The sequence below is a fragment of the Peromyscus californicus genome, unplaced genomic scaffold (genome assembly GCF_007827085.1).
Source record: "Peromyscus californicus insignis strain IS unplaced genomic scaffold, ASM782708v3 Scaffold_3__1_contigs__length_106647218, whole genome shotgun sequence".
Taxonomy (NCBI): domain Eukaryota; kingdom Metazoa; phylum Chordata; class Mammalia; order Rodentia; family Cricetidae; genus Peromyscus; species Peromyscus californicus.
In genome coordinates this window covers 100,224,081-100,282,075 of record NW_026294551.1, presented here as the reverse complement: position 1 = coordinate 100,282,075, position 57,995 = coordinate 100,224,081, and the positions used below count along the sequence as shown (strand labels likewise).

At 45.7% G+C, this 57,995-nt stretch overlaps 2 non-coding genes across 2 annotated transcripts; both read right to left on the bottom strand.

The window, feature by feature from the left end:
- Nucleotides 1-28,835: 28,835 nt before the first annotated feature.
- Nucleotides 28,836-28,907, bottom strand: LOC128123569 (small nucleolar RNA U2-30). The gene has a single exon (XR_008222744.1). It is a non-coding gene; the product is annotated as a small nucleolar RNA U2-30 (small nucleolar RNA).
- A 121-nt stretch (nt 28,908-29,028) lies between these two features.
- Nucleotides 29,029-29,108, bottom strand: LOC128123570 (small nucleolar RNA U2-19). The gene has a single exon (XR_008222745.1). It is a non-coding gene; the product is annotated as a small nucleolar RNA U2-19 (small nucleolar RNA).
- Nucleotides 29,109-57,995: the final 28,887 nt, after the last annotated feature.

Sequence of the window (57,995 nt, the reverse complement as noted above, 5' to 3'; positions counted from 1 at the left end):
ACAACCCCCAAATAATTAAGATTATTAGACGATCAGTTATTGGAAGCATTTTTGCAGGATTTTTATTATTTCTGACAATATCCCAACAATAAATACTCTACCAATGACTATACCTTGACACCTAAACTTACCTTCTTTTTTTTTTCCAGGACAGGGTTTTCCTGTGTAGTGCTGGCTGTCCTGGAGCTAGCTCTGTAGACCAAGCTGGCATCAAACTCACAGAGATCCTCCTGCCTCTGCCTCCTGAGTGCTGGATTTAAAGGTATGCACCACCACCTGGCCTAACTTACCTTCTTATAACTACTGTTCTAGGGCCTTTTTTTTTCCTTTGGTTTGGTTTGTTTTTTCCAGACAGGGTTTTTCTGCATAGCCCTGGCTGTCCTGGAACTTGATCTATAACCAGCCTGGTCTTGACTTCACAGAGATCCACCTGCCTCTGCCTCTGCCTCTGCCTCCCAAGTGCTGGGACTAAAGGCATGTGCCACCACCGTTGGCTTGTCCTAAGGTTTTCTGTTGCAATACAATTAAATAATATACTTCTATTTTTTTCCTCTAAACTCTGTCCCCAACTCACAACTTCACAACACTACTAGGATTTTACCCAACATTTATTCACTGCTTATTCCCTGTAAGAAAAGCCAAAGCATAGCATCAAAACTCCTCTACTGAGGGCTCAGTCCCGCACCTCTACCCACACTTTAGATGCTACTTGTAAAGCAAAGCCACCTGTGTTTCTGATTGACCCTGAGTAATTTGGAGATTCCCACAATCCCCTCCACAGGGTTGAGAACAGATTTTCTAGAACATCCAGAGAACTAAGGAACTCATTTAACTTATAATTACTGGTTTATTATAAAGGCTTCAAGTCAGGCCCTTGGGCTCAGGTTTATTATCCCAACTGGTTAGGTTAAGGCAGGAAGAATAATCATTCAAGGCCAATCTCGGCCATTCAGTGAGACTGAAAAACAGGGAGGGAGATTGAGAGATGGCTCCAAAGTTAAGAGCGCTTGCTGCTCTTCCAAAAGACCTGGATTCAATTCCCAGAGCCCACACCACAGCTAACAACCATCTACAGTTCTAGGAGACCCACTACCCTCTGCTGGCCTCTGAGAGCACTGCAGGCATGTAGTGCACGGACAGCATGCAGGCGAAACACTCCACACATAAAATAAAAATAATCTTTAAAAAAGTCCAGCACAACTAACATTTGCTGTGAAGTTGTCCACATAGAGACTATCTTCTTTTCATACAGAGCTATTTTCAATAGCAATAAGTCGTGCTTGAGGCCTAAGCCTGTCTCAATTTCAAGTGTGACTTTTCTTCTTTCTCACATCTTTCCTGGGATGTAAAAACATCTCTTCCACTATTACCCCTGTGGCCTCCACTTACCTCATCAGCTGAAATCAAGTTCTCTCAGTGTTGGAGAGGTCCGGGTCAGAGAATAGAATCTCTGGCCAGAGTGGAGACCTAACACTCTAGCGAGGCTGACTCAGTCACTTTGGCTAAGGGACCACCCCAGGAAGGTGGGTTCACCTTAAGCTATGCCAACAAGATAGGTGGAGTAATTAGTCTTTTAATGAGATACTGTAATGTTCCTTCCCAGAACCTAACCCAGGCCCCTGAACGTCGCCTGCTTTCCTGGGTTAGTCAGAAGTGTACCTTTCTCTTTTCATCATCCTATCTCTTTCTTAAACGTGCTTTTCTTAACGTTTTGGACGTTCTTCCCAGCATCTTGGGCTTCCATACTCTTTGGCTAACACTTCCCTCACTGCCATGTGTCTGCACTCATGACAACTTCCACACCTGGCTTTTCCCTTCTCTCCTCCATACCCTCCTCTGGACAGAGGCTGAGGTTTACAGCTGGCCTGCCCTGCGGTTTTTCTTTCAAACACATCAAAAAGATTATCCACTATAATCAAGTAGGCTTTATCCTAGAGATGCAAGGAAAGTTCAACACATGTAAATCGATAAATAAACACATGCAAAAACAAAAACCATGTGAGCATCTCATTAGATGTAGGAAAGACTGTTTACAAAATCCAGCATTCCTTCATGATAAAATTTCTGGAGAGATTAGGGATAGTAAACATAATAAAGGCAATATACAGCAAGCCCACAGCCAACATCAACCTAAAAAGAGAAACTCAAAGCATTTCCACTAAAATCAGGACAAAGACAAGGATGTCCATTCTCTCCATGCCTGTTCAATACCTGAAGTCTTAGCTAGAGCACTGAGACAACTGAAGGGGATCAAGGGGGTACAAACAGGAAGGGGAGAAGTCAAAGTATCTCTACTTGCAGATGATATGATAGTCTACACAAATGACCCTAAAAACTCTACCAAGAGGGAGGCAGATCTCTGTGAGTTTGAGGTCAGCCTGGGCTACAGAGTGAGTTCCAGAACAGGCACCAAAACTACACAGAGAAACCCTGTCTCGACAAACCAAAAAAAAAAAAAACAACTCTACCAAGAAAATCCTACCACTGATAAACACTTTCAGCAAAGTAGCAGGATACAAAACTCAAACCCCTTTATGTTTTCCTATATATAAATGACAAATGGACTGAGAAAGAAGTCAAGGAAACAACATCATACTCTCAATTAAATAAATGCATAAAGTCAGACATATTGTTGCACGCCTTCAATCTCTGTACTCGGGAGGCAGAGGCATGTAGATCTCTGAGTGTTGGAGGCCAACCTGGTCTACAGAGTGAGTTCCAGAACAGCCAGGGCTATGTAGATAGACCCTGTCAAACAAAAACAAAAACTTAAGGTAACTAACTCTAACCAGGCAAGCAAGCAAAAGACTTGTATGGTAAAAACTTCATGAAATTGAAGAAAGACATTGAAGAAGATATCAGAGATGGAAAGATATCCCATGCTCATGGGTTTGTAGGATTAATATTATGAAAATGGCCATCCTTTCAAAAGCAATCAACAGATTCTGTTGGGTCCTGGAATTTCGCAAATAACGGGGAGCAGACCACTGAAGTCTATTAACCAGAAGTGACATTATTAAAAAAACAAAAACAAAAACAAAAACACGGCAAGAAACAAAAAACTTCTACCTAGTCAGGGTCACAGAGTTATTTGGCTCTGTGACCTCGATGAGGGGCTACAAGCATCCTTTTATAGCCACAAGTTATATGCAGGGCAGAGAGTACAGTTCAGGATTTACAGCCTCTCAGAACTGCATTCCTAGGGTGAGGGTCTACAACTCCTAAGGAGTGCACCGTTGGTGTAATGATTGACAACCTCTGATTACAGAGAGTTAGTTCAAGATGTTTGCATAGCCTGGGTCTGTTCTAACTGTTTTCCCATATCTGGGAGAATGTAGGGCAAAGGTCCAGGTAGCTTTTTTTTTTTTTTTTTTTTGGTTTTTTGAGACAGGGTTTCTCTGTGTAGCTTTGCGCCTTTTCCTGGATCTCGCTCTGTAGACCAGGCTGGCCTCGAACTCACAAAGATCCACCTGCCTCTGCCTCCTGAGTGCTGGGATTAAAGGCGTGCGCCACCACCGCCCGGCCCAGGTAGCTTATTTTAAGGCCATTATCAGAGTATAGGCATACAATTTTTCATATTCCTGGGCTCTTCAATTCAATGCAATTCCCATCAAGATTCCAACACAATTTTTCACATAAATTGAAAGGACAGTTATCAGTTTCATATGTAAAAACAACAAAAAAAAACTAGGATAGCTAAAACAAATCTGAATAATAAAATAACTGCTGGAAGTATCACCATCCCTATCTGACATTGTACTAGAGCTATAGTAATAAAAACAGCATGGTATTGACATAAGAACAGATACATTGGTCAATGGAATTGTATTGAAGACCCAGACATAAATCCACAAACCTTGGATGCCTGGTTTTTGAGAAGGAAGCCAAAAACCGCACACTGGAAAAAAGACAGCATCTTCAACAAACTGGATGTCTGCATGTAAAGGAAACCAATAGACCCATGTTATCACCCTGCACAAAATCAATGCCAGATGGACTAAGGACCTCAACACGGGGCCGGATACTCTGAATCTGACGGAAGGAAAAGTGGAGAGTAGTGTTGAAGTCACTGTCACAGACAATGACTTTCTGAACAGGACATTGCGAGCAAGGCACTAAGACCAGGATTAACAAATGCACCTCATGAAACTGAAAAGTCTTGAGTATGACAGAGAATGAGATACTTATTTATTTATTGGTGTTTTGCCTGCGCGTATGTCTGTGTGAGGGTGTCTGATCCCCTGGAACTGGAGTTACAGACAGCTGTAAAGCTGCCATGTGGGTGCTGGGAATTGAACCCAGGTCCTCTGGAAGAGCAGTCAGCGCTCTTAATTTTTTTTTTTTTTTTTTGACAGGGTTTCTCTGTGTAGATTTGCGCCTTTCCTGGAATTCGCTGGCCTCGAACTCACAGAGATCCGCCTGGCTCTGCTTCCCGAGTGCTGGGATTAAAGGCGTGCTCCACCACCGCCCGGCCAATAATATTTTAAGATTTATTTATGTATATGGTGCTCTGTCTGCATGTACGCCTCTACGCCAGAAGAGGACATCAGATTCCATTACAGATGGCTGTGAGCCACCATGTGGTTGCTGAGAGTTGGACTACAGGAAGAACTGCCAATGCTCTTAGCGGCTGAGCATCACTGTAGCCCCCTAAATTACTCTTAATGACAGTCTGCTACACCCATAGATCAGTGTCTCAGCCAGCATCCGAGAAGCTTCCTCCTTCAGGAGATGGGAATAAATACAGAGACCCACGGCTGAGCAAAGTGAGACAGTGAGAGACCCTGGAACATTCAGCTCTAACAGCTCCCCTCAGAGCTCAGGGAGCTATGGGAAGAGGCAGCAGAAAGGTTGTCCGAGCCAGTGGGGATGGAAGGAACCAAGGAAACAACAGGACTGGCACATAGGAGCTCACAGTGACTGTGGCAGCACGCGCCTGGCCTGCACCGGTTTCAAACCGGATGGGGTCCCGTCACGGCTGGTTGTTTTATTCCGTTTTTCTGTTTGTTTGTTTCTGTTTGTTTTCTACAGAGAGAGAAAAGAAGGCATGGAGTTGGATGGATGAGGAAGTGAGGAGTATTTGGGAGGAGATGGCAGGGGAAACCCTGAGCAGAATATACTGTATGAAAAATTTTCATTTTTCAATTTCATCCATGAGAGAGAGATGGGAGCTGGCAGGCAGAGACGAGAGAATGCGACCAAGTCTCGAGGGCCAGCTGGCCCTCAGGCCACAGAACAGCAGCAGACTCAAGAGCGACCTTGAGGGCCCAGGAGATGGTCAGCGGGCAGAGGTGCTGCTGGGAAGCCGACAGCCTGAGGCTCCAACTCTAGAACTACTTAGAAGTGCGAAGAGATCAGCACTGCACAAAGTGTCCTCCGACCCTCACAGATGTGCTGTGACATTAGTGTGTCCTCTCTCTCCTAAACACACACACACACACACACACACACACACACACACACACACACACACACGAGTAGTTTTTAAGAATAAAGGGCTGGAGAGATGGTTCAGCTGTTAAAAGCTAGGCTCACAACCAAAAATGTAAGAATAAAAGCAATGAATATTGTAGGAATGCTATATTTGTTCCTTTTTCTAGTTTCTAACAACAACAAAAACCCCTGTGACCTCTCTCCCCACAACATGGAGCATTGAGGCGGGATAGTTCTGGATAAAGCCCACGTCAGAGGCTTAGCTCACACCAGTTCTAAAAAAGAAGAGAAGAGCTCTCTCTCTCTCTCTCTCTCTCTCTCTCTCTCTCTCTCTCTCTCTCTCTCTCTCGTGTGTGTGTGTGTGTGTGTGTGTGTGTGTGTGTGTGTGTGTGTGTGTGCTCTCTCCTTCCATCATGTCAGTTACAGGGATCCAATTCGGGTCAGCAGGCCTGGCAGCAAGCGATGACCCACTGAGCCATCCCACTGGTTCCTTCTTTCCTCCCTTCCTTTTTGGTTTGGTTTGGTTTTTTGGCTTTTTGTTGTTGTTATTGTTTTTGGGGGGTGGTTTCAAGACAGGCTTTCTCTGTGTAGTTTTGGTGTCTATCCTGGATCTTGCTCTGTAGACCAGGCTGGCCTCGAATTCAGAGAGAACTCACAGAGTTCTGCCTGCCTTTGCCTTCCAAGTGCTGGGATTAAAGGTGTTTGCCACCAAAATTCAGCTACATTTTGTTTTTTTTTAAACATGAAGAGCAAACCCCAAAATGTTAGTCTAAATACAATGGGAACATCAAAGGGCAATGACTTGGAATTAGTCAAAAGCCCTGTGGGGTGGAGCTGAGCTGATGGAGGGATTGACTCGTATGCACAAGCCTTGAGTTCCATCTTCAGGACCAAATAAGCCATGTGAGATGTGCACACCTGGAATCCTAGCACTTGGGAGGTGGAAGCAAGAAGATTAAGAATTCAAGATAATCCGCAGCTACAAGGTGAGTTCAAGGCCAGGACGGACTAAAATTAATTAATTTTACTTAAAATTATTTTTAATTATTTTATATGTGTATAGGCGTTTTGCCTTAATGAATGTCTGTATATCACTTGTGGGCCTGGTACCTTCAGAGGCCAGAAAAGGGCATCTGATCCTCTGAAATTGGAGTTATAGATGATTGAGACCCACCCTGTAGGTGCTAAGAACTGAACCCAGGTCCCCTGGAAGAACAGCCAGTGTGTGTGTATGTATGTGTGTGTGTGTGTGTGTGTGTGTGTGTGTGTGTGTGTGTGTGTGTATACCACAATACAAGTGTGGGAGCAGAGGACAACTTTCAGAGTCTGTTCTTGTTGTGGAATATTAATTTAAGATATGTTACATTTGTTTATGCTGTGGAACATTTGTTTAATGATACAAAGATGTGTTTCATTCTTTTATGTTACATTTGTTTAACTCTGTGAAGCTGTGTTACTGTGACTGTCTAAAACACCTGATTGGTCTAATAAAGAACTGAACAGCCAATAGCTAGGCAGGAGAGAGAAATAGGCAGGGCTGCCAGGTAAGAGAATAAATAGGAGAAACCTAGGCACCAGAGAAAAGAAAGAAGAGCTAGGAGTGAGAAAAGAAGAAGGAGAAGAGGATGCCAGGGCCCAGCCATTGAGCCACACAGCCAGCCATGGAGTAAGAAGAAAAGAAAGATATATAGAATAAAGAAAAGTAAAAAGCTCAGAGGCAAAAATGTAGTTAAAGAGAAACAGGATAATTTAAGTTAGAATATCTGGCTAGAAACAAGCCAAGCTAAGGCAGGGCATTCATAAGTAAGAATAAGCCTCGGTGTATTTATTTGGGAGCTGGGTGGCAGACTCCCAAAGAAAAACAAAACCAACTACATGTTCTCTCCTTCTACCATGAGTTGTGGGGGCAAGTGCACACTTACCCACTAAGCCATCTTGCTGAATGTAACTTAACCAATTTTTAAAAGGCCTTCTGCGGCTGAGGAATGAACGCAGCTTAGTAATAGAGTAAGTGCTTGGCATGCAGGAAATCCTGGGTTCCATCCCTGGTACTAAAAGTAAATAAATAGACATCAAATAAGCAACCAAGCTAGTCAGCCTCTAATGAAAACAGAACTGGCCTCTAAAAATAACCAAGAAAATAATTATATTATTGAGATCTAGGTGTGGAGGTAGCCAGACCAGGAGTTCAAAGTCACCCTTACCTACACAACCAGTTGGAAGCTAGCCTAGGTTATAAGAGACCCTGTCTGACCAGGCGGTGGTGGCGCACAACTTTAATCCCGATGCTCAGGAGGCAGAGGCAGATGGCTCTCTGTGAGTTCGAGGCCAGCCTGGTCTACAGAGTGAGTTCCAGGACAGCCAGGGCAACACAGAGAAACCCTGTCTTGAAGAAAAACAACGACATAACAGCAACAACAGAAAGCCCTTGTTACGAGACCCTATCTCAACGCCATCTGTCCCCAAACCTACACGAGAGGAAAACCTTTGAGGGACAGCTCCAGATTGAGGCACCGAGGAGACCCAGCATCACACTGGCAAAGACGAGATTTGCAGCAGACCAACATGGATCACTCAGAGAAGGTCAAGAGACAGTGGGGTGCACTCTGTAATCCCAGCACCTAGAGGTGGAGGCAACAGGATCGGAGTTCAAGGCCATGCCTAGCTAGCTACCTGGCAAATTGGACTGTGGGGAGAGCTCAGTTGGTAAAGGGCTTGCCAGGCAATCTCCAGAGCATGTGGGTTTGGGGGCACATCTGTAATCCCAGTGTTGAAGAAGTGGAAACTGGGGGCTCCCTAGGGCTCTCAGCCTAGCCAAATCGGCAAGTCCTAGGTCAATGAGAGAGCCTGTCTCCAACAAACAAGGTGGAGGGCACCCGAGGACCACTGACGTTGACCTCTGGCCTCTGTACACAGGTGTACCTACACACATCTGCACTCATATTCACAAATGAACACACACATGAAAACACACACATAGAAAAAGTAAAAAGCTTTCTGTGGTTGAGCTGAGCCATAGCAAATACTGTCATTAAAGCAAAGTTAGTCCAGGTTTTCAGTTCCAGAGTTCCCCAGTAGCTGAGGTCATGGCTGCCTTATTACTGCTAGTGAACTAATCTGAGCAAAGGTTAGGCAGTGCTCCTATTCCCAGACGCTGAGTCACCAGTGACCCAGCATGTATCATTTCGCTCTATTTGTGTCTTGGAACCTAATGTGAATACACCCTCACCCAACCCCTCAGGGACATCACAGGAGCTCCATTAATTAATGTTTGGAAAACAGTCTAATTTGTATATGTCTGGCCTTCAGAAACACGACATCAGTGTGTTTGGGATGCAAAGTTCATTAATTAAATTAGTCAGCTACAACTCCAGACATACTTAGTATTTATTAAGCTATGTTCTGAGGCAGGAGCTGGAGTCTGCCCTAGAGAGGGCTGAGGGCTTCACCTTAATGCAGCTTATAACATGGAGGGGAGATGGAAGACCAATAAACTAAATAAAAGCTTCCTAACGGTTGTGTGCTAAGAGGAAAACAAGAAGTCTATAGCAGCATCTAGCTGGAGGGGTCTCCTTTTTTGTTGTTGTTGTTTTTGTTTTTGAGACAGAGTTTCTTGTTGTAGCCCTGGCTATCCTGGAACTTGCTTTGTAGACCAGGCTGGTCTTGAACTCACCCAGTGCTGGGATTAAAGGCGTGTACCACCACTACTTTTAAAGTAATAGTCACAGAAGGCTCTGAGGGAGACATAATCCCCTGCCTGCCTGGCATGCTGCGGTGCTTTAAACAAGAACTGTACCCCACAAGCTCTTGTATTTGCACTCTTGCTCCCCCTTGGTGGCATTGCTTGGAAGGTATGTGTCAGCAAGGAGTGGAGCCTTGCTGAAGGAAGCAGGGTGGGCTCTGAGCATTTACAGCCTTGCCGGACTTCTAGTTCACCCTCTGCTTTCTTCGTGTAGTTGAGATGTGATGTCTATGGCCACCTGTTGTCATACCTTCCTCACCATTAGGGGCATCCAGCCCTCTGGAATTACTAGCCAAAACTAACTGTTCTCTAAGTTGCTTTTGGTCTTGGTATTTATCACAGAAACAAAAAAGTAACTAATATACATGCTTAAACTCTGGATTTAATCCTCAGTAACACACACACACACACACACACACACACACACACACACACACACACACACACACACACACGGGAGGGGGGGCGGGGGGAGGAGGTCCCTAGAAATGAGCCCCAAGAGAAGGTGAGAAGTGAGGCTGGGACTGTAGCTCAGTAGATAGAACACTTGCCTAGCGTACATAAAACCGTAGGTTTAGGTTCACAACACCAGTATAGACTAGTGTGGTGGTACATACCTGAGAATCCAGTACTAGGGAAGATCAGAAGTTAAAGGTCATCCTTTGCCACTTAGGGAGTCTAAGCCCTGGGCTGGAGATCTTCTCTCACCACCAGCAACAGCAAAAAGGACCAGGCAGTGGAAAACTTACCAAAGGTAAGGGGTTAGACTTTTGTTTTTATTTAGCTGTAGGAGGGATGTGTGTATGCTACTCTGTGTGTGGAAGGCACAGGACAACGTGTAGATGCCCATTCTCTTCTCCTACCAGGTGGTTCTGCAAATCAAACTCAAATCATCAGGCTTTGGTGACTAGTGTTCAGCTGGAACTGTTGGGTCCAGGGTTGTGAAATAATGGGGGACAGACCACCAAAGTCTATTAAAGCAGAAGCAGACTTTATTCCAAAAACCAATGAGGAAAAGAAAGAGAGAGAGAGAGAGAGAGAGAGAGAGAGAGAGAGAGAGAGAGAGAGAGAGAGAAAGGAAGGAAGGAAGGAAGGAAGGAAGGAAGGAAGGAAGGAAGGAAAGAAGAGAGAGAGAGAAAGAAAGGAAGGAAGGAAGGAAGGAAGGAAAGAAGAGAGAGAGAGAGAAAGAAAGGAAGGAAGGAAGGAAGGAAGGAAGGAAGGGAGGAAGGAAGGAAGGAAGGAAGGAAGAAAGACCACTTCGGGGCACAAAAGCTTATCAGCTAGTGAGACCACAGTCAGTATTCGGGATTCTGAGGCTGTGACAGCTGGAGGTGAGTTATGAGCCCCTTTTTATAGTAAGGAGAAATCATTAGGCATGGACAAAGGAATTTTTTTGTTTGTTTGTTTTTTTCAAGACAGGGTTTCTGTGTGTAGCTTTGGTGCCTATCCTGGATCTCGCTCTGTAGACCAGGCTGGCCTTGAACTCACAGAGATCCACCTGCCTCTGCCTCCCCTGTGCTGGGATTAAAGGTGTGTGCCACCACTGCCTGGCAAAATTAAACTTTTTGTTTGTTTGTTTTGTTTTTTTCGAGACAGGGTTTCTCTGTGTGGTTTTGGTTCCTATCCTGGATCTTGCTCTATAGACCAGGCTGGCCTCGAACTCACAGAGATCCACCTGGCTCTGCCTCCCCTGTGCTAGGATTGGATTAAAGGCGTGAGCCACCACTGCCGCTGCCACCGCCGCTGCCACCACCACCAGCCAGCTCGAAGTTAAAATTTTAGAGACAAATTGTTTTTAGGTATTTACAATTTCCTATTAACAAGGTTTTAGGGGGTTTCTGTTAGAAATTCCTAGTCATTCCCCCATGACTGTGCATGCGCTGGCAAGATGGTTAGCCATCCCAGGGCCTTATGTCCTACGTAATCCATGTGCTGCATGATCACATAATTTGAGCTCAGCATGATCATGCAACTTATGCACATGCGTAAGCCCATATGCACATGTGGTGGGGGACCTATAAAAGCGAGTTCCATGTATTCCTCCCCTCTCTTTCTGCACAGTCATTCCATAGGCCTGTGCACATCGTTCCTGTTCCCTTCCCTTAATAGACTCTTTTTTTTTAATTTTTTTTATTTTTATTTTGCAATACAATTCAGTTCTACATATCAGCCACGGATTCCCTTGTTCTCCCCACTCCCGCCCCCCTCACCTTCCCCCCAGCCCACCCCTCATTCCCACCTCTTCCAGGGCAAAGCCTTCCCCGAGGACTGAGATCAACCTGGTAGACTCAGTCCAGGTAGGTCCAGTCCCCTCCTCCCAGGCCGAGCCAAGCGATCCTGCATAGGCCCCAGGTTTCAAACAGCCAACTCATGCAATGAGCACAGGACCCGGTCCCACTGCCTGGATGCCTCCCAAACAGATCAAGCCAATCAACTGTCTCACCCATTCAGAGGGCCTGATCCAGTTGGTGAACCCTCAGCCATTGGTTCATAGTTCATGTGTTTCCATTCGTTTGGCTATTTGTCCCTGTGCTTTATCCAACCTTGGTCTCAACAATTCTCACTCATATAAACCCTCCTCATTCTCCCTAATTGGACTCCCAGAGATCCACCCGGGGCCTAGCCATGGATCTCTTATAGTGGATTTTGTTGTACCTCTTGGCTTTTCTGGCAGAGGAAACAGCGCCACTTAATGAATAAGTTTCAGCTAAACGGTATTTGTACATGCCTGCAGCCCTTCTTGACACAGTTAATTGATGTTTGTCCAAACCTGCATCTTCTCCTGACATAGCTGGGTTTCCATACCGAGGGGTGGGGGGGATACGAAACAATGCAAGGCAGGTAGAACTCATTAAAAGGTAACTTTGGTTTCAGTAGTGAGTGGTAGGGGGTTATCGAAGAATAGCTAACCCCAGGGCTACAAAGGGCAATCTTTAGTAAAAGAAAACTAGCATTTGGGTTGCTGACAGAGCTGCCCATCGTAAAACACGGAAGGGCCCAGTTAAAGGTTAATCCCTTTTTGCTGATCAAGCTGATGGTTGTCAGTTTCTGTCCCTTAAGCTTATTCCTATGTACCTGTACCCTACAGAACCTCCAGCTCACCTGTACCCTACAGAACCTCCAGCTCACTCCTGCTTGATCCGGAAAGCCCCATTCCTCTTGCTCTTGAAGCCCCACCCTCTCAGAGAATCTGAGAAAAGGCGCCAAAAAGCCCAGTTCAGCATTCTTGGCGGCTGCAGCAGCTCCTCCCCTGAAGTTGCCAGCAGCCCAGATCCCCACCTAAATTGGTCAGCTTCTGACCACACTTGGGCACAAACCTAGCTTGGGGTGGACACATCACCACCCCTCACCTACAGGGTGTATAAGCTCCCTGCTTTAGTTTGGGGCCTGTGACTTCTCCGGCCTTGATCTCTGAGACCGGAGAACTCACCTGGGAGTTGCTTTGCTCAAATAAATAAACCTGTTCTTTTACTTTTTCAATTTGGCTTGATCTGGCTTACCACGTTGTCGGAAAAACCTATTATCTCGTTACAGAAATCCTATTAGCTAGTGCCTTTTTTTTTTTGGTGGGGCTGGTGGATGTTGGGGAATATTATTTTAATGTGTGTTGCACTTTTTCCTACTGCTTTTGTTAACAATTCAAAGATGTGTTTGATTACATAAAATTAACCTGCAAGCAGGAGGCTGAGTCAGCAAGTAGCTGACAGGAAGTGGTCAGGCATGTGTAGCAAGGGTTTTTTAAGTGAAGCCTAAGAGAAGGATGCTGGGTATTATGGAAGACTCCAGCAAAGGGAGAAGGTTAGCTACTTGCTACTCAGCCTCTCTGAGTGAGCAGAATTCCACCTCAAAACTTGAATCAAGAGTTCTTTAGATTTAGATAGTCTCCCTTAGTAGCTTTGAAAGAGTCAATAGTCTCCCTTAGTAGATCTTTGAAAGAGTCGATGCCTGAGTATTGGAGTTGCAGCTGCTGTTTTGGACAGACTTTGCTTAAGGGGCAGTCACTGTAAAAAAAACAACAATTGGCACCCAGTGTGGGTGGGTGGGGTTGCTGTTGTTTGGTTTGGCTTAGTTTTTTGTTTATTTGTTTTGTTTTTTAAGATAGGGTTTCTCTGTGTAGCCCTGGCTGTCCTGGAACTCACTATGTAGACCAGGCTGGCCTCGAAATTACAGAGATCTGCCTACCTCATCTCCCAAGTTCTGGGATTAAATGTGTGCACCATCACCTGATGGCTTCATTTTGTGTGTGTGTATGTGTGTGTGTGTTTTGATTTTTGGTTTTTGTTTTGTTTTGTTTTTGAGACAAGGGTTTCTCTCTGTAGCTTTGGAGCCTGTCCGGGTATTTGCTCTGTAGACCTGTCTGGCCTCGAACTCACTGAGATTCACCTGCCTCTGCTTCATGAGTACTAGGATTAAAGGCATTCACCACCACCACCCAGCCCTGGCTTCATTTTTTTGAGGCAAGGTCTCCCTGTGTAGCACAGGCTGGCCTGGAACCTGCAGGTGTAAGTGTTCTTTTAGCCTCTGCCTGCAGAGTGCTGCAATTACATGCTTGTACCACCTTGCTCAGCCTTTCCCCGGAATTTTGAGTGCTGGGAAAGGCTGTTTCTGCTTCTTTGTCAGGTGACTGGATACGGCTCCTATAGTCATGTGACCAGATTCTGACCAATGGAATGCAAGGACTTTTCTCTCTTTTAATTATTTTTTAAAGATTTATTTATTTTATTGTACATGTATGATTGTTTTGCCTGCATAACTGTATATGTACCACATGCATGCCTTTGGAGATCGGAAGAGGGCATCAGATCTACTGGAGCTAAAGTTACAGATGGTTATTACCACTATATGGGTGCTGAGAACCAAACCCAGGTCCTCTGCAAGAGCAGTAAGTGCTCTTAACCACTGAGCCATGCCTCCAGCCTCAAAGGCCACCTCTTATAGACCCAGCAAATGTTGGCTTCCTGGACGATCATCTTTGCTCCTTCCTCTTAGTCTGATGGGGAAGATGAAGCCACCTGCTGGCAGATGCATGAGCCCCTAAATCAGAGATTATAGGGGAGTCACTTACCCATCTGCAGGACCTGAGTGGGTAGGATATTTGAAAGGTTACAAAACACAGAATCAAGAAAAAGGTGTCCAAATTCAGCAGGGACCTTAAGTGAAAAAAGGACACACAGGTAAGGTCAGGCAGTGGTGGCACACGCCTTTAATCCCAGAACTTGGGAGGGAGAGCCAGGCAGATCTCTGTGAGTTCAAGGCCAGCCTGATCTACAGAGCAAGATCCAGGACAGGCACCAAAGCTACACAGAGAAACCCTGTCTTGAAAAAAACCAAAAACAAACAAACAAACAAACAAAAAAGATACACAGATAATATGCATTAGATGTAGATGAGCATTGAGTCATAAAAGAATGGGATGGGAGCCAGGCATGGTGGTGCAGGCCTATCATTGCAACCACTACAGAGGCTGAGGAAGAAGGATCTCAAGTTCAGAGCTGGCCTGGTAACTTAGTGAGACCCTGTCTCAAAATGAGAACAGAAATCTGGAGATGTCGCTTAGTGGTAGAACATTTGCTTAGCATGTGTGAATCCTTAGATCCAACCTACTGTCAGGGGGAGAAAGGGTGGGAGGAGAGAGCCAGGCATAGAGGCACACACCTGCACTGTAACCTCAGCCCTTGGAGGACCAGCACTTCAAGGTTATCCTCAGCTATATAATGAGCTGGGGGCCAGCCTAAGCTACATGAGACCCTGTCCCTAAAAAGTCCAAATGAATTACAGGGATGAATTTGGATGGCAACACTTTGAATGTCACGTCTGGTTCCTTCCTGGCCTTTTCATCCTTGGTTTTCTTTTCCTTTTCTTTTTTTTTTTTTTTTTGTTTTTGTTTTGTTCTTTTGTTTTTGTTTTTGTTTTTCGAGACAGGGTTTCTCTGTGTAGCTTTGTGCCGTTCCTGGATCTCGCTCTGTAGACCAGGCTGGTCTCGAACTCACAGAGATCCACCTGGCTCTGCCTCCCGAGTGTTGGGATTAAAGGCGTGCGCCACCCCCGCCCAGCAGGTTTTCTTTTTCTTCTCTTTTTTCCCTTCTCTTTCTCCTTATTCTTCTCTTGTTCCTTCTTTTCTCTCTCCTGGGCCTGCATCTCCAGTTCTATTCTCACCTGGACCCAACAACAAGCGGTGTTCTGGAGACGGGGAAGGGGGCGGGGTTCACAGAAGTGGGAGAACCCAGCCGGGAGGTGGTGGCACATGCCTTTATTACCAGCACTCAGGAGGCAGATGCAGGTGTGAGTTCACAGGCATGTGAGTTCGAGGCCAGCCTGGTCTACACAGTGAAACCCTGTCTCGAAAAACACAAACAAAACAGGAAGAGCCCAAAGCCTGGCACAGGCAGACCTGGACTCTCACAGCATGGGGAAACTGCCAAGGTGCAGACAGCTGAGTGTGCAGAGATGGCACTTGGTGTGGGGGGAGTGTTAAACAAGAAAAGGATGCTGAGAAGGACCATTCTCATTGGGGCTGCCGCCCTCTCCAGGACCATGTGACTTTGGAGCCTTAATGGTCTCACCAGACCTCCCTCTTCAGGGCCATGGCTGCCTTTAGTCTCATGCAGTCTCTTTGCTCTGGCCACAGCTATCTCTGTTAAGACTGACCCTTCTCCATCCATTGCCACATCCTCAGCTCACATTCACTGTTGTCTTTAATCCGAGGCTGATCCTGTCCCCATGTCAAGAGTACCTGCTCTGGAGTCTTGTCTGCAAAGAAAGCAAAAGAGACAATAAGCTGGGCACTAGTATTCTTCATTTTGTGCTTCCTGATTGTGGAAGCACTGTGGCCAGCTGCCTCCTGTTTCTGCTGCCTACCTGCCCAACATCATGGACTGTGTCCCCTTGAACTGTGAGCCAGAATAAACCCTTCCTTCCTTAAAAAAAAAGGCCAAGTGAAACAAATATTATTTTAAATATGTATGAAGCCAGGTGTGGTGTAATCCCAGAACTTGGGAGGCTGAGACAGGAGGATTGTAAGTTCCATATCAGCCTGGGATAGAAAGTGAATTTGAGTCTAAGCTGGGTTATAAAGTGATGCTGTGTTGTGTGTGTCTGTGTGTCTGTGTGTGTGTGTGTGTGTGTGTGTGTGTGTCTTTTTTTCCCATTATTCTGAGTGGGTCTGGGTGCTGTGGAATAATCCTTTTGTATTCTGTGAATATTTATTGCTTTCATTGGTTTAATAAAGGGCTAAATGGCCAATAGCTAGGCAGGTAGATGTCAGGCGGGACTTGGGGACAAAAAGAGAGCACAGGGAAGAAGAAAGGCAGAGTCACCTGATGGATGCAGAGGAAGCAAGAGATGAACTTGCCATGCTGAAAAAAAGGTACCACCATGTGGTAGAGTGTACATAAAAAATATGGATTAATTTAAGTTCTAAGAGCTAGTTAGTAACAAGCCTAAGCTATCAGCTGAGTATTTGTAATTAATAAGAAGTCTCTACGTGGTTATTTGGGAGCCAGTGGTACACACACACACACACACACACACACACACACACACACACACACCGCCTACAAATGGTGCCCAAAGTCCAGCCATGCATATCCACATAAAATCTAAGAAAGCTTAAGAAGGCCGGGTGATGGTGGCACATGCCTTTAATCCCAGCACTCAGGAGGTAGAGCCAGGCGGATCTCTGTGAGTTCAAGGACAGCCTGGTATACAAAGCGAGATCCAGGACAGGCACCAAAACACCACAGAGAAACCTTGTCTCGAAAAAACAAAAAACAAAAAACAAACAAAAAAGCTTAAGAAAAGTTTTCCAAACACACAAAAAAATGGAGCCAAATGTGGCTTCCTAGTCTCACAGTCTCATGCCAGCTGCTGTACAGAGATGCATCTCCCAGCAGCTGCCCGTGGGATGGAGACAGCCAACAGCCACCATGCACTAGTGCCAAGCACTAAGCTGCCCATGCCAGCAGCTGACATAGCAGTTTCAGATTTGTGTCCTGCAATCAAAGAACCTTACAGATGCCCAAAAAAGACAGATCCAGACAAAAGAAACTTCTAAACAGGTTACAGTGTGTTTAAAAATATGCATAGCCTGAGAAGGAAAGGAGAAAGGATATAGATAGTCATAGAAGAAAATAGTTTAAAAAATAGTAAAAAAATAAAGTCCTTAAAAAGCAGTAAATTAATATTAAGGAAAAAAAACACATATAGATGGAAAATACACAGGGAGTCTGGATCCTGTATGTTCTTATGTTATCTTTAAATTTTTTTATTCCTGATGAAGAAACAGTAGCTGCTAAGAGACACTGGATTATGAAGGCTGCTGGCTTAAACCAACCTATGTATTTTAAAAAGTGTCTTGAATTCAAAATGGGAGTCAAAATGTGTGCTGCTTTGGGAAAGAGGTTATGCTTTTTTTCCCACAGAAATTGAAAGGCTGTGGATTTGTTCAAGGTTGAAGAGGGTCAGATTTGATCGGGGAAGACCCCCTGAAAATCCTGGCTACAGACATAAGGAAATAAACATAGAAAAACTACAAAACGTGTAATGTATATTTTACCTACTCAAACATAAAACAAAAAATCATCTTTGGCTAACTTCTGTACAACACACAGTCTGTACTTGTATTAATGCAGATATGCATGTTAACTTTAGAAGTTTATATATTTTCAGAACAAGAGGACCAGACACCAATAAAAAAAATGGATGACCCAGGTGATCCAACATCTCAGAGCACCTCTGTTACAGTTTCCTCAGAGTTCTGCATCCAGAACAGCTTCAAGGCTGCTGGCTGTGATGATCCAGCCTCACAGACTACTCCAGTCAGGACTTGACCATTATCCTGATTTTTTCAAGGTTCCCCCAAAGATGCCAGCACCCCCAAGCAACAGTAAACAGTCTAGAGAAAACAACACCCACATTCCCAAAATATGAGTTATGGATGTTTGTCATCATTTGGGGACAGGGGGTGGGCTACAAGTTGTTGTTGGTTATGGTAAAAAAAAAAAAAGCTAAACAAAAGAGTTAGATCAAGGATCTCTTTCTGAAGAAAAAGGGAGGATATAGGAATGATAGAAAAAAGGTAGATTATTGAATCTACTTTAATCCAAAAAACAACTATTCATCTCAAAAAATTTTACACTGGTATGGATTTTGGTTTATTGATACAAATTTAAAGTTATTTTTTAATACTGTATGTGTGTTTCTACTCTTGTTTGGGGTATTATGCTTATGCAGTTCATTTTAAAATGTAATGTATAATTAAGAAATACAGGTTAGCAGTAAGTCTTCTCTTATTATCAAACTTGTAGTCATATTAGGTATGTTTTCAAGGTTAAGCATATATTTAGATTGATAGGTGATCTTCAAACACTTAAAAGACCTACAGAACATGGCAGTTAAAATGTTTTAATAAAATAAGACTTTTCTTGATAGTGAGACATGTCTGCTCCTGACAACGCCAATTTACTTCAGAAAAGATAATGGGCATTGAAGAAACTCCACATGGAGTTTGTTTTTGGTTTTGGTTTTTTTTTTTTTTTTTTTTTTTTTTTTTTGGTTTTTTGAGACAGGGTTTCTCTGTGTAGTTTTGGTGCCTGTCATGGAACTCAGTCTGTAGCCCAGGTTGGCCTTGATCTCACAGAGATCTGCCTGCCTCTGCCTCCCAAGTGCTGGGATTAAAGGTGTGCACCACCACTGCCCAGCTTTGGAGTTTGCTTCCTTTGTGGCAAAAGCTAGCCACTGGGCAAAGAAACTGCCCTTGCCTCAATTGCTCACAGTATAATCTCCAAACTGGACCAGCAGCATGCAAAAGAAAGCAACTACCAAACTTTGCCATGACAAGGTAGGACAGTCCTTCAAAATTCCCTGCTTCTCAGAAATGTCTGTCAGATATACTAGGCCTATAGGCCAAAGATGGATGCCCCAACATTGCAGAGGAACTTTGGGCGACTGTCCAGGCAGCCAGATGTTCCTGTTTTTAGGTAGTATTAATTCCCTCTGGGGTCTTTTATGGAGTTAAAGACTAAATAGTTAAACTTACAGTTTTCCTTTGTTATGATAAAAGTAAATTAGGTATAAAACTTTAGGTTCACAAAGATAAGATAGATAATAGAGTATTTTCTCTAAATTTCCCAAATACAAATGTACTGTATATTATAACTTTAATTCTTTTTTTTTTTTTTTTTTTTTTTTGGTTTTTCAAGGCAGGGTTTTCTCTGTGTAGTTTTGGTGCCTGTCCTGGATCTCACTCTGTAGACCAGGCTGGCCTTGAACTCACAGAGATCTGCCTGGCTCTGCCTTCCAAATACTGGGATTAAAGGCATGCACCACCACTGCTTGGCATAACTGTACTTCTTACATGATAGCTGTTGTATATAATTTTACTATGTTAAAGTTAAAACTTTCCTTTTTAATTAGACAAAAAGGGGGAAATGCTGTGAACCAATCTTTTTGTACACTGTGAATATTTGTTGCTCTCATTGGTTAAATAAAGGGATAAATGTCCAATAGCTAGGCAGGTAGAGGTTAGGCAGGACTTGTGGACAAAAAGACAGCATAGAGAACAAGAGGGGTGGAGTCACCAGCCAGATACAGAGGAAGCAGGAGATGAATGTGTCCTGAAAAAAGGTATTGCCACATAGTAGAACATAGATAAGAAATATGGATTAATTTGAGGTGTAATAGCTAGTTAGTAACAAGCCTAAGCTAGCAGCCAAGCATTTATAATTAATAAGTCTCTGTGTGGCTATTTGGGAGCCAGCTGGCAGGACAGAGCTGACTGGCAGGATATAGAAGGTCCTCCTACATCTGGGAATGCTGGCCCAGCTTGCAACCCTGTTTGGGAGCTAGCTGCCTGTGACTCCTCAGGGAGCTGAGGTCTATCCTGCCCAGTCTGAAAACCAAGGGGTTCTTACCTTCAAGCTGCATCTTTTTTTATTGAGGCACTATTATGTTTTGGTCACTATGCTATTTACTTTATAAGGATATTTTTCACCAACACTTGGTTTTTTTTGTTTTTTGTTTTCACTGCAAGGTATTAAACCTAAGGCTTCTAGACTGACAGATGGCTCAATGGTTAAAATCACTTGTTCTTTGAGAGGATCTGGGTTTGATCCTCAGTATCCACACTGTTGCTCACAAACATCTGTAATTCCAATTCCATGGGATGCAATGCCCTCTTCTGACCTCTGATGGTATGGAGCATGCACATGGTGCACAGACAAAACACTCATATACATAAAAGAGAATAAATAAATCTAAAACAAAACCCAAGCCTTCCCACAGATTGGACAAACACTTTACCAGAGAGCTGGCCCCCACAGTGTTTGAAGACAGGCTCTCACGGCTGGAGAGATGGATCAGCTCTTAAAAGCACTTGCTGCTCTCCCAGTGTTTTGAGACAGGGTCTGTCTTAGTTACTTTTCAATATCTGTGACAAAACACCATCACCTAGGCAACTATAAAAGAAAGCAGCCAGGCAGTGATGGTACTCACCTTTAATCCTAGCACTCAGGAGGCAAAGACAGACAGATTTCTGTGAGTTTGGGGCCAGCCTGGTCTACAGAGTGAGTTCTAGGACAGCCAGAGCTACACAGTAAAACCCTGTGTTGAAAATAAATAAAAATAAAAGTATTTATTTGTAGCTTACAGCTGCAGAGTTTAAGCATGTCATCCTGCAGGCAGGTTTGGTGCTAGAGCAGTGGCTGAAATCTTACATCTTAATCTACCAGCATGAGGCAGACAGAGCTAACTGGGAATGGCATGGACTTTTGAAACCTCAAAGCCTGCCCCAGGGATACACCTACAAGGCCACACCTCCTAATCCTTCCCAAACAGTTCCACCAACTGGGGACCAATTATTCAAACATATGAGTCTATGGGGGCCATTTTCATTCAAACACCACAGGGTCTCATGTAGCCCAGACTGGCCTCCACTCACTATATAGCTCAGGCTGTCTTTGAACTCTTGATCTTTCTGCCTTCACCTCCCCAGTCCTGGGATTTAAACATGCACCTCCACACCCCTTGTTGTTTTGTCTCTAGCTCAGTGGTTGTGCCTTAATCTACTGCTATTTCAGCCAGCAGTTTCAACTCTGCAGTTACCAGCCTGCTTCTCCAGCAGCAGCCTGGCTGCTCAGGCCTCAGGCTGGCAGGAATTCTGTTCCCACATGCACCAGCTCTGTCACTGGCACTAAAGGTATCTCTAATTAAATCTCTATCATTCTATTTATAAATAAGACTCAAGATTCAAAGGCTGGGGTGAAAACCTGCAAGCTCAGAGAGGCTGAGTAGCAGCTAGCTAAACCTTTCTCCTTGCTGGTGTCTCTGAAAGACCTGTGCTTCCGCTTTGCCAAAACAGAAAAAGCTGTGCCATTCCTGTGTCTCTCTGTCTCTCCTAGATACCCTCTGAGGCTCTGTGATTACTTTCTCTCAACAAGTTGCTTACTCAGCCTCCTGAGCCAAGGTTAATTTTATTTAATCAACCCAATGCACTCGTGGTTCACAGTGTGATCGAATATCCCCACCAACCCCTCCTGCTGTGTATATACTCTTCCTATTTGCCTCATTCAGCTCACATATCTTGGTGACCAGATGGGGGCCAGTGGGTTGCACAGGGTAGAGATTACGAGAGCAGAGAGCATGGTGTAAATGGATGTTTGTAGTTACACATGTAATAGTATTGTCTAAACAAGGTATTGGGGAGAAGAAGGAGTTGGTTATTGGAGAAGGAGGGTATCTGCAGACTCTTTCCATTGACCCTTAGGAACAAGATCAGATATGAAAGGCACAAATAGATATGGAGGTTGTGATTGGTTTGTTGTTTATTGGGACAGGGTTTCACTATGAAGTCCTAGGTGGCCTCAAGTTCATAAGACTCCTGTCTTGGCCTCCCCCTAGCTGGAGTTACAGATATGCACTACCCACCCAGTTTCTAGAGATAGTATAAAATGTATTGGAGGATGTACATAGATTACATGTAAGTACTATGCCATTTATTTTTTATAAGGGAGTTGAGGATCCATAGAATTCTCTAGGCTTTGGTGGATTATGGAACCACGCCACTGTGAGTGCCAAGGGGCAGTGTTCATAGGTGAGTTTTGGTTTTGCTTTTCTTTGTCTTGTTCACTGGTTATTTTTTGTTTGATTTCTGTTTTTATGAGACAAAGTCTCTTGTAGCCTAGGCTATCCTGAATATATAGCCTAGGACAACCTTGAACTCCTTCCTCTGTCTCTTACATGTTTAGATTATAGGCTTGCAGAAGCACGCCTGAATCTACTGCTGCTTTATTTATTCAGACAGGGTCTTTTTATGTAACTAATGCTGGCCTTGCACTGATGATCCCCTGCTTTACTACTGGGATAACCGAGTGCAAGACTAGAAGGAACTAGAAGATTGGGGCGGGGTCTCCCCCTGCGGACACATCAAAGCTCCAGCTCCTGGTACGCATGTGACTTCTTTGAGCCGAGTGTCTCGGACATTTGATAAGCAAGAGGGCTGGCAACACTGCACAGCAGGTAAAGGCACTTGCAGTTAAGTCTGATAACCTAAGTTCAATCCCCGGGACCGCACAGTGGAAGGAGAGAACCAAGTCCTGTAAGTTGTCCCCTGACATAGGCACACTATGGCATGCCTGCATTTGAATGCATACGGACACAGAAAGAAGGAGAGAGAGACAGACAGACACAGCAATGACAAGGGGTGACAGTGGTGACAATGGTACCTGGTCTGCCCTCCTTTGTGTTTTGAGTTCTTACACGTTGGTAAAATGCCAGCCAGGCATGATGATGCATGCCTGTATCCCAGCACTTAGGAGGATTGCTGCGGGTTTCAGGCCTGCCCAGGCTGTAAAGAACCCTGCCAGAAGATTGTAATTGTAAAACATCGGTAGCGAACTTCTGCCCTCTGGGGTTCTCCCATTGTGCTGTAAGCCTGTATTTAAGACCGCTTCCCTCCTTCAATAAACAGCATTCGGCATTAAATAAAAAATAAATAAATAAAAATAAAAAAAATAAAAAGAACCGTGCCGGGATGACAGACATAAGCCACTGCAACCAGTTTTATGTGGTACTGGGAATCAAACCCAGGGCCTCCTGCATTTTAGGCAAGCACTCTATCAACCGAGCTATGTCCCTAACCCCACCCCATCCAAACATTGGTAATAGTGTGCTGGGCACAGGGTGGGTGTCTAAACGCTGCCTTTCTGTCCCTACATGTCCCTACCCCACCCCTCCTTGGTTCACCACCACCCACGTGTTTATTCAGTATGCTTCACAGTGCCCCCCAGAGGAGGACCCTGTAGGTAATACCTTCCTCCCCCAAATGATGCCTGGGGCGCAGTTTAGATATTAGTGGGGGATCAGAGGAAAGCAAGAGCAAATAGGTGCTGGTACAGGTGTCAGAACCCTTGTCCTGACGTTTCCTCTGCCAAATATTTCTGAAGCATTAGTCCCCCTTACCACCACCACCACCACCACCACCACCACCACCACCACCACCACCCCTCACTTGAAGACAGCCGATGGTGGGCTCCATCCGAGAGTACAGGCCCATCAATCCTCTGCAGCTGCATTTTGGACTCCAGAGAGTCCTTTAGGATGTGGGTTGCAATACACGAGAAATCAGCTCTACGTGCGCTTAGCTCCAAACTGGAAAGGAACCCGCTTTTGGCTTCTGATATATCTCAGGGATGGGGATCGTGGGGGCATCTCTGCTGGACTGTCCATCCTGAGGCCACAGTAGAGCCCCAGAGATGGGCAACAAGGATGTGCCCGCTGTCCTTATCCCACCGTAACAGATGCGCAGTTCACCTGGAACCTAAAGGGGGACAGTTGATACGCAAGAAGACTCTAGAGAGCGCTCAAGGCGGGAGCCCCGGGACCACAAGAAGTTTGTTTTAAATTAGCAATTCTAGCTTGCATCTAGTGCTCTGGGAGTCTAGCCCTTTACTCATTTTTAGATTTCAGGTTTTTTTCCTTTGAGGTGCTGAGAATTGAACCTAGGGCCACGTTCATGCTAGGCAAGGCAAGTGCTCTAACACTGAGCTACATCCCAGCCCTTATTGAAAAAGAAAATACCGTAACACGGGAGGCTGAGGCAGGCAGATCTCTGAGTTCCAGGACAGCCAGGGATCCCCAAAGAAACCCTGTCTCGAAAAACCAAAAAGTCTCATTTTTTTTTTTTGGTGGGGGGGACAGGGTCTAGTGTCACCTCTCTTAACCTCAAACTTGCTATATAGCTAAGAAAGGCCTTGGAGTTCTTATCCTTCTGCCTCTACCTGAGTGCTGGGACTACAAGAGAGAACTACCATGATGGGTTTATGCAGTGCTGGGGGTGGAGCCCAGGACTTTGTGGGTGCTAAGCAAACACTGGGCTTTAATCTTAGCTTTCTTTTTATTTTTTATATTGAAAGATCGAATTCAATTGCACAAGCATGCCTTGAACTTTTGATCTTCCTGCCTCAGCCTCTCAAGTAGCTGGATCACAAGTCTGTACTACCAGACCAGATTCATTCAGATCATCTTTCACAATGTCTGTTTTAAACATATGATTGTACAATGGCATCAAAATACTATAAATCAGGGGCTGGAGAGATGGCTCCGAGGTTAAGAGCACTGGCTGCTCTTCCAGAGGACCTGGGTTCAGTTCCCAGCACCCACATGGCAGCTCACACCTGTCTGTAACTCCAGGGATCTGACACCTTCATACACCACTGTACATAAAATAAAATTTAAATAAATAATTTTTAAAAATACTATAAATTGGTCCAGTAAGATGCTCAGCAGGTAAAGGCACTTGCGGCCCAGCCTGACAGAGTCTGGTCCCCGGATCAGCACGGCGGAAGGAAAGAACCAGCTCCAGAAAGCTGTCCCTTGACCTCCACACCTGTGTTGTAGTATGCAGCACAGGTGCACATGGGAGCACGGACGTACATACGAGCATGCACACACGCATATACATGTACATAAAATGGTAAGTTGTGTTTACTCTTTGAACTAGGAATTCCCCGTGTAGGAATTTCTCTCTAAGAAAATATACTCAAAGATAAATCCTTAAAGGCTTAACCACAAAGGTACTTGTCCTAGCTTTCCTGAAATCCAAAATATTGAATCCAATCCAATTATCTTGCAAAAGGGATTGCACTTGAGTCAGCAGTGACACATCTATGCACTGCAATTCAAGGCTACCAGGAAAAACATTGTATGTAGGGCCAGGTTGGGAAACTGCAGCCTGCGATAAAGTATGGCCTATCACCTGTCCAGCCTGGGAGCCGAGAATGGGTTAACATTTTTGAAATGGTTGGAAAATCAAAAGGACATGTGGAACGATCTGAAATTCCAATTTAAACTTATACTGGAATACAGCCATGCTCATTCATGGATGTCTGATGTGTAGCTGCTTCATTCTACAGATGCCAGACGACCTGTGAAGCCAAATGTATTGCCTATGCAGCCAGTCCCGAGAAAGCGTTCAGACCTGCCATAGACTGATACCAGATGAGCTAGGTCTGGTGGGAGGTGGTGGCAGGTGGATGTCTGTGAGTTTAGGGTCATCCTGGTCTACACAGAGAGTTCCAGGACTGCCCCAGGCAGAGACAGAGAGAGGATCTGTCAAAGGGGAGGAAGGGGAAGAAGACAACATTTTTTTTCTTTTGGGGGAATGGGGGTGGGGGACGCTTTTTTGTTTTTGTTTTTGAGATGGGGTTTCTCTGTGTAGCTCTGTAGTTCTGGCTGCCCTGGAACTCACTCTGTAGACCAGGCTGGCCTCAAACTCAGAGGGATCCGCCTGCCTCTGCCTCCCAAGTGCTGGGATTAAAGGTGTTCGCCACACTATTGCCCAGCTTTTTTTTTTTCTTGAGACAAGAGTTTCACTATGTAGTCCAGGCTTGCTTTGAACATGGAATGATCCTTCTGCCAGGGACTCTCAAGTGCTGGGATTACAGGCATGTGCCACCACAGCTGCTATAAATAATGTGTGCATGCGTGTGTGCATGCATGTTGTGCATGCACGTGTACGTGCGTGTTGTGCATGCACTTGCCCCTTCTTTCACTTGTTGAAGCTGGAGGTTTATGGCAGGTGTCTTTATAGTTCTCTCCTGATGGTTTGAAACAGTTTCTCCTGGAACCTGAAGTTTGCCTGTCAGCTCCACTGGCTGGCTAACAGACTAGCTAAGGCATCTGACTCTGCCCTTTGATGCTATGATGAAGACACACTGGGGTTAAAGCCACAGAGTCAGACTCTTTTATCTTACGTTCTAGGGATCAGAACTCAGGTCCTCATGTTTTCATAGCAAAGATTTTACCCACTGAACTGTCTCTTCAGCCCTGTTACTAACATCTGTATACAGAATACCACTTCAGTAATAGAAAAAAAGGATACAGTATATCTAATGTTACACTATAGAGAGAGAAAAGAAGACTGGGATAAATACACTCTGATACCAGCACTTACCTTTGAAGAATGGAGTCACAGATTTTTAAATTTTGTGTATTTTTATGTTTTCTAGATGAACACTTTATTATTATTTTAATTTTATGCTTATGGGTGTTTTTCCAGCATGTATGTCTGTGCTCAACATATGTGCAGTATTTTTGGAGGCCAGAAGAGGGTGTTGGATCCCCTGAAACTGGAGTTAGAGAGAGTTGTGAGCCGCTATGAGGGTGCTGGAAATGAAACCCGGGTCCTCTTAACTGCTGAGTTATCTCTTCTGCACCCCCCACCACCACCACCACAGATTTTTTTGGGGGGAGAGCGAGTTTTGTTTTTACTTTCAGGCAATCTATTTTGATGGTGTGTTTCCCTCCCCCAACTTCTCCCAGATCCTCCTCACCTCCCTACCCACCCAACTTTGTGTTCTTTCTCCCTTTCAAAAAAAAAAGCAGCAGGGCTCTGAAGAAGTCCTGCGTAGCTGGTGCACCTGAGGTCACACTGTCTGCACCCATTACCAGGAGAGCTGAGGTGACGTCCAGGTCTTGCCCCCAAGAGATTGAATCTTGGCAAACAGTGACTATGGGAAGGTCTATGTGCGGGGATCCCTACAAATGCCACTGCTAGCAATCTGCACGAGGCGAGAAGGAAATCCGGTTCAGCACGACTCAGTAGCCGGTGTTGGTTCAAACTTCTGGAGTCTGACCCCGGACAGTTTATATTTGACATATTTAAACACAGTTCAACTTTGGAAAAAGGCTTCCTGGTGGCAATTACCACAATAATGCTTAAGGTGTGACTATATCAAAACTTTTTTTTAGGGGTTGGAGAGATGGCTCAGCGGTTAAGAGCATTGGCTGCTCTTCCAGAGGTCCCGAGTTCAATTCTCAGCAACCACATGGTGGCTCACATCCATCTATAGTGGGATCTGATGCCCTCTTCTGGCATAAATTTGTACATGCAGATAGACCACTCAGATACATAATATAAATAAATGGATTTTTTTAAGTGTAAGCCAAATAAACCCTTAAAAAAAAACTCTTTTGCAAAGCACTTGTGACCTCTCCCATAAGAATAGGTTCTATGGCTGGGAGGTGGCGGCGCATGCCTTTGATCCCAGCACTTGGGAGGCAGAGGCAGGCAGATCTCTGTGAGTTCAAGGCCAGCCTGGTCTACAGAGCAAATTCCAAAACAGGCTCCAAAGCTACACAGAGAAACCCTATCTCGGACAGGACAGGACAGGACAGGACAGGACAGGACAACAACAACAACAAAAAGAATAGGTTCTAAGCTGGGCTTCAGAGGCAGGTGGATCTCTGAGTTTGAGGCCAACCTGGTCTACATAGTGAGTTCCAGGACAGCTAAAGCTACATAGAGGGTCTCTGTCTATACATGGGGGTGGGAGAAGAGGGGGTGTGTGATATATTGACTGAGAAACAAAACTCAGGATAAAGGTCTTGGGAGGGAGAGTCTAGGGTAAACATTATAGTCTGGGGGATTTGGGTGAGGCAAAGATCACCAGGTTGTTAACTACACCCATTCCCAGCTCTCCAGGCGGGAAGAGGTATACATTCTTTCCGATGAAGAGATTAACCTGCATGTTTAACAATCTTGGTTTCCCTAGTGCTATCTGTGAGCACAAGGACCTTGTGCCCGTTACACTCCTCCCCATTCCCTGTGTGCACACAGCACACTCTGCTCATCATCGAGGGCTTTCCCCTAGGCACGAAGGTATGAAATAAGTCTGACATGCATAGCCTAGGTCATAGGGTCCTGTGTAGCCCAGGCTGGCTTTAAACTTGCTATGTAGCTAAGGATGACCTGGAACCCTTGATCCTCCCACTTCTACCTCCACCGTTTTTGAAATGAGGCATGGTGCTCGTTCCTGTAATCTCAACTACTAGGTAAACTGAGGCAGGAGGATGGCAAATTCAAGGACTGCCTGGATTACAGAGCAAGTTCAAGGACAGCCTAGGTAACTTAGTGAGAGCCTGCCCCAAAACAAAAAATTTGTTGTTTTTCTTTTTATTCCTTTTTTTTTTTTCGAGACAGGGTTTCTCTGTGTAGTTTTGGTGCCTGTCCTGGATCTCGCTCTGTAGACCAGGCTGGCCTCGAACTCACAGAGATCCACCTGGCTCTGCCTCCCAAGTGCTGGGATTAAAGGTGTGCACCACCACTGGCCAGGTTTTGTTTTGTTTTGTTTTGTTTTGTTTTGTTGTTTCTTTTTCTTTTTCTTTTTGAACTCAGGTCAAGTGTAGAAACCTTCATAGTGACGACAAGTTCAGTTCTAAAGCCTTTTCATCATTGCTCAGAAATGATCACACACCCACAGACACACCCCTTCTCTCACCATCCATACCACCCCCAACACACACCCTTTCTCTCACCATACACAGACCCTAATTGTTTTAAACTATTTTGTAGTTTTGCTTCTCAGAACTAGAGAGATCATGCACCAAGCAGACCAAAAGGTCTTCTGATGCTCAGATTTGGCTATTTTCATCATTGATCCACCTCAGTAAATCTCAGAGGAGTTGTTGTTGTTTCTTAAAGAAAAGAAAAAAGAACTGAGGATGTAGCTTTATGATAGAGCTCTTTCCAAGCAATTGTGAGGTACTGGTTTCAGTCTTCAGCAACACACACACACACCTGGGTGTGGTGGCACACTTCTGTTGTTCCGGTAATAACCCAAGTTTGAAGCCAACCTGTGATATATGAGGCCCTATCTCAACAAGGGAAAAGGGCTGGGGATGTAGCTCAATAGGTAGAGTGCTTGCCTAGCATATACAAAGTTCTGAGTTCAATCCCCAGCACTGCATGGTGGCAGATAAAGAAAAACCAGAAGCTCAAGGCTATCCTTGGCTACATAGTGAGTGTGAGGCCATCTTGGGCTACATGAGATCCTGTTAAAAGAAAGGTAAAGAAAAGAAACCAAGGATGGTAGTGCACACCTTTAATCCCAGCACTTCAGAGACAGAAGCAGGAGGATCTCTGTGCATTCAAGACCATCCTGTTATATATAGCAAGTTCCAGGGCAGCCAAGGCTATGTGGAAAGACCTTGTTTCCAAAATAAAAATAAAACAAAACAAAACAATAAAAGAGCAGAGAAAGAATGAATTCATGCATGCTAGTGCTCTGCTAGCTTTCTCCCATTTATCCCATGCCCAGGGAATGGCGCCACCCACAGTGGGTGGATCATCCCACCTCAACTGAAATAAAACAATTCACAGACCAACCTGATGTAGACAATCCCTCATGGAGACACTCTTCCCAAGTAGCTCTAGAGTGCTCAAGTTGACAACTAACTATGAATTGGTGAAATGAATCATAAGGTAAGATGCTTGCTGCCAAACTGAGCACCCCAGGACCCATATGGGGACAGAGAAAAAAACGTACTCCTGGGACTTGTCCTCTGACATCCACAAGTGCACCATGCAAGTTCTCTCTCTCTCTCTCTCTCTCTCTCTCTTCCTCTTTCTTCCTCTTTCTCTCTCTCTCATAAAAATATATTTTAAAACTCATTTTATGCTTTAAACAAACAAACAAACAGACAACAACAACAAAAAACCTATCATGTTGAGCATTGGTAGCGTACACCTTTGATTCCAGCATTTAGGAAGCATAGGAAGTCGGATCTCTGAGTTCTTGGCCAGCTTGGTCTACAGAGCAAGTTCCAGGACAGCCAGGGCTACAGAGAGAATCCTTGTCTCAAAAACCCAAAAACAAACAAACAAAAACCCTATTGATCCTTCCAGAGCTGTTAAACCATCCCTAGGATGCTTTGCAACATCGATTCATTTCCCCTTGCTGAACAGCTCCCTGAAGATACTGAGGATGTGGGGAGTGTCTAGGAATCCAAGAGCACCAGCTGGCTGTGGTGGCACAGGCTGTAATCCCAGCACTCAGGAGACTGAGCCAGATGGATAACAGGCTCCTGGTCTATATGGCCAAACCTTGTGTTTGGTCGGGTCGTAAAGTATCTCCCATAGACTCACATGTTCGAACACTTGGTCCTTGGCTGGTGGTGCTTTTAGGGTGGTATGGAACCTTTAAGAGGCCAGGCCTGACTGCAGGAAGTGGGTCAAGCCTTGAGGGTTACCACACGGCCCTGCTTCTAGATCCCGTCTCTTCGCTTCCTGGTCTACTGAGATATAAACACAACGACTGCCCTGTGCTCTGTACCAGGCCTTCCCCACTGAGTTAGACTGTATTTCCTTAAATTGAGCCACATCCTTTATTGTTCACTGTAACATTGCTAACATTGGCCAACAAAACAGTCTGTGGGATAAAAGCACTTGTTATGCAAGCCTGATGACCTGGGCTTGATTCTGGAGCCCAACATGAAAGGAGAAAAACCAACTCCTGAGAACTGTCCTTTGAGCTCTGCAAGTGTGCTGTGGCATGTACATGCCCAAACACACACTCTAATAATAATTAACAAAATAAAAATACTTAAAAGAAAATGGCAGAAAGGGGCTGAGGAGAGAGATCATTCAGTAAAGTGTCTGCCTTGCAAGCACAAAGCCACAGGTTCAATCCAGTGCTTCATTAAACAGGCACGATGGCAGAACCCTGTAATCCCAGCCCCCGTGAGGTAGATGCCGGAACACCAAACGTTCAAGCTCATCCTCAGTTCCATTGAGAGCTTGAGGCCAGCCTGGAGAATACACTTTGCCACAGTTACCACCACTCCTTATTAAACACCAGCAATGTTGAGGCTAAGATTGAAGCACTCTTATCAGAGTAGTTTAGCTATTGCTTTCAGCAAAGTGCTATTTCTCAATAAAAAATGACAGCTAGAGAGAAAGGCTTTTTGGCATTTCAAAAGTAGCTTATGTGCTATATTATGCAGAGAGAGATTATTCGAGCCTCCCTGGTACTGCTTAGTTCCTTGAACTTGACTTTATGAACTCTAGATGCACAAAGGAACCTGTCAGAAGCTGACAAGACAAGGAAGGTGAAGGTTGAATTGGGGGATGCTGATGGAGAAATCCAGAGCTTCTAGAAACAGCTCAAATCCTTGATATGAAGAGAAAAGAGTCCGGTGAGGCACTGGGAAGTAGCAGGCGGTGGAACAAGCATGTTCAGTATTGAGACAAGAGAAGGACTTTTTCAACAATGTGCATTAGAATATAATTACTTAATTCAATGCATTCTCTCTCTCTCTCTCTCTCTCTCTCTCTCTCTCTCTCTCTAAAAAAAAAAAAAAATTATGCATTTTGACTGGATTGTAACTCAGTGGTGAATGCTCACCTAGTAGGCAAGAAGCCATGGGTTTGAATCTCAACACTACCAAAAACAGAAGGAAGAGAAGATCAGGGGAAGAAAGCTGGAGGCTGAGCAGGGTGGCGCACATACTTTTAATTCCAACATTCAGGAAGTAGAGGCAGATAGATCTCCATGAGTTTTAGACTAGCCTGGATCAGAAGCCAGGGCTACATAGTGAGACCTGTCATGAGAGAAATCGAGGAAGGGAGGAAAGGAGGGAGGGAGGGAGGGAGGGAGGGAGGGAGGAGAGAAAGTTGGGTATGGTCATGTGTTCTTGTAATTCTAGGGCTGGCAAGACAAAGCCATGTGGACCCCTGAGGCTTGCCAAGCAGCCAGTCTTGGAGAGCTCCAGGTTTCAGTGAGAGAACTTGTCTCAAAAAACTAAGGTGAAAAGCAATTGAGAAAAATAATCAATGTCAATTTCTGGCCTCCACATGCACGAACACACATGTGCACACACATGAACATACACAAAAGGTGTCTTTCTGGTTTTTCTTTGCTTGGATTTTTTTGTGTGGTTTTTGTTGTTGTTGTTTGTTTGTTTGTTTTTGCTGCTGCTGTTATTGTTTCTAGACAGAGCTTCTCTGTAGACTAGGCTGGTCTAGAACTCAGTGATCCACCTGCCTCTGCTTCCTGAGTGCTGGGATCAAAGGTGGGTGCCACCACTGTGAAGCTTGAGACAGAACCTCTCTCTACATAGCCCTGGCTGTTCTGGAGCTTACTGGTCTCAACTCCTCAAAGAGATCTGATTGCCTCTGCCTCCTAAGTACTGGAATTAAAGGCATGAGCCACTATACCTGGCTTTCTTTTCATGTGTTATTTTTATTACTTTTTATTTTTTTGACAGGGCCTCACTGAGTAGCCCTGGCTGTCCTGAAACTCACTCTGTAGACCAGGCTGGCCTTGAACTCACAGAGATCTGCCTGTCTCTGCCTCCTGAGTATTTTGATTAAAGGTACCACCATGCCTGGCTCACAAATGATTCTTTGAGACAGGGTTTCATGATCTAGCCCTGGCCAGCCTTGAACTCAAAAGCTAGCTAAGGATTGTTAGAGTCCTGGAGAAGTTCCACAAAAGACCATCATGTAGCTGGAGAGTTTCTCTCTAGCTTCCGCCAAGCCCTGGTAGTCCCATAGCCCACTTATAAAATAAACACACAGACTCTTATATTATTTAAACTGTTTGGCCTAATGGCTCAGGCTTTTAGCTATCTAGTTCTTACATCTAAAATTAACCCATTTCTATAAATCTATACCTTGCCACATGGCTCGTGGCTTACCAGTATCTTACATGTTGGTACTCATGGCAATGGCTGGTTGTCTCCTGACTTAGCCTTCCTGTTCCCAGAATTCTCTTCTCTGCTTGTCCTGCGTATACTTCCTGCCTGGCTACTGGCCAATCAGCATTTTATTTATACAGAGCGAGATCCACAGCACCATCATCCACATATGCAATCAGCAAGATCATTTATTATCTGGAGATTCCAGCATGCTGGGGCTGGCCATCCCACACAAAGGCAAAATGGTGACGACCCTGAGAAGCTTGCAGGCTCCTTTTAAGCACAGCCAAGAGGAGGTGCTAGAACAGTTAGGTCACTTTAGATATGACTTGTTTAAGCAAGTGACAATCATATCAGTATGTTCTAATTGACCAGGGCTAGTTAAGGATTGGCTAAGGCTACAGATTTCCATTTTGGGGAAGGCCTCGACAAGTCCCAGGCTTTTTCCTTATTTGGTTATCACCTTGAGCTTGCTGACTGTGGCTCAGGCCTGACCTGGCCTGGTACTCCTTGTCCTTACTATTGGGGAAGTTGGAGATTGATTGTACTTTGTGCGTGGCTCCCTCAGAAATTGCTTGTTGAGTCTCAGGAAACTGAAATTGAGGCCTGATCTCTGAGACAAGACTGAGCACCCTGTTATGGTGTCTGCTCAATCCTCTCAAGGATAATATTTACTCCTGGTCCTCCTGCTCCCCTGCCCCCACTCCCCAACACAGCATATGCTGCGCCGGACTCTATTTTATCTCAATTTATTGCTACGGAACCTTAGCAGCTTGCCCAGTCTTCTCTTGAGTTCTTGGACTTAAATGACTTTCCTCAGCCTCCTCATGACTGGGAATGTAGATGTGAGCCACTGTTGGTGAGGAAACTGATACACAACAGCCACTAAGTCTCTGGTCAGGTGTTGTAAGTGTTCATTTTATTGATGAGGGGGTATTGTTTGATTTTTGTTTTATTATTTGTACCTCCAACATACCAATAAAACTAAGATGGAAACCAAACCTTGAACACATAGGCCTTCAGGGACACTCAAGATCTAAACTGTAACAGAAGGGGTTGGAGTTCGCTCAGCAGTTAAGAGCATGGCTTGTTCTTACAGAGGGCAGGATTCGTCTCCCAGCATCTGCTTGGAAGCTCACAATTGTCTGTAACTCCAGTTCCAGGGGATCCAATGCCCTCTTCTGATGTCCATGGGCACTAGGCACATGTGTGGTGTACATACAAATATGAAGGCAAAACATTCGTACATATAAAATAATAAAAAATAAATCTAAAAAAGAAGAAAGTGTAACAGCAACTATCAAAGACTCCTCCAGAGTCCAGGTGTAGCAGGGCATACCCATGGCCCCAGCACCTGAAAGGCTGATGCAGGAGGATACTGAGTTGGATGGAGGCCAATAATAAATTCTTGTCTCTCAGGCTGTGGAGATGGCTCATGGGTAAAAGCTCTTGCCACAAAGTCTAACGACCTAAATTTGACCCTAGACCACAGCGGTAGGAAAGTTCTGACTCTCAGAACTGTCCTCTGACCTCCACATGCTCACCGCGGCAAGCACACATCCAAGTTAACTAATTAAGGAATTCACTCAACACACCGAGACTTCCAGGTTGGTTGTGAAACACCTATATTCCCTGAACTCAGCAGGTTGAGACAGAACTTGGTCTCTGAAGTCAGTCTGGCTACACAGCAAGACTGTCTCAAAGAACAAAGAGAAGCCAGGGCGGTAGTGGCCCACAAGTTAAATCCTAGCAGTCAGGAGGCAGAAGCAGGCAGATCTCTGAGTTCAAGGCAAGCCTAGTCTACAGAGAAAGTTCCAGGACACACTTTGGAATCTGAGTCTGGTCCAGACCCATGATCTGTGACATGTCAAAGCTCAGAGTGGATTATAGGAATCTTCTCACTCAAGTTGGTTCTGTTTTGTTTCTTATTCTAAAAAATATTATTTTTTGTGTATGGGTATTTTGCCTACATGTATATCTGGGTATCATGTGTGTGCCTGATGTCCACAGAAGCCAGAAGAAGGTGGCTGATCCCCAGGAACAGGAGTTACAGATAGTTTTGAAGAAGAGTCGCCAGTGCTCTAACCAATGAGCCATCTATTCAGCCGCTTGTTTCCTTTTGCTCTTGTTTTTGGTTGGTTTTGTTTTTACTGCTGTTTTTGGTAGAAGGGGTTGTTTTGTTTTTTTGAGATAGGGTCTTGTTATGTAGTCCTGACTGGCCTAGAAGTTGATATGTAGACCAAGGTAGTCTTGAATCTGCAGCCATCTATCTGCCTCAGGCTCCCAAGTGCTAAGATTACAGGCACGAACCATGTAGCAATCTTCCTGCTCCTGTTTCCTGAGTGCTGGGATTACAGAGGTGTTCCACAACCAGCACAAGTTAGATTTTAAGAACCAATGCCATAGAGAGACAGGACACATGGGGCTGGAGACATGGCTCAGTGGTTAAGAGCAATGGCTGCTCTTCCAGAGGATCCAGGTTCAGTTCCCAGCACTCACATGGAGGCTCACAATTGTCTGTAACTCCAGTTCCAGAAGATCTAACACTTTCACACCAATGCACATAAAATAAAGTTCAGTAAATTATAGTTTTTTAAAAAAGACAGGAAACTGAAGAACATATGAAATGACACAGTGAGAATTTCACCAGCCAAACCTTACAGAGGAAAAGGACGCATGGAAGAGGCTATGAAAAGGGTCTAGCAACGTCACCCAGCTGAGGGCTGGGAAATGGCTCTGTGGTGAAGAACTTGCTTAGTGTGCTCCAGGTCCTTGGTGCCATCGCAACAGCACAGGTAGCTTGCTGGATAATGATCGAGAGATTGATGGGGGTACAGGCCAAGCAGCGGCCCAGCCGATGTTGAAGGGACAAGGTGGACCTGGTGGTGGCCTGAACCCCCGGCAGCTCAAGGACTGGCTCTGCTGGGCTCCTTTGTCCACAGTGGCTGAACTCCCAAAGCTGTCCTGGGCATCTCAGTTCCATTTCTCTCCTATGTGCATTGCTCTGCTCAGCCATCTCTCCCCCCCACCCCACCCCCGCCCTAATCCAGAGACAGAAGCAGAAAGATTTCCATGAGTTTGAGGCCAGCCTGGTTTATATAGTAAGTTCCAGGCCAGTCAAGGCTACCTAGTAAGACCCTGTCTCAAACACACACACACACACACACACACACACACACACACACACACACACACACGCAGAGAGAGAGAGAAAGAGAGAGAGAGAGAGAGAGAGAGAGAGAGAGAGAGAGAGAGAGAGAGAGAGAGAGAGAGAGAGAGAGGTGGGGGAGACAGAGACAGACAGAGAGACAGAGAGCACAGTACAACAGAAACCATAGTAACAATTCCATCATCACAAGTAACAGGCTTGCGTGGGGGTGGGATGGGAGTGGGGGTAGGCTCCTTGTTCGTCACTCTCTATCTTGTTTTTGTTACATTTCTTTATTGACACAGCATGCATGTGGAGGCTGTGGAGGTCTGAACAGCTTCCTGAGTTAGTTATCTGCTTCTACCTTGTGAGTCCTGGAGACTGACCGAAGGTCAACAGGCTTGAGAGCAAATACCACAGAGCCATGTGTTCCTTGTCTTCTGAGACTGAAACTCACCGATTGGCTGGATTGGTTAGGCCTTGAAATCTGGGCACCTGCCTGTCTCTGCCTGTCTCTTCTCTTTGACAGCCCTGGGTTGGCATCGTGCCTAGCCTTTGTGTGATGCTGGGGAGTCAGAACTCAGGTTCTCACGTTTGAGTGACAAGCGGCGAGCCATCTCCCCAGCCTGTGATTACACTTTCTAACCCTTACGTGTTCTAAGTCCAGCCTGAAATATTTTCTTGGAATGATAAAGTTGCTGGGACTCAGCAAACCCAGTGAGGGCAGAGTAAACGGAAGTTCCCAGAAAGAAGCCCAGCCTTCCGATGAGTGTTCCTGTAAGGCTGATTGACAGATTCAAATCAGTGATTGTGGAGAGGTAGAATGCTGCAGGTCCAGAGCCTGCTCACAGTTGACCTTAGTCCAGTCGTTCTCAGCCTTCCCAATTCTGGGACCCTTTAATACAGTTTCTCATGCTGTGGTGACCCCCATAAAATTATTTTGTTGCTACTTCATAACCGTAATTTTGCTACTGTTATGAATCATAATGTAAATATCTGATATGCAGGATATCTGATATGCTGTGGAGGCCCAAATTACTCAGGGTCAGAGAATCTGAGCTTGCTTTACACAGCAGGGCTGCATAAGGGGATGATTTGACCGCGGGCGTGGTTACCCAGGTGTTTGGAAGGGTCTACACTTGGCTGTGTGGTGTGCTTTGATCCAGCAAGGGGGAGGTCTTTTGCCCTGCCCCTTGGCATTGTTACAAAAAACTCTTTTTTTTTTTTTTTTTTTTTTTTTGGTTTTTCGAGACAGGGTTTCTCTGTGTAGCTTTGCGCCTCTCCTGGAACTCACTTGGTAGCTCAGGCTGGCCTCGAACTCACAGAGATCCACCTGGCTCTGCCTCCCGAGTGCTGGGATTAAAGGCGTGCGCCACCACCGCCCGGCACAAAAAATTCTTTTGAATAAACTTCTGGGCAGTTGGATTTTGATCCAGGTCCTCCCGAAGCTGTCCTGTGTTTCTGTCTTTCCTCTCTTCACTTGGTCTCTCTATCATTTCTTATTCCTCTCTCCTCCTCATAGGAACCCTTTTAAAAGGTGGGAGCTGGCCTCCCACAGATGGTGCCCTGAACAGGGACTTAGGTTCAGGGACCCCCACACTATGCGACCCCTGTGAAAGGATCATTCCAGCCCCGCATGGGTGGCGCCCCACATGTTGAAAACCACTGTCTTATGCTGTCTTTAGGTCTCTCCTCCCCGGTAGCCATTCCTGGGCCGCCTCTGTGTTTGACCTCACATCTTGTGATGTTAAGCTGAAATCTTTGGAATGTATCGACTTAGCTGACCCCTAGCATCCACCAGTCCTAAAGCTGAGAATGTCATGAGGTGAAATCTAAGGCCTAGAGCAGAAGTTTCTGCACTTAGCTGTAACCTGTCTTCCTGAAGTGCCCACCAACATATTTGGAAGGTGTCTTGATTCATGAATTTTCTTTGTTCTGACACTATAAAACTTCATAGAATTCTTACCAACACGGAAGTTGGGGAAACCTAAACCAGTGTTCCTGGTCATTCGTATTCAGTTCCAGAATAAACTATCTCATATACCCCTTGAGGTGGGTGCTATGTGTTTACTGTCAGCAGGACATGGGTAGGGCAGAGAGGCCAACCTAAGGAGCTGGCAGTGGCTGAGGCCTGGTGATGGTACCAGGGGTGGGTCATTAGTTCGTTCTCTTCATCAGTCTCTCTACTTGGGCTTCTGTTAGAATTTTTCCTTAAGAAAACATTCAAAAGTGTATATGTGGGAAGAGGGAGAATATATAGAATTAGTTGCTAGAATATGCATAAATACTACCTGGAAGCAGCAAGTAACAGTGTAACAGTAACAGTAGTAAAAAATTTGCCCGGGCGGTGGTGGTGCATGCCTCTAATCCCAGCACTTGGGAGGCAGAGGCAGGTGGATCTCAGTGAGTTCAAAGCCAGCCTGGTCTACAGAGTGAGTTCCAGGACAGCAGGACTGTTACATAGAGAAACCCTGTTTCGAAAAACCAAAAAAAAGAAAAAAAGAAAGAAAAGAAAAAATAGGGTGAGGGTGACTGGGAATTAGGAGGAATTGCAAAGTGCCTGCAGGTAAGCATGAGGAAATGAGTTTGAATCCCAGCACCCTCTTAAGCCAGGAGTGACAGTGTTATGGAACATTATTTCAACTATGTAGAAATGTGTTACATTTGTTTGTGCTGCAGAGTATTACTTTAACTGTGTAAAGGTGTGTTATATTTGTTTATGTTGCATTTAATGATGGAAGAATATCTTATATTTGTGTGTACTACATTTGTTTAATTATGTAGAGATGTATTGCATTTGTTTCACCTTGCCTGCTTGAGGCACCTGGTTGGTTTAATCAAAAGCTGAACAGCCAATAGCTGGACAGGAGAGGGATAGGCGGGGCTGGCAGCAGAGAGAATAAGCAGTAGGAGAAATCTAAGCTAAAGAAAGGAGGAGAACGGCAAAGACATGCCCCAGGCATATGAGACCAAGGGAGACGAGAAGGACACGCCCCAGGCCAGAAGACAGACGGCTGCCTGACAGACACCAGAAGCAGTGAAAGCAGGAAATACAGAAAGAAAGGTTTAAAAAAAAAAAAAAAAAGGCCTGAAGTAAAACATAGGTGAGGAGAAACAGGATTATTTAAGTTATAAGAGCTAGCAAGAAATAAGAGCTAAGATAATGCTGAGCATTCATAACTAATAAGAAGTCTCGGGGCTGGAGAGATGGCTCAGAGGTTAAGAGCACCGACTGCTCTTCCAGAGGTCCTGAGTTCAATTCCCAGCATCCACATGGTGGCCCACAACCATCTGTAATGAGATATGGCGCCCTCTTCTGTGTACATAATAAATAAATAAATCTTAAAAAAAAAAAAAAAAAAAAAAAAAAAAAAAAAAAAAAAAAAGAAGTCTCGCCGGGCGGTGGTGGCGCACGCCTTTAATCCCAGCACTCGGGAGGCAGAGCCAGGCGGATCTCTGTGAGTTCGAGGCCAGCCTGGGCTACCAAGTGAGTTCCAGGACAGGCTCCAAAGGTACACAGAGAAACCCTGTCTCGAAAAACCAAAAAAAAAAAAAAAAAAAAAAAAAAAGAAGTCTCCATGTCTGGATTGAGAGCTGGTTGGTGGCCTAAAAGAAAGTCTGGGCTGGAGAAATGGCTCAGTGGTTAAGAGCACTGGCTGCTCTTCCCGATGTCCTAAGTTCAATTCCCAGCATCCACATGGTGGCTCACAACCATCTGTTATGGGATCTGATTTCCTCTTCCAGTGTGCACAGAGGTCACTCATATACATAAAATAAATAATTTTTTTTTAAAAAAAAGAAAAAATCTGCTGCAAGACAGTGTGTTACAGATGAGCTTAGTGCCAGGGGCTGGGGCTGGGGGCAGAGACAGGAGGCTCACCGGAGCTCAATGGCCAGGCTCTGTGAGAGAACTGGTAAAAATTAAGACACAGATTGAGGAATGTTACAGAATATTTGTTTAACTATGTGTAAAGGTGTGTTGCATTTGTTTAACTGTGTAAAGATGTATTGTTGTTTTACCTTGCCTCCCTAAGGCACCTGATTGGTCTAACAAAAAGCTGAACAGCCAATAGAAAGGGAGGAGGTGTAGATGGTACTTTTGGGCAGGGAGAGTAAGTAGGAGGAGGAATTTAGGCTTGAAAAAGAGGAAGAAAGAAAAAGAGATGCCAGGGAGACACCAGGGGCCAGACAGACAGACACAGAAGAATCAGGAAAGTAGGACATACAGAATGAAAGAAAAGTAAAAAGCCCTCAGGCAAAACATAGATGAATAGAAACAGGTTAAATTAAGTTAAAAGAGCTAGTGGGAGAAGCCTAAGCTAAGCCAAGCATTCATAATTAATAATAAATCTCTGTGTCATGATTTGGGAGCTGGTTGGCTACCCAAAGAAATTGTCAAGTCCAGGGGAAGGTACCTAGCCTCCAACCTCCAGGTAAACATACACACATGTGCACACATACAAACAAGCCAGACATGGTGGTGCAGGAAAGAGGACAGGAAGATTACTATTTCAAAGCCAATTTGGACAACATCACCATGAGAATTAAGTTTTAAAAATTCTGAGGATGTAGCTCAGTGGTAGAACATTTGTCTAGCATATCCAAGGTCCAGTGTTCCATCCTCAGCACACCACAAAAGAGGGGGCAGGCTGGCAATGGTGGTGCACTTGGAGGCAGAGGCAGGTGTATCTCTGTGAGTTCAAGGCCACCTGGTCTACAGAGCGAGATCCAGGACAACTAGAGCTATGTAAAGAGACCCTGTCTCAGAAAATAAAAATCAATTTCAAAGTATAATACAAAAATTTCAAGTATTTTTAAGATAAAGAAAAAAGAAGTTTGGGGCTAGAAGATTCAGTTGGGGGCTGGAAAGATGGCTTAGGGGTTAAGAGCATTGGCTGCTCTTCCAGAGGACCCTGGTTCAATTCCCAGCACCCACATGGCAGCTCACAACTGTCTGTAACTCCAGTTCCAGGGGATTTGACACCCTCACATAGACATACACGAAGGAAAGACACTAATGAACATAAAAACAAATTGAGCCGGGCGGTGGTGGCGCACGCCTTTAATCCCAGCATTCAGGAAGCAGAGCCAGGCAGATCTCTGTGAGTTCCAGGCCAGTCTGCTCTACAGAGCGAGATCCAGGACAGGCACCAAAACTACACAGAGAAACCCTGTCTCCAAAAAAAAAAAAAAAAAAAATTGAAAGGGGGTGGTGGTGGGGGCTGGAGAGATGGCTCAGCAATTAAGAGCACCGGCTGCTCTTCCAACGGTCCTGCGTTCAATTCTCAGCAACCACATGGTGGCTCACAACCATCTATATATAACAGGATCCCCGGTGCCTTCTTCTGGCATACAGGTATACATGCAGAGCACTCCTACATAAAATATAAATAAAAAAAAGACAGACAGACAACTCAGTGGTTAAAAGCACTTGCTATCTGCAGAGGACCCAGGTTCAATCCCAGCACCCACATGGGGTCAGAACTACTGGTGGCCCTGTGCTGTCTCTGACCAACTCCGGCACCAGACGTGCAGGTGTGTAGCACAGACATGCATACAGGCAAAGTTCCCATACACACAAGAACACAAACAAACCCATCTGAAAAGTTATTTTAGTTTTAGTTTTCTCTCCTAGCTGAGTGTCGCTGGCACCGTCATGGGAGCCTGTGTTAGATTGTCACCCCTGCATCAGATTAGGGGCTTGTAAAACTGCATTGAATTGTCCCTTTGATGTTCTAATTGCCTTTGGCTGTGGCGATCTCCTGCTGAAATTCAAATCCACTGCAGACTCCTCCAGTTTAAAGACAAATTCGATTTCCTTGGGGCTGGAGTTAAGAAGGCTCAGCTAGCTGGCAGGCTGGCCTGCTTCCTCCCCAGGCTGCCTGACTTCGGGCTACCTGGCATCTGGCTACCTTTCTGAGCTCGGCTCCTTTCTGACAGCAGTGAAGCCTAACTAACGTCCTCTGCTTCTGACGTCGTTCCAGGCCTGGGAACCACTGACCACATTCAAAGGCAGACTGCCTTAGGGCCTGGATTGCTCCTCTTACCTTCCTTTCTAATTTTATCTTTTCAAAAGATCTTAAGTGTTTAGCTGTTTTGCTGGCACTGTGCACAGGTATGTGTCTTTTGCCGGCAGAGGCAAGGAGACAGATCCCATTGAGCTGGAGTTAAGGACTATTGTTGAGCCATCATGTGGGCACTAGGAATGGAACCCCAGTCCTCTGGAAGAAGAGCCAGTGCTCTTAAGAGATGAGCCATCTCTCCAGCCCCCTTTTCCTGTTTTAAAAAAATTGTATCATTATTAGTGTGGAGGAAGGGTACGTATGCTCTGTTGTGTGTCGAGGTCAGAAACCACTTTGTAGAGTGGGTTCTGAGGCTCGAACTCAGGTCCTCAGGCTTTCACTGAGAGCACATTTACCTGCTGAACCATCTTACCGTCCCTCCTACCTTCCTTTTAAATGGTTTGAAGTGATCTTTTTTTTCCCTTATGTTTTTGGTATGCTGGACAACTTCATCATATTTCAGAAAGGGGACCTCTGTGAATTCCTCTGCGGAGGGGGAGTAACAATATGAGAATTGTTGAGATTTATGCTGAGCTATATGTAATTGGATAAGAAATAGCTGTTTATTGGCAATTCCACATGCCACAGCCTAGTATTGAGGGACACCTGGAAATGGCCCAGCAGGAGCGAGGCTTCTTCTGCACAGGAATGTCCTTGGGTCAGAAATGGCTCTTGGGGTAGGGAAAGAAAATACTAGGGTTGGGGTATGTAGCTCAGTGCTACAGTACTACATGTGTGAGGTCTGTGGTTCAACCCCCAATACCAGAGAGAGGTGAGAGAAAGAGAACACACGATCACACTATTTTTTCCCCCTTTGGTTTTTCAAGACAGGGTTTCTCTATAAAGCCTTGGCTATCCTGGAACTCACTCTGTAGACCAGGCTGGCTTCGAACTCACAGAGATTCACCTGTCTCTGCCTCCTGAGTGCTGGGATTAAAGGCGTGCACCACCACTGCCCAGCTGAGACCACACTATTTTAAAGAGGCTTATTAATTTATAATCCTAGCCCTGATGAACTGTAGGAAGAAGGACCTGATAGTCGAGGTTATCTTTGGCTACATAACAAGTTCAAAGCCAGTCTGGATTTTAAGAGACTCTGTCTCTCAACAAATTAATTAATGGTCTTCACTACTCTCCTTCCTGAAAGGGCCTGATGAATGTTAAGAGACTTTGTGATGGGGCAGAGGACGTAGCTCAGGGGTGGAGTGCTTGTGTCGGATGCTCTGGGATCTGGGAACAAAGTGGAGTAGAGCTTACAGCACCACACAGCCACAAAAACTTCATGGTGGGGTTTATGTATTGCATCTCAAACAAACGATCCACTTTCACCCTCGATACAAGATCCCGAGATCTCTCCCCGATCAGTAGTTTTCACATGGTACCTCTAAAGAGTTTGTTGAGAATGTAGGCACCTAAGCCAGGCCTGGTGATGCAGGTCTATAGTCCCAGCTACTTTCAGGGCTGAGGCATGAAGATTGGGAGTTCACAGTCTGCCTCCGCTACAGAACAAGTTGAAGGTTGGCCCGGACAACTTAGTGCAAGTTGCTCAATAGTATTTGTGAGAAGTTGGTGTGACTAGCCATCCCCATACCAACTCAGGGTGATCGGGGAAGGGGCTGATTCCTGTCGAGTCAGATGCCACCTTAGGTGATCTGGCAGTCTCATAATGGGAAACTTTCAAGCCTATGAGTTTTTAGATTTTGGTTTGTTTTTTGTTTTTTGTTTTGTTTTTTTTTTTTCGAGACAGGGTTTCTTTGTGTAGTTTTGATGCCTGTCCTGGGTCTGGCTCTGCAGATCAGGCTGGTCTCGAACTCACAGAGATCCGCCTGGCTCTGCCTCCCAAGTGCTGGGATTAAAGGCTAGCGCCACCACCATACAGCCTATGAGATCTTTTTGTTGTTTGTTTCAGACAGGGTCTCTATGTAGCCCTGGCTTGGAACCCCCTTTTTCTCTTTTTTGTTTGGTTGTTGTTGTTGTTGTTTGTTTTTTGAGACAGGTTTCTCTGTGTAGCACCTTTCCTGGAACTCACTCTGTAGCCCCAGTTGGCCTCGAACTCACAGAGATCCCCCTGGCTCTGCCTCCCGAGTGGTGGGATTAAAAGTATATGCCGCTACATTGTGCTCTCCCCCCCCCCCTTTTTTTTTTTAATTGTGTGTGGTGGGAGTGTGTCTGAGTCAGGGGGTTGCTATCTTGCTTAAGTTGGCTCCAAACTTCTGGACTATAGTGCTCCTCTTGCTTCAGTGTCTCAGGTAGCCTGTGCACCGCCTCCAGGAAAACAACTGTTTTTTCAGAGCATCGTTCTTTGGAATGAGATGTCTGATCCGAGCTTTCCATCCTCAGCTCTCTTTTTTTACCCTGTAAGGTCCAAGTAAGAAGAGATCTGCTTCTCCCCCATCTCCCCTGAGCTACTGCTTTCTCCAAGTGACCACTAGAGGGCGCACGGACCGAGAGCTGAGGCTGAGTTCTGGCCTAGGCGCGGGAGTCGGTGCCAGAGCTGTGAGCTTTTGGAAACACAGCAGTGGAGGCCTCTTCCAACCTTGGGAAACCCAGGTCTTCAGGTAACTGTCCCCACCTCCCAGCGCCTCATGACCTCTAAGCCAGCCAGTTGTCTTGGTGCATGCACGGTTGCAAGTTCCAGGGAGATGAGAAGAGCACCCTGGGTTCTGCATTCTCTAGCCTTGACCCCAAAATGCCGCTGGAGACCCTCAGGGTCCTTCTCCAGACAGCCTGGCTGTATCTGAAAGCTGGTAGGTAGGTACATTACAGGCTAGAGTAACATTGTAATGCATCGGGCCGCGCTTCCTGAACAAGTTTGGTTTCCATTTACTGTAAACAATCCTGCTTCTCCAGTGAGCCACAGAGTGAAAGAAGGAAGAAGGAAAGGAGAGCTCTGAGTTTGCGCAAAGCAGCTGGCGTGTCGGCCGCGGCGCACGCCTTTGATCCCAGCACTGCCCAGGCAGAGGCAGGCAGAATTCTGAGTTCGAGGCCAGCCTGGTCTACAGAGCAAGTTCCAGGACAGTATGGACTACATAGAGAAGCCCTGTCTCAAGAAAACAAAACAAAAAAAGCAACTGGACTAGGCTCAACAGCATCCCGGCCATGGCTGGTACAGATGTGAGCCTGGTGAGGCCATGGCCCTGTAAATGCCTCAGGCCTGCAGACCTGGGCTAGAATCCAGCTTCCATCTACCTGCATTCTAATCCTTCCTGCTCAGGATTCATCTTGAGGGGATGCAGGCCAGTGGGCAGAGCGCTTTCCTATCACACGGAGCTCTGGGCTCTATCCCCAACACTACAGGACACCTGCACACCTGTAACCCCAGTACTTGGGAGGTGGAGGCAATGGGATTAAAAGATCAAAAGTGGCTGGTCACCCGGGCGGCGGCGGCGTCGCGCGCCTTTAATCCCAGCACTCGGGAGGCAGAGCCAGGCGGATCTCTGTGAGATCGAGATCTGTGTGGTCTACAAAGTGAGTTCCAGGACAGCCAGGGCTGCACGGAGAAACCCTGTCTCAAAAACAAACAAACAAACATTTCAAAAGTGGGCTACATGGCGAGTTCTAGATCAACTGCATTCAATAAGACCCTGCCTCAAAAATATGGGAGGGCTTGCAGCAGGGAAAAGGCACCTCCTCCCAAGCCTGGTGACCACTGTTCCATCCCAGGACCTACACGGTGGAAGAAGAGCTCCACATTCACACCATAGCATGTGCCCAAGCACATACACACATGCACACACACACACACACACACACACACACACACACACACACACACACACACAGTCAATAGCCACTTGTGTGGCCCCTGCCTGTAATCTTAGCACTATGGATATGGGAGATGGAGGCAGGGGCATCAGAAATTCAATGTAATCCTAAGGTACATAGTGAGTTTGAGGCCAGCCTGGGCTACAAGAGACCCTGACTCAAACAAAGGAATAAATGAAAAGAAGAAACAAATGTAAGATATATCTATGATGGACTGGCAAGATGTCTGTACAAGTAAAGGCACTTTAGCTGGGTGTGGTAATGCACATCTTTAATCCCAGCACTCTGTAGGGAGAGTCAGGCAGATCTTTGTGAGTTCAAGGCCAGCCTGGTTTACAGAGCAAGCTCCATAACAGCTAGGATTGTTACACAGAGAAGCCTTGTCTCAAATAAATAAATTAATTAAATTAAATAAAAAATTTTTAAAAAGTGAAGGCACTTGTCTTCAAACATCCGTGTTCAATACCCAGGACCCCCATGGTGGAGAAAGAGAACCCACTTCCACAAATTGTCCTCTGAATTCCAGGGTCATCAAATGGGGACTCACACACACACTCACAAACAAAATGTAGCTTTAAAACGTTAAAGCTAAGCCTGTTTGCTTCCAGCTAGGTTTCCCGAGCTTCAGACGGCAGAGGGATGAAGGGAGGCGAATGTGCCAGGATGTAATTCATTTTAAAGTCTTAGCATAAGGAAGTGGGTGGCAGTGCAGAGAGAAAAGCCAGCTAGAAAATTTAGCAGGAAAGTAACCAAAAACTGAATGGACGCAGACATAGAGAAGTGATGGCCACCGTTGTTCCCTCTGCTATGTATGCACCAAGGGCCAGAGTCAAATGTCTGTTTGCTGGTTTGTTGTTGTTGTTGTTTTGACACAGGGCCTCTCTCAGTAACTCTGTAGCCCAGGCTGGCTTGGAACTCAAGATCCTCCTTCCTCCCTAGCTGGGGTTTCAGGTGTGTGCCACCACACCCAGGGAAGGAATCTCAAATGCCAACAGGAGGTGGCCGGTTACGCAAAGTAATAGCACCCTATCTGAGCTGCCATCTGTACCTCTGTTCACACACAGAGTAGGAGGAGCCTTTACAACTGTTTGAGCCACGGGCCCTCAAACAGGTTGCTTACATCTGTTGTGCCTTGGTTTCCCCCTTTATTAATTAGGGATAATGGTAACTATTAAAGAATGCGTGTTAGTTAGTCGATATCCCTGTACTCTGGAGGCTGAGGCTCGGAGGCCAGCCTGAGTTATATAGTAGTTTCATGTCAGCCTAGTCAACTAAGCAAGATCCTGTCACAAGAAAACATCTCAGAAGGGCTGCAGAGATGGCTCAAAGGTTAAGAGCACCAACTGCTCTTCCAGAGGTCCCTGGTTGGTTGGTTGGTTTTCCAAGACAGGGTTTCTCTGTGTAACAGTCCTAGCTGTCCTGGAACTCAATTTATAGACCAGGCTGGCCTCGAACTCACTGAGATCTGCCTGCCTTTGCCTCCCTAGTGCTAGTATTAAAGGGAAGAGCCGCCACCACCACCAGGCGAAGACCTGGGTTTAATTCCCAGCACCCACATGGCGGCTCACAACCCTCTTTAACTCCAAGATCTGACACCCTCACAGCAGACATACATGCAGGCAAAACACCGATTCACATAAAAATAGATTTAAAAAGTTTAGAAGCCAGGTGGTGGTGGCGCACGCCTTTAATCCCAGCGCTCGGGAGGCAGAGGCAGGTGGATCTCTGTGAGTTCGAGGCCAGCCTGGTCTACAGAGCGAGTTCCAGGAAAGGTGCAAAGCTACACAGAGAAACCCTGTCTCGGGAAAAAACCAAAAATCAAAAAAAACAAAAAACAAAAACAAAAACAAAAAACCAAAAACCAAAAAAAAAAAGAGTTTAGAAAACAAACTAACAAAAAACATGACAGAAAAGAAGCGAGAAGGCGGGGCTGGAGAAATGGCACCATAGTTAAAAGCACCTGCTTTTCTTCTGAAAGACCTACGTTCGGTTCCCAGAACCGACACCAGGAGGCTCATAACCACCTGTAACTCCAGCTCCAGGGATCTGAGCCCCAATTCTGGACCATGAAGGCATCTGTACTCACATGTGCACAAACCCCCCCCACCACCACCACATGTACTCAGAATTAAAAATAAGACAAATCGCCTTTAATCCCAGCACTCGGGAGGCAGAGCCAGGCGGATCTCTGTGAGTTCGAGGCCAACCTGGACTACCAAGTGAGTTCCAGGAAAGGCGCAAAGCTACACAGAGAAACCCTGTCTCGAAAAACCAAAAAAAAAAAAAAAAATAAGACAAATCTTTTCAAAAAGGAAGGAAAGCGATAAAGAGGAGGACGAGGAGGAGGAGAAAGGGGCCAGTGACAAAGCTCAGGGGGCCCAGCTCCTGGTGATGACTTATGTTCAACCCCTGGAGTCCAAAGAGAGGTGAAATCAACTTTGGAAAGTTGCCCTCTGACCGACACAAGCACAACACACACACACAAATAATAATAATAAATAAGATCTTTTTTAGAGGGAAGAAACCCTGGCCAATCAGAGGTCCTGACACATCAGACCTGGCTACAGCCAGTATAATTATTGCAGTTATCATTGTTGTTATTGGCTGATTATTCACTTTGCAGAAATGGTGCTGGGGCATGGATCCCCTGGCTGCTGTGATTAGGCAGAGCGTTAGCACAGAAGCCAAACAGACTCGGCTCTGTCACTCGGTGATTCATTTATTTTACATAAGTTCTGGGAGTCAGTCTTCTCAAGTGTGAGTGGGGAACGTGTGTCATCTGGATGTTGGGGTATAGGAAACAGAGCTGGACTCGGACCTTAATTAAAAAAATCATCTCGGGGTTGGGGAGTTAGCTCAGTGGTAGAGCGCTTGCCTAGCAAGCACAAGGCCCTGGGTTCAATCCTCAGAACAAAAAAAAAAAAAAAAAAAATCTCGATATGGGTATACTGGGTGTGGTGGTGCACACTGGACATCCCAGCACTCAGGAGGCTGAGGCAAGGAGATCACTGAGTGTTGGAGGACAGCCTACTCTACATAGTTCCAGCAATTCCAAGTTCTAGGTTAGCCTTGGCTACAGAGTAAGACCCTGTCTCAAAAAAAAAAAGAAAGAAAAAAATGAAAGAAGGAAAAGAAAAGAGAGAGAGGAGAGAGAGACAGGAGAGAGAAAACAGGTAGAGGGAAAGGAAAATATGTCAGAGAAGTAGTGAGGCCTTCATCAGGTGGCTGACGCAGAAGCTGAGCCCGTTGGCTGCGTGAGGCCCCAACCGCTCACTCTTGCTCTGTACAAGGTCCCTCATTTGTTTTCCTTGTCTTTTCTTTGGTTAGTTTTGTTGGTTTTGTTTTGTTTGAGACAAGGTCTCATTATATAGCCCTGGCTAGCCCAGAACTCATTATGTAGACCAGGCTGGGTTCAAACTCACAGAGATCCATCTGTCTCTGCCTCCTAAATGCTGGGATTAAAGGTGAGTACCATTATGAGCAAGGTCCTCTTTTGGGCTTAAAGGCTTTTTCCTGGTTGCCCTGTCCTTTCAGGGAAATTGCTTCCACATTGTTTCTGCTCATAGCAGGGTTCTCCTCTGCTGGTGGAATAAAATCCCTTCCTTCAATGTAACTGCTCCAATCGAAACATCACTCCTGGATTATACTGAGAAGTCAGCAGCTCTAGAATGCCTAAAGCTGGTAGTTCAAGCTTGGTCTCTGAACCAATTACAGAAGGGAAATGGAACGTGTTTTTGAGACAAGGTCTCACCATGTAAACATCCCCCTGCCTCTGCCTCTGGTGTTATAGGCGTGCCCCTCCATGCCTGCCTTCCATGCTAGAGTCACTCTACTTTTTTGTTTGTTTGTTTGTTTGTTTTGTTTTGTTTGAGACAGGGTTTGTATGTGTAGCTTTGTGCCTTTCCTGAAACTCACCCTGTAGACGAGGCTGGCCTCGAACTCACAGAGATCCACCTGCCTCTTCCTCCCAAGTGCTGGGATTAAAGGCATGCGCCATCACTGCCCGGCTCACTCTTTACATTTTTAATTTGATTTTATTATTTTTAATTCTGTGTGTGTGTTGGGGGAGTATCTGCATGCAAGTGCAGGTGCCTGCAGATCCCTAGTTACAACCAGTTGTGACTGACCCATTTTGGGTGCTAGAAAATGAAATTGTGTGCTCATGGGCGCTTAGACACTGAGTCATCTCCCCAGACCTGGATCTCTCAAAACCCACCCCTGAGGAGGCAGGCCGTGAGATAGCTTGGCAGGTGAGGGCACTTGCTGCCAAGCCTGGGGACTTGAGTTCAATCCCCAAGGTCCATATGGTGGGAGGCGAGAATTGACTCCTTCAAGTCAGCTTCCGACTTAATATGCATGACGTGGGACTAGCACCCCACAGACACATACATAAAGAAACTAATGTAAGGCTGACATAGTGACGCACACCCCAGGACTCAGGAGCCAGAGGCAGGCAGAGCTCTGGGAGTTTGAGGCCAGCCAGGGCTACATGGTAAGACCCTGTCTCAAAACAAAGAATTTGGTGTCCTTAAAAAAATAAATAAAAATAAAAATACAACTATGGGTGTTGAAGAAATGTCTCAGTGGCTAAGAACACTTGCTGCTCTTCCAGAGAACCCAGATTTGGTAATCAGCACCCACACAGTGACTCACAGTTACCTGTATCCAGTTCCAGGGGATCCGACACCCACTTCTTGCCAGGCACACATGTGGCACACACGGGTACATGCAGATAAAATAAAAATATTAATAAATAAAAATAAAAATGCTCAGCTGGGCAGTGGCCCACACATTTAATCCTGGCACTAGGGAGGCAGAGGCAGGTGGATCTGAGTCCAAATCCAGCCTGGTCTACAGAGCGAGTTCCAGGACAACCAGGGCTACACAGAGAAACCTTGTCTTGAAAAAAAAAAAAAAAAAAAAAAAAAAAAAAAAACCAAAACAAAACAAAATAAAAATAAAATCTTCAAAATAGGAAAGAAAATACAGAGTAGAAGCCTAGTGTAGTATACACCTGTAATCCCATCCCTGGGAAAACTGAGGCAGAAGGGCAGACACAAGTCCAAGGCCAGCCTGGGCTATATAACAAGTTCCAGACAAACCAGGGCTACCTAGTGAGACTCTAGAGTAGCAGTGAATCCCAGGGGCCCACTGCCCTGACTTGGTGGATTATCAAGCGGCTTCAACCAGCGAGGCCTGAGGGCATTACCACAGCACCCCACACCTGCTATCAGGCTGCTCAGATGCTGATAGGCTGAACCAATCCTGTTACTGCTAAATTGGTTTCCAAAGAGGGAACTTGCGCGTGCCGGGAGGACTTTTAACCAGGATAGAGCGTGAGTCTCCTTAAGCATTTGCAGTGGACGGATACTTGACAGAGAGGTCCTAGTCCAGTACACTGACACTGAGGTGTCAGAGTTGAACTGGATCCGAAGTTACATCCAGAAAGAAGCCAGTGGCAAAAACAGGTAACAGGGTGTTTCTAGGGCAGCAAATGGAGGGACCTGCAAGGGGAGTGGGGGGGAACTTGGGCACGGAGATCCTCTCTGGTCTCTCCTTTTGAGACTGTAGCCCAAGCTGGTCTAGAACCTGTCTGTGGTGCTGGTCATCAAGGCCAAGGCTTCTTCTCTCTTGTCAGACAAGTACTACCTACTGCTCACATCCCTCTCCTTTTTCTTTCCTCTCCTTCCTTCCTTCCTTCCTTCCTTCCTTCCTTCCTTCCTTCCTTCCTTCCTCTCTCTCTTTTCTCCTTTTTCTGAGACAGGATCTTGTCAAGTAATCTTGGCTGGCATGGCATTTGTTCTGTAGCCCGGGCTATCCTTATACTTTCCAAGATCCTACCTAAGTTTCCTGAGTGCTAGGATGATAGGTAGGTACTGCACAAGAAGCTGGTGGATAGCCGGGTGTCATGGCGCATGCCTTTAATCCCAGCACTCGGAAGACAGAGGCAGGTGGATCTCAGTGAGTTCGAGGCCAGCCTGGTCTACAGAGCGAGATCCAGGAAAACTGCAAAGCTACACAGAGAAACCCTGTCTTGGGAAACACCAAAAAAAAAAAAAAAAAAAAAAAAATGCTGGTGGAGAAGTATCACGAAATCATAGCCTGAAACAGATCATTTCCCATCCTCTTCCAAGGGATGCCACAGAGCAGAGGGAATCCTCCACACTGACAAGTATGGGTTCACATGGGGTCAAACTGGCTCACTGGTGCTTTTGGGGCTCATTGAAGGAATTGTTTTGTTGTTGGTTTTTTGTTGTTGGTTTTGTTTTTTGTTTTTAAATACACCCTCAGAACCATATCCCTGTGGAACCGACTCCCTGCTACCAGGACCACTTTTCTAGAATAGCTTCAGTGAGAGGTGGAAATGGTACATTCTCATATCCTCATCCATCAACCTCAGGGAGCCAAAAACACAGTTCATCTCTTCCTCCAGGGATACCCAGAGCCACCAGCAGCAGCCCCCGAGTTTAGCACCTGAATGAATTGGGCAAAGTCCCCAGGTGCTGGCAAGAGCCCTACTCCCTGTTAGCCCAGGAGAGCTTTGACCGAAGGGAAAGGCTTCCTCTGATTTCAAGCATCTGCTGAGGAGGAATGTGCTCACTTAAGCAAGGAGGTGGGGTCTAGCTCAGTACAGGCCCTGTGTCCCCCACAACATTCACAGCATTCGCGAGTCCTGGAGCAGGAGGGTGGTAGGTTCAAGGCCAGCCTAGGCTACATGTATAGCAAGACTCTGTCTAAGAATAAAGGGGTTTGGAGTGGCTGGGGTTGTAGTTAGTTCCAAAAAGAGTGCTTGCCTAGTGCCCACGAAGCCCTGGCTTCCATCCCCAGCACTAAATAAGATGGGCTAGTGGGACATGTGGAGGCCAAGGCTTCAAAAGTTCATGGTCTTTCTCAGCTACATAGTGAGTCAGAGGCCAGCCTGGGTTACATGAGACCATATGTATAAATGAATAAGTGAAACCATGCTGTATTCCTGGGTTTCTCAAAGGGTAGTTAAGAACAGTCCCAGAGGAGGCTGGGGAGGGGAGTGCCTAATGGAACCTGCCAATGTATAGAACTGAGCAACCTGCATGTGAAAAACTTCCCAGGGATCATTTTTGTCTCACGGATACCCACTTCCCCATCCACCCATTTTTTTTTTTTTCTTCTTGAGACAGAGTCTTATATAGCTCAGGTTAGTCCTGAACTTAATACTTGGCCTAGGATAGCTTGGAACTCCTGATTCAATGTCTCAGCTTTTCAAGTGCTGATATTACATTTGTTTTTCTTTTCTTGTCAGATAGAGTCTCACAATGTAGCCTGGCCTCAAACTCTTGATCTTCCTGCCTCAGCTTCCAAAGCTCTGGGACTATAGGGCTATGCACATGCAACCAGCAAACTGTACCTGAAGGTGAGCTGAGTGTTCAGCAGGTGGTTAGAACCCCAGTCCAAGACCAAGTCCAGCATGCCTGAAAGCCTAGCCCTTGGGAGACTGAGGCAGAAGGATCAAGAGTTCAAGGTCATCCTTAGCTACATAGTGAGTCTGAGGCTAGCTTGGGTTACATGAAACCCCATCTAAAAAGTTACACACACACACACACACACACACACACACACACACACACACACACCCCAAAGCTGGGCAGTGGTGGTGTATGCCCTTAATCTCAGCACTAGGGAGGCAGAGGCAGACAGATCTCTGTGAGTTCGAGGCCAGCCTGGTCTACAGAGGGAGATCCAGGACAGCCAGAGCTACACAGAGAAACCCTGTCTCAGAAACAAAACAAAACAAACCACACACAGATAATTAATCTTATCAACTTTCAGGTATTTCAAAATACCATGGGAAGAGACCTCTGACTGTGTCTGTGAGTGCATTTTAGAAATTTTAGACTAAAGGGGGAGCACACCACCATAGCTTGGGCTGAGGTTGCAGACTCAAAAGAATAAAGTGGCCCATCATGGTGCCACACCTGTAATCCCAGTACTTGGGAGATGGGGGAAGGATCAGGAGTTCAAGGCCAGCCTTAACTACATAGTGAGATGGAGGCTTGCCTGGGTATACAAAATACTGTCTCAGGAGATGGGGGCAAAGGGCTAAACACCACAGTTCATATCTCATATCTACTTTATGACTGAGTGCGATATGGCCAGCTCTCTTAACTCAGGTTGTGATGGCCTCCCCTGTGATGGGGTACCCTGGAAGTGTGATAGTTTGTCACAGTAATATATAATATCAAGTAATCCCCTCCCACTCAGCAGTTGAAGATAGAATCACATTGACCTAGGGGGCCATCCTAGTTGTCAAAGATGGAACTAGCCCCACCTTCCAGGTCTGTGTGTCCATCTGTATTTCTTCTTTTTGTTTGTTTTTCTGGGGCTGGGAATGGACCTGGGCCTTTTACACGCTGGTCACAGCTACAACAGAGCTATAGCTGCCCTCCTGGCCGCTGTCCTGCCCTTGCCTCGGGGTTTCTGTCTCTGATCCTCCCTCTCTCTCCATCTGGTTCAAGGCTCAGCTTAAATGTCGTGTCCTCAGAGATGTGTGGGAGAGAGAGAGATGCAAGAAGAGGAAGGGGGAGGACATGAGAGAGCCAGGGGAGGCTTTGCTTAGATCCTGAAGCTGTGTACGAACTAAAACCTGCTCACCAGTTGGGGGGGTACGAACTGAGATCAGCTTACCTTTGGGGGTACGAACTGAGATCAGCTCACCTTTTGGGGGTGCTAACTGAGATCAGCTTACCTTTTGGGGTTCTAACTGAGATCAGCTCATCTTTGGGGAGTACGAACTGAGATCAGCTCACCTTTGGGGATACGAACTGAGATCAGCTCACCTTTTGGGGGGTGCTGAGGTCAGCTCACCTTTTGGGGGGTATGAACTGAGATCAGCTCACTTTGGGGGTGCTAACTGAGATCAGCTCACCTTTGGGGGGCTGGGGAGGCTTGCTCAGTTGCCAGTTGCTTTGTTTTTATCTTTGATTTTGAGATCGGGACTCACTCTGCAGCCCTGGCAGGCCTGGAACTTGCTACATAGACCAGGTTGTCCTCAAACTCTGAGAGATCCACCTGCCTCTGCTTTCCGAATGTGTGTGTGGGTGCCTGAGCAGGCCAGAGGCATCAGTGGGGTCCCAGGAAGTTGTAAACCTCCTGATCTGGGCGCTCTGGAAGAATAATACTCTAAACTGCTAAGCCATCTCTCCAGTCCCACTTTGATCCATTTTTAATAATTTCCTTAGGACTAAAGGTTAATTGTTTGCTATTGCGGTGTGCATGGTGACTGTGTACTCAGTCGTATTATTTATTTATTTAGAGACAGGGTTTCATATAACCCAGGCTGTACTGGCATCCAACTTGCTACATAGCTGAGAAGACCTCCATTCTGATTCTCCTGTCTCCACCTCCTGAGTGCTGGAGACTCCAGGTATGCACCATCACACACAGTTTATGTGCTGCTAGGGACTGAGCCTAGGACTTTGAATTCTAGGCAAGCTGTGTGTCAGCTGAGCCACATCGCCAGCCCTGTCCCCTTATTTACAACTTTGATAGTAAGAATCAACTCATGGGACTGGAGAGGAGGTGGCTCATCAGTTAAGGATGTCTACTGCTCTTGCAACCAAGTTCAGATCTTAGCACCCACACTGGATGTCTCACTACAACCTGTGACTGCAGCTCCAAGGAGATCCAGTGCCTCTGGCCTCCAGGGCACCTCACCCACATATATATAAGTAAAAATAAAATAAATCTTTAAAAAAAATACAGCCAGGCAATGGTGGCATGAACCTTTAATCCCAGCACTCAAGAGGCAGAGACAGGTGGATCTCCTCCAGGTTCTATTCCAGCCTGGTCTACAGAGTGAGTTCCAGGACAACCAGGAGTAGTCAGTGGTTCTCAACCTTCCTAGTGCTGCAACCCATTAATACAGTGCTTCACCACATTGTGGTGACCCCAATCATAAAATTATGTTCGTTGCTACTTCATAACTGTAATTTTGCTACTATTATGAATCATAATGTAAATGCCTGTGTTGTCTAACGGTCTTAGTCAACCTCCGTGAAAGTGTTGTTAGACTCCCAAAGGGGTCGAAACTCACAGGTTGAGAACTGCTGACAGAGAGAGACCGTGTCTGGAAAAACAAAACAAGTTTGGTCCCAGCACTCACATGGTGGCTCATAACATCCAATAACTCTAGTTCCAGGCATCTGACACCCTCCTTTGACCTCCGTGGGCTCCTGGACACATGTGACTTACATGTCACTCAGACATACACAGATATACATAAAATAAAATAAACCAGTAGGATTATATGTGTATGGCACAGCATCCAGTTTATGCTCTGCTTGGGACTGCACTCGGGGCTTTGAGTAGGTTAGGCAAGCATTATCTCAGCTAGGCCATACCCATCAAACTATGAAAATATTCTTAAGGGGGTTTGGGGAATAACTCAGTAGAGACCTTGCCCTGTGTAAAACCCTAGGTTCAACCCATAGACCCAGAGGAGGAAGAGGAAAGGGGATCAGTAGGAGGAGAGAAAAGGAAAACATTCTAAGCCAAGTGTGGCAGTGACGGGCTGGGACCCCAGAACTCTGTGGTGGAGGCAGGAGATTCAGGAGTTCTAGGCCAACTAGAGTTATATAGTGAATGGGAACCCAGCCTGGGCTACATGAAACCATGTCTCAAAAATGAGAAAATCTGAAACATCCATCTCATGACGTACTAACCATTGCTATGAAATGAAACTCAGATGGTTTGAGGCAGGAGCATTGGACAACGGGCCTGACTGCTAATTCAATGGGCACCAGCTAAAGGCTTTTTACTTTCCTTTCCAACGCTGGGGACTGAACCTAGATCCCTGTGCACAGTGGACACACGCTCTACCACTGTCTTATAGCCTCAGTCTATTTTTAAAATATTTATTTTATTTTATCATGCAAAAGTAACAGACATTCAATGGAAGCCACACTTTGAATTCTGGATTGTGTGTTTCTGTGTAGCTCTGGCTGGCCTGGAACCTGTTATGTAGACCAGGCTGGTCTTGAACTCACAGAGGTTCTCCTGTTCTGCCTCCCAAGTGCTGGGATTAAAGGTATACACCACTACGCCCAATTGAATCCTGGGTTTTTATTTTATTTTCTAAGCATATGGGTGTTTTGTCTGCATGCATGTCTGTGTACCCTGTGTGTGCCAGTGCCCATGGAGGCAGGAAGAGGGTATGGCTCCTGGACTGGAGTTACAGATGATTGTAATCTGCCCTGTGGGTCCTGGGAATTGAACCTAAGTCCTCTGGAAGAACAGCTAGGCATGTAACTGCTGAGCCATCCCACTAGCACCTGAATCCTGGATTTTGATCTTTTCCATGACTGGTGATATTCAGACTTCTCTGAAGATGCTGGACAATACAGGGGAGCCCACGGCCCCCACAACTGTCAATGTTTTGGGAGTACTGTTTTGTGTGTTTTGCTCTTTTTTTTTCTAGTAATGTCCTATCATGCCTATAAAACATCCATTTCTTTTCCAGTAAATGTTCTTTCACACCTTCATACATGCACACCCTGTGTTTTGATCATTCCCCCTTTCCTTATTCCACCCTTGGCCCGCCTCTCTAGATTTCTTTCCCCTATTTGTGAGTTTGAGTTTGGTTTTGTCCCAATGAGTTTAATCAGGTCTGTCTATTTGACCCTGAGTTTGGAACTAACCATCAGAGCTTGGTTGTGGACTCACCAGTAGGCACATACTTGACACCATGCCTCTCCCCTCCTTCGGAACCTGTCTACCGATAACAGAATGGAGTAGGGCCTGTGAGTCCCTCCCCCTGCACAGCTGACTGTCAGGAGGACCCCACCTCCTGGACCACGGTGTCAGTAGCACAGCTGTTGTGAGTTGCTAGTTGCCATGGCTG